This window comes from Bufo gargarizans, chromosome 3 (assembly GCF_014858855.1).
Source record: "Bufo gargarizans isolate SCDJY-AF-19 chromosome 3, ASM1485885v1, whole genome shotgun sequence".
Classification (NCBI taxonomy): Eukaryota; Metazoa; Chordata; class Amphibia; order Anura; family Bufonidae; genus Bufo; species Bufo gargarizans.
Genome location: NC_058082.1, coordinates 293,768,621 through 293,840,709, shown reverse-complemented (window position 1 = coordinate 293,840,709; position 72,089 = coordinate 293,768,621). Strand labels below are relative to the sequence as shown.

At 43.6% G+C, this 72,089-nt stretch overlaps 1 protein-coding gene across 1 annotated transcript; it reads left to right on the top strand.

Annotated features, from left to right (window-relative positions):
* The first annotated feature begins 33,504 nt into the window (after positions 1-33,504).
* Positions 33,505-61,227, top strand: HPCA (hippocalcin). The gene is made up of 4 exons (XM_044285704.1): positions 33,505-33,709; positions 53,524-53,904; positions 58,400-58,505; positions 60,384-61,227. Exons 2-4 carry the CDS (start codon positions 53,527-53,529, stop codon positions 60,479-60,481), a joined length of 582 nt encoding a protein of 193 aa, XP_044141639.1. The 5' UTR covers positions 33,505-33,709; positions 53,524-53,526; the 3' UTR covers positions 60,482-61,227.
* Positions 61,228-72,089: the final 10,862 nt, after the last annotated feature.

Sequence of the window (72,089 nt, the reverse complement as noted above, 5' to 3'; positions counted from 1 at the left end):
AGGAGCTCCTTGCGGATGGCTCGCACTTTGGAAGGAGGGAGACTGAGGGTCTCCGTGGACGAATTGATGGTGAAGCCTAGAAACTCTATGGACTGGGCCGGAGTCAAAGTCGATTTCTCTAGGTTGAGAAGAAAACCCAGTCGAGATAATAGGTCCATGGAACATTGCAGATGTGTAAGCAGGACGGAAGGGCACTGGGCCATGATGAGGATATCGTCTAGATAAATAATCAGACGAATCCCTTGACTGCGGAGACAGGAGATGACCGGCCGTAGAAGTTTGGTGAAGCACCAGGGGGCCGAAGAAAGTCCGAAAGGTAGACATGTGAATCTCCATATCTCCGAGCCCCAGAGAAAACGAAGAAGATCCCTGGACGACTCGGCTACCGGCACTGTCAGGTAGGCATCTTTCAGGTCTAGTTTGACCATCCAGTCGCCATGGAGTAGCAAATCCCTGAGAAGGTGAATGCCCTCCATCTTGAAGTGCCGATACCGCACAAAAGCGTTTAGGGTCCGAAGGTTGATTACGGGGCGCATTTGACCTCCTTTTTTGGCCACCAGGAACATACTGCTTAGGATTCCCTCCGTGGATACGGGAGCTCGCTCTATGGCACCCTTCTGACATAGCGCCGTCAGTTCCTGATGTAACAGCCTGCGCGTTGAGGACGGGAGGACTACAGGATGTGGGGGGGGGAATTTGGATCTGCGAGCAAATCAGTTCTATGTGGAATCCCCGTACAGTAGAAAGAACCCATGGGTCGGACGTGATGGTTGACCAGACATGGGAAAAAATACGGAGTCTGCCCCCTACCCAAGGGGTCAAAGAAGATGTTGGAAGTTGACTTACCGAAAGGGCGTCGGTTAGATGAACCCCTGGCTCCGCGGGGACGCCAAGTTGATCCTCGGGTGGGGAAGAAGGCGGGTGGCTGTCGGAACTCTTGAGTGTAGTGACGATAGGGGAAGGAGCCTCGACCCGAACCACGGGTCTGGAAGGAAGAACGGCCGGACAGGCGGCCCCTGGAGCTGCCGGCCCTGTGAGAGACCCTACCCTGGAATACTCGTTTCATCGAGGTCTGGGCCTTGTCAAGGGCAGTGAAGGCTCCTACGAACCGGGACAGGTCCTTTATAAAGGAGTCCCCAAACAGTAATCCCTGGGCCTCTTTACCAGCCTCTGTGAGGGCTAAATTGGAGAGTTTGGGTTCTATTTTGAAAAGAATCTCCTTTCTTCTCTCTATGGATAGTGACGTATTAACGTTGCCTGTTATGCACACAGCCCGCTGAACCCATCCCCGGAGTTCCTCCGGATCCACCAGTGAATTCTGGGATTTGGCTGACTCAGCCATTTCGAAAATTTTTGTTAGTGGGCCCAATAGGTCTAACAGTTTGTCCTGACAGGACTTTAAGGCCGACTCTAAACCCTTCTTTGGGTTCCAGCCCGATTTAGCGAGGAATTGACACATTTTCGGGTCAACGATAGGTGTCTCACATACTTTATTTGGAATTATGGGTCTGGGGCACTCAGCTTTCATTTTATTGCGTGCCTCCTTAGAAAGAGGCTGGCGCACTCGGGCTTCTAGGTACTTTGCCACATGTGAGGACGGGAGCCACTCTGCAGACCTTGGGTGATGTAATGTATCGGGATCAAATAGGGGTTCACCCTCGGGATCTAAAATGGCTGAGGATTCTATAGGAACCTCCGTGGAAGCAGACCGTGGCGTGATAGATCTGGAGGATGGACCTGGAAGGTCCGAATCCAAAAGATCGTCCTCCTCCAAGTCCTCAAATTCAATAGAACAATACTGAGCCTCCTCATCTGAGTCGGGTTCAGAGCCCGAAACATAATCTTGTAGCGCTCTAGCGCTTTTCCACTGCCTCGCCTTTTCTGCCTGGCGGGCATAGGCTCTTTTGCGTGAACGGGGCACGCCATCTTGGGTGGCTTCAGTTCCACCAGTCTTAATGGTTCTGGAGGCAGGTAGTAAGGTCTCAGATGGATGGGACCTAGAAGTTTTGGAGGAGGAGGGGCCGGCCATAAGGGCTTCAGAAATTGAAGTGGATATGGCCGTGGACATAGACCCCATGGCAGCCTGGATAGCTGCAGTCACTGAACGCTGAATAGCCGAAGTTTGTGCCTCTACAGACATGGCAGCTTGTTCTTGTGTATTAGAGGGCACCTCTACAATTTCAGGGGAAGATTCACACCCACCCATATTCACTTTGGACATTGTATCAAAGACAGGGTATTATTAATAGAGCCTAATGTGGCTTATCAACAACGGGCTAATATTAATAGGGCCTAATGTGGCTTATCAAGAATAGGCTAAAATTAATAGGCTAAAATTAATAGGGCCTAATGTGGGTTATAAGCAGTATAAGAATATAGCCCAATGTGCGACAAAAACCCTAAATTCTAGATATCTATGAGGTAGCAGATATACAGTGATGCTCCGGCAGCTCTTCTGAGGAGAATCGGCGCAAATCTCGCGAAATACCGCAAGATCACGCTCGATTCAGAGAGGAGAGAGCGGGATGTGCGCGAAAAGACGTCGGAGACTTGGTGAGGTAAAATGGCGGCCGAAATCTCGCGAGATCTCGGCCGCCCAGAAGGAAGAAGAAGCGGAGCGGTGCAGAGGTGGCGGTGGGTGACGGGAGAGTTATGGAGCGGCGAAATGGCCGCACAGGGAGTGGGGACGAACCCAGCAGCGCTACAGGTGGGAAACTGAAGCCTAAAAGGGAAAACTTGTGCCTATGGGATAAAAGCAATAAGGGCAGAAAGGAAAGGGTGGGGAGGAATGACACACCTCACCAAAATGAAGGCTACCAGGAGGCATAAAATATATATATATATAACATATAATATATGACATATACCTAATACCATAATACAATAAAACGAATAATACTAATAATACTAATAACGCTCAGCCCACAGACAATAAGACCACTGTACTTATCTGTGAGGAGAGCAGCAAAGAAAGAGGAGGAGTCGACAGTGGCTAGGACTGTTATACTGGCACAGTGGGGAGGAGTCAGTTGCCATGGTTTCCACTTTGATTGATTTGTTCGTTTTTTGCTGCTATACGATTTTAGTAAAGAAAGAGATAGCAATAGGAGCCTCCGTGTCATGTAATAAAATCCTACATTACCCCTGCCACAGCTGCTGAAGGGAAATTATCCTTTTAGGGAAATAAAGGATAAATAAAACCCATATTCTGTTAGTAAGAAATACCCAATATTATGTTAGATCTAACAATAGTTTCCTGCAAAAAAAGTACTTGGAACAAAATCCATTATTACATTATGTCACACTTGTATATACTTACACATAGCACATGTCATGTTACCACAGCGGGTGTATAAGCCAAGTGTGACTTGGCACAAGTCCCTCAACTCTATAGCCAGAGCAACTAAACGCTTGTTCAATAGCATATACACTATTATACAGTGCGCACAACTGCTAAACGTTAAAGAGGATCTGTCACCACAAAATTCAATGCAATCTGAAAGCACCATGTCATACAGCAGGAGGAGCTGAGCAGATTGATATATATTTAGTTTTGTGGGAAAAGGTTCAGTAAAACCTGTAATTTATACATTATATCTTTGCTTTTTATATCTCCTGTGAACAGCTATCGGTACAGAGAGGAGGTGTTATCAGTGACTGACAGCTATCTCTTATACACACAATGCCATCAGTTTCTGATAACCCCTACCTCCTGTACCAAATGTTTTTCACAAGGCTGCAAAAAAGCTAAGTTATAAATGTATAAATAACTGAAGCTTTTTTCCTCAAAAATATATATCAATCTGCTCAGCTCCTCCTGCTCTGTGAGATTGTGGAACAGCTCTGCCTGTATAATGTTTATGCCTAAATTATATTGTAACTGTCATTTGGCATTCCAGACACTAGAGGCCACTGTTTTGCAGCTACAGCCAGCACACTCTGGGATTTGCATATGCAAAGCAGATGATGACTCATGCAGGCTGCTTCTGAGTAAACCAGGAAGTCTGAGCTGATCTGACATGGTGGAAGGATTGTGTTGTGAGAGACTGGATCCGATTCCAAGCAGACGCCTATAGAGGATTGTTAAGGATTAACCTAAGTGCACCACTTTTTCTACATCACAAGGACCGCTCCGAAAAAATCGCAAAGATTGCCATCACGTGATCATCCGCGTCACACTGCAGACGCGCTAACCACGGTAAGTGATCTCTGTAGCCGCAGACAGCGTGGGACGCCACGCTTAGGCACAGAGCACCTCTCTTTTTCCCACAGCACCGTGCAGGATCACAATAATTGACTGTACTGCATCAATACGGCACAAACAGCCTTAGAATAAGGAAGATTGTTCCTATATTAACCCTTTCATGACCAAAGGTCATTGATGCCCCAGTGTCCAGGTCAAAAGTTACAAATCTGACATGCATCACTTTATTAGGTAATAGCTTTGGAACACTTTTACTTATCCATGCCATTCTGAGATTGTTTTCTCGTGACACATTGTACTTCATGATAGTCATATATTTGAGTCAATATATTTCACCTTTATTTATGAAAAAATCCCAAATTTACCAAAAATTTGGAAAAATTCACAATTTTCCAAATTTCAATTTCTCTGCTTCTAAAACAGAAAGTCATACCTAATAAAATATTTATTACTTAACATTCCCCATATGTCTACTTTAGGTTCGCATCATTTTGGAAATGTCATTTTATTTTTTTAGGACATTAGAAGGCTTAGAAGTTTAGAAGCAATTCTTACAATTTTTAAGAAAATTTCCAAAACCCACTTTTTAAGGACCAGTTCAGGTCTAAAGTCACTTTGTGGGGCTTACATAGTGGAAACCCCCATAAATGACTCCATTGTAGAAACTACACCCCTCAAGTTACTCAAAACTGATTTTACAAACTTTGTTAACCCTTTAGGCGTTCCACAAGAAAATGGAGATTACATTTCTAAATTTCACATTTTTGGCAGATTTTCCACTATAATTTTTTTTTCTTTAACACATTGAGGGTTAACAGCCAAACAAAACTCAATATTTATTACCCTGATTCTGCGGTTTACATAAACACCCCACATGTGGTCGTAAACTGCTGTACGGGCACACGGCAGGGCGCAGAAGCAAAGGAATGCCATACGGTTTTTGGAAGGCAGATTGTGCTGGATTGGTTTTCTGAACGCCATATGTTTTTTATTTTTCTGCCGATCGTCTTATGCAGGGGCTCGTTTTTTGCAGAAAGTGTTGAGGTTTTTATTGGTACAATTTTTGGGTACATAGGATTTTTTGATCATTCATTATTACACTTTATGGGGCAAGGTGACCCAAAAATTGGCTGTTTTGGAACAGTTTTCATTTATTTATTTTTACAGCGTTCTTCTGAGGAGTTAGGTCATGTGATAGTTTTATAGAGAAGATCGTTACGGACGTGGCAATACCTAATATGTATACTTTTTCTTATTTATTTAAGTTTTACACAATAATAGCATTTCTGAAACCCAAAAATTATGTTTTAGTGTCTCTATAGTCTGAGAGCCATAGCTTTTTTATTTTTTGGGCGATTGTCTTAAATAGGGTATAATTTTTTGCGGGACGAGGTGACAGTTTGATTGGTACTATTTTGGGGGTCATACGCCTTTTTGATCGATTGCTGTTGCACTTTTTGTGATGTAAGGTGACAAAAATGGCTTTTTTTACCCAGTTTTTTTTTATGGTGTTTATCGGATGGAGTCTATCATGTGATATCTTTATAGAGATGGTCGTTACGGACGCGGTGATACCTAATATGTGTATTTTTTTTTTTTCATTTTTTATAGTTAACCCCTTCACGACCGCAATCTGTATATATACGTGATAGCTGCACATACCCCGTGCAGCTACCACGTATATAAACGTTCTGGCAGCTCTTTAATCCAAGCGCTGCAAAGCGCTTGGATTAAAGCCTCTGCCCCTGCCCTGTATGCTGTCACGGACAGCATACAGTGCGGTAATGCCGGCAAGGGACCAATCAGAGTGGCCCCTTGCCGGCAATCGATCCGATTGGTTAGTCTGTGCAGACTAACCAATCGGATCGCGGCAGTGAAAAAATGCCGGTTTCAGGCTCTGATCTGCGCTCTGCAGATCAGAGCCTGAAATCAGTGTCCTCGTGCCCCCCCCCCCCCCCCCGATCCGTGCAGCTCCCCCCCCACCCCACCCCGATCTGTGCAGGCACCTCCCGATCTGTGCAGCATCTCCATTCCATGTCCACAGTGCCCCATCTTGTGTCCCATCAGTGCCCCCTCCTGCTGGCCGTGATAGTTTCCAGCCCCCCCCCCCCCTTCCAGCGCTGCCCGCCCCCCCCCCCCCCCCTCGGTCTGCCCCCCTGCTCTGCTTGATGGCGGCGGCTCCATTCCTGAACCGCCGCCATCATCAGAGTGTCAGCTCTATGCTGACACTCTGCTGTAACCCCAGAGATGCCGCGGCAGCGGCATCTATGGGGTTAATCGAGGGAGGGGGCTCCCTCTCTTCACCATCGGGGCTGCTGCGCTGCGATGGCAGCCCCGATGGTTGCCCTGGCAACCGGACGCTTTGCAAAAGCGTCCGCTGTTGCCACCTACAGGGCATCTGAATGTATTACACTTTGCAATGCAAGAGCATTGCAAAGTATAGTACAGCCATCAGCCCCACTGGATCTTCATGATCCAAGAGGGACTTGATAAAAAAAAAATGAAATGTGAAAAAAAATAAAAGTTAAAAATAAATAAATAAAAATGTAAAATAAAAAAATGCCTTTTTTTTCCCAAAAAAAATAAAAAAAAATAAAACAACACAAATTAGGTATCACCGCGTCCGTAACGACCGTCTCCATAAAGATATCACATGATTGACCCCGTCCGATAAACACCATAAAAAAATAAAATAAAAACTGTGTAAAAAAAAAGCCATTTTTGTCACCTTACGTCACAAAAAGTGCAACAGCAAGCGATCAAAAAGGCGTATGACCCCCAAAATAGTACCAATCAAACCGTCACCTCGTCTTGCAAAACATGATACCCTATTTAAGACAATCGCCCCAAAAATAAAAAAGCTATGATTCTCAGACTATAGAGACACTAAAACATCATTTTTTTGGTTTCAGAAATGCTATTATTGTGTAAAACTAAAATAAATAAGAGAAAGTATACATATTAGGTATTGCCACGTCCGTAACGATCTTATCTATAAAACTATCACATGACCTAACTCTTCAGATGAACGCTGTAAAAATAAATAAATGAAAACTGTTCCAAAACAGCCAATTTTTGCGTCACCTTGCCCCATAAAGTGTAATAATGAATGATCAAAAAATCCTATGTACCCAAAAATGGTACCAATATAAACCTCAACACTTTCTGCAAAAAACGAGCCCCTGCACAAGACGATCGGCAGAAAAATAAAAAACATATGGCGTTCAGAAAACCAATCCAGCACAATCTGCCTTCCAAAAACCGTATGGCATTCCTTTCCTTCTGCGCCCTGCCGTGCGCCCGTACAGCAGTTTACGACCACATGTGGGGTGTTTATGTAAACCGCGGAATCAGGGTAATGAATATTGAGTTTTGTTTGGCTGTTAACCCTCAATGTGTTAAAGAATATTTTTTTAAAAAAATGGAAAATCTGCCAAAAATGTGAAATTTAGAAATTTCATCTCCATTTTCCTTTAATTCTTGTGGAACACCTAAAGGGTTAACAAAGTTTGTAAAATCAGTTTTGAGTAACTTGAGGGGTGTAGTTTCTACAATGGGGTCATTTATGGGGGTTTCCACTATGTAAGCCCCACAAAGTGACTTCAGACCTGAACTGGTCCTTAAAAAGTGGGTTTTGGAAATTTTCTTAAAAATTGTAAGAATTGTTTCTAAACTTCTAAGCCTTCTAACGTCCTAAAAAAATTAAATGACATTTCCAAAATGATGCCAACATAAAGTAGACATATGGGGAATGTTAAGTAATAGATATTTTATTAGGTATGACTTTCTGTTTTAGAAGCAGAGAAATTGAAATTTGGAAAATTGTGAATTTTTCCACATTTTTGGTAAATTTGGGATTTTTTCATAAATAAAGGTGAAATATATTGACTCAAATATATGACTGTCATGAAGTACAATGTGTCACGAGAAAACAATCTCAGAATGGCGTGGATAAGTAAAAGTGTTCCAAAGCTATTACCACATAAAGTGACGCATGTCAGATTTGAAAATTTTGACCTGGACATTGGGGCATCAATGACCCTTGGTCATGAAAGGGTTAAAGGCAATTTTTTTTTATTTTACATTTTTATTTATTTATTTTTACTTTTATTTTTTTCAATTTTTTTTTATCAAGTCTCTCTTGGATCATGAAGATCCAGTGGGGCTGATGGCTGTACTACTCTTGCATTGCAAAATGTAATACATTCAGATGCCCTGTAGGTGGCAACAGCGGACGCTTTTGCAAAGCGTCCGGTTGCCAGGGCAACTATCGGGCTGCCATCGCAGCGCAGCAGCCCCGATGGTGGAGAGAGGGAGCCCCCTCCCTCTATTTACCCCATGGATGCCGCTGCCACGGCATCTATGGGGTTACAGAACTTACAGCAGAGTGTCAGCATAGAGCTGACACTCTGATGATGGCCGTGGCTCAGGAATGGAGCCGCCGCCATCAAACACAGCAGGGGGGCAGACGGGGGGCAGTGCTGGAAGGGGGGGGAGGTATGTCACACCAGCAGGGGGCGGACTCAAGGAGGGGGCAGCACTGGGAAAGATGGGGAACAGATGGAGGGGGCACAGATGGGCTGCACAGATCTGGGGGGGGGGTCTGCACAGATCGGGGGTGGGGTGGCGCTGCACAGATGGGGGGGCTGCATGGATCGGGGGGGGGGGGCACGAGGACACTGATTTCAGGCTCTGATCTGCAGAGCGCAGATCAGAGCCTGAAATTGGCATTTTAACACTGCCGCGATCCGATTGGTTAGTCTGCACAGACTAACCAATCGGATCGATTGCCGGCAAGGGACCACTCTGATTGGTCCCTTGCCGGCATTACTGCATTGTATGCTGTCTATGACAGCATACAGGGCAGGGGCAGAAGCTTTAATCCAAGCGCTTTGCAGCGCTTGGATTAAAGAGCTGCCAGAACGTATATATACCTGGTAGCTGCACGGGGTATGTGCAGCTATCACGTATATATACAGATTGCGGTCGGGAAGGGGTTAATTACTACATATCTTTATTTGTGAAGGACTATCCCACGGAGGACTATTTTTATTATTATTATTTTTATCATTATTTTTATCATCATTTTTCATACTTATATGCATATGTGGCAATTTTATCACATCATTCTCTATTTTATTTGCATTCTTCATTTTTGATTTTTGATCTTTTGATATTTTATTCCAAGACACATTTTTATTGACTTACAATTTGGAATAATTATTGAATTAATTTCATTACCAAGCTATTTAACATATACCTATACCCATATTAATAAATTAGCTATATACAACCCTTATATGAGTGTGCCTGCTTACCTTCATACCTTCCATTTAATACTGTCCTGACTGGGTGAGTCAGATTTAGCAGCTCTGCGCCTATTCCATTTGCTTGAACAGTAGAGCTGTCTATATCAATCACTTCTTTTGGATCCAATTCCATCCTGGCTTGCGGATGTCTGGCAGTGAATGGACACTCAGAGGAAGGAGAGTAGCTGTCGTCCCCTTACTGGATCCATCTCTTTGTAAGAGAGATTGTCCCAGGAAGACTACTTACAGTGTGTGGACAGAAGCATTATTACCAAGCAAGGCCGCATGGTTGCTGAGAGGTTGGTGGCCATCCCGGTTAAGCGGCATCCTCGGGCCCAGAACGGACGCAGGTCAGTACACCTGGTTACCGATTGTACTATACTGTGTGCTGCCTAAAGTAACAGAGACTAGCCTAGGCCTTGTATTAGCTAGATAGTTAGGGTTATATCTTTGTTAGGCCTTACTGTACTGGACTGCAGCGCAGTAATTGACTTGCAGGCTCTGCTGCATCTGCCACCGGTTAGGTGTGAACTCTGTAGCGGCACAGCATGACTTGTAGGCTCTCCTGTGTGCGCCAATGGGCTAGGCTTGTCCCTCGGACAGGGACGGTGACTGTGGGCCTGGGGTATTACTTATTCTGTTTATACTTGTGATATTACTATTTCCAAAGTAAAGTTTCTGTTATTGCATATAAAGCTGGTGTCGGTGTCGCTTTCCTTGTCTGTGACTTCGCTGTATCCTGGGGAGCCCACCCTGGTACACGGCTTACAGCTCTATAGCATGGTGCTGTCAGATTGCATTGCATTTTGTGGTGACAGGTCCTCTTGAACTGTAAGTTCTCACAGAGTTTTTGGAGGAAGTTTTAAAGCAGATTTTTCTACAGGTTTTTAAATCAAAGCCAGAAGTGGATTAGAAAAGAAACGGCAATATAAAGGAAGGACTTATACTTCTCATTCCTGCTGGATCCACTTTTGGCATTGCCTGAAAAACCTGCAGCAAAATCTGCCTTAAAACCTCCTCTAAAAAAACTCAGCGTGAACCTACTTTAATAGTCTATAGTGCAAAAACCATATTGGTTCTGCCTAATGGGAATCTTATAGGACTTTTTACGAATTTGCCTCAGTCATTACTAATTAAACGCTATAATCACGTAGCACATCAGAAAACACATATGCAGCGATAGATATTATCAGCAGTGATGGCCGGTTCGCCGTGTTCGCCTGCGAACACATGCGGGCTGCCATCTTAACTCACAAGTCTGGCGATGCACAGGTAAGTCCTTTCCTGTGCCTGTGTGCGAGCCGGTCTGAAACAAATGCGGTCACCGGGAGCAGGCAGTACCAAGAACAGACGCCAGGGGCCTTCATCAGGCTGTTCTGGAAACTGCCTGCTCCCGGTGACCGCATTTGTTTGAGACCGGCTCCTGGTCCAGGCACAGGTAAGGACTTACCTGTGCATCGCCAGACTTGTGAGTTAATATGGCAGTCCGCATGTGTTAACTTAGAGCTAGAAAAACTTGGGAATACAAATTTATAACACTGCTTGACACTTTGAATACTGGACTGAATTTGTCCTTGGGATTTATGACACACTAAAAAATCTAAAGAGTCTTCTATAGACATAGTCGGGGCACCAGGTCTCTGAGATAACATCAATTTAAAGACCATAAAGCTTTCACACCCCTTATCTGTAAGATAATTAGGGACTCATTCTCAAGATCTCTAATATATCAAACCTGCAATACTCTTATTTTGTTTCTTTTAATCAGGAGAGCACTCAACTAGTTTTCTATTGGCTAACACGGTACCAGACTTTTTCCTTTTTCTTTTCCCACTCTGAGAGACAGAATAAATAAATAAAAATCAGGAAATCACATTGTATGATTTTTAAAGAATTTATTTATCTTACACTGCTGAACATAAGTATTTGAACATCTGAGAAAGCAATAATTCTGGCTCTCAAAGACCTGTTACTGTGCCTTTAAAAAGTCCACCTCTTCTCCACTCATTAATCTAACTTAGTAGCATCTGTCTGAGCCCTTTAAAGACACCTGTCCACCCCACAGTCAGTCAGAAGCCAACTACTACCATGGGCAAGACCAACGAGCTATCAAAAGACACCAGAGACAAAATTGTGGACCTCCGCAAGGCTGGAAAGGGCTACGGGGCAATTGCCAAGCAGCTTGGTGAAAATAGATCAACTGTTGGAGCAATTATTAGAAAATGGAAGAGGCTAAAGACGACTGTCGGTCTCCCTCGGACTGTGGCTCCATGCAAGATCTCACCTCGTGGGGTATCACCGATGATAAGAAAGGTGAGGAATCAGCCCAGAACTACAAGGGAGGAGCTGGTCAATGACATGAAGCGACCTGGGACCACAGTTTCAAAGGTCACTGTCGGTAGAACACTATGCTGTCATGGTTTCAAATCATGCATTGCACGGAAGGCTCCCCTGCTCAAGTCATCACATGTCCAGGCCCGTCTGAAGTTTGCCAATGACCATCTGGATAATCCAGAGGAGGCATGGGAGAAAGTCATGTGGTCAGATGAGACCAAAGTAGAACTTTTTGGTCTGAACTTCACTCGTCGTGTTTGGAGGAGAAAGGATGAGTTGCATCCCAAGAACACTATCCCTACTGTGAAGCATGGGGGTGGTAACAAGGATAAAAATCCTTTAAAAATGTTCCATCTGTTAACATTGGCAGGGTTGAGGCGGAAATTGAAGGTTTTCCGTTTGCTTGTAGTTCCCGTTTTGTCCTGCCTGCCAGGGTGGCGCTAGAGAGCAAGAACATTTTTTTGTGAGATTTTTGTAGATAGTGGAGCAGCTGTCAATCTCATTGATAATCAATTTGCGATAACTCATGGTTTCCAGGTATGCACTTTGGGAAAGGATATTCCTGTTTTTGCTATTGATTCCGCTCCACTTTCTCAGAAATCATTAAAGGGCATAGTTCACAATATCCGTTTAATTGTGAGTGATGCTCATGTTGAGGATGTGTCATGTTTCGTTCTTAGCGGATTGCCTACTCCTCTAGTGTTGGGGCTACCCTGGCTCACTAAACATAACCCCACCATTGATTGGCAAGCGAGGCAAATAAATGGTTGGAGTGACTTTTGCAGAGAGAATTGCCTCACGACATCTGTTTCTGAGGTTTCTACTAAGACTGTACCATCTTTTCTCTCTGAATTTTCGGATGTCTTCTCTGAGAGTGGAGTTCAGGATTTGCCCCCGCACAGGGAGTACGATTGCCCTATTAATCTCATCCCAGGTGCCAAGCTGCCTAAATCTCGTTTATACAATCTCTCCCAACATGAAAGGGTCGCTATGCGAGCTTATATCTCTGAGAGTCTGAGAAAAGGACACATACGACCCTCAAAGTCACCTGTTGCCGCTGGTTTTTTCTTTGTTAAGAAAAAAGATGGTTCTTTAAGACCTTGTCTGGATTTCAGGGAGCTGAACAGTATCACAACTCGTGACCCTTATCCGCTTCCTCTGATCCCGGACCTGTTTAACCAGATTGTTGGGGCTAAAGTATTTTCCAAATTGGATCTAAGAGGGGCATACAACCTGGTCAGGGTCAGAGAAGGAGACGAATGGAAGACGGCCTTCAATACCCCTGAGGGCCATTTTGAGAATTTGGTTATGCCTTTTGGTTTGATGAATGCTCCAACCGTTTTTCATCATTTCGTGAACAGCATTTTTTATCATTTAATGGGGAAATTTGTATTAGTGTATTTGGATGACATTTAGATTTTTTCTCCTGATTTCAAAACTCATAAGGAACACTTACGTCAGGTCTTGCTGATCCTGCGGGAGAATAAATTATACGCGAAACTGGAAAAATGTGTGTTTGCGGTTCCAGAAATTCAATTTCTGGGGTTTCTTCTCTCCGCTTCTGGTTTTCGCATGGACCCCGAGAAGGTCCGCGCTGTGCTTGAGTGGGAACTTCCTGAGAATCAGAAGGCGCTGATGCGTTTTTTGGGCTTTGCCAATTATTACAGGAAGTTTATTTTGAATTATTCCTCTGTTGTTAAACCACTCACTGATATGACCAGAAAGTGGGTAGATTTTCTTCCTGGTCGGTAGAGGCGCGTAAGGCCTTTTCTAATATCAAGGAGAGTTTTGCTTCCGCTCCCATCTTGGTACAACCTGATATTTCTCTACCCTTCATAGTTGAGGTTGATGCTTCTGAGGTGGGTGTGGGGGCGGTCTTGTCTCAGGGTTCCTCTCCTGCCAAATGGCGACCGTGTGCCTTTTTCTCAAAGAAACTCTCCTCCGCAGAGAGAAATTACGATGTGGGAGATAGGGAGTTGTTGGCCATCAAGCTGGCTTTTGAGGAATGGCACCATTGGCTAGAGGGAGCCAGACACCCTATTACCGTGTTTACTGACCATAAAAATCTGGCCTACTTGGAGTCAGCCAAGCATCTGAACCCGAGACAGGCCAGATGGTCTTTGTTCTTTTCAAGGTTTAATTTTGTTGTCACGTTCCGCCCTGGGGTTAAGAATGTGAAGGCAGATGCCCTGTCACGTTGTTTTCCTGGAGGTGGGAATTTTGAAGACCTGGGTCCCATTTTGGCTGAAGGTGTGGTGGTCTCTGCTCTTTATCCTGAATTGGAGGCAGAGGTGCAGGTAGCCCAGTCAGAGGCTCCTGATCTTTGTCCTCCTGGGAGGTTGTTTGTGCCTCTCGCTTTAAGACACAAGATTTTTAAGGAACACCACGATACGGTCCTTGCTGGGCACCCGGGGGCAAGAGCCACAGTGGATCTCATCGCTCGGAGATTCTGGTGGCCGGCGCTTCGTAAGTCGGTTGAGGGTTTTGTGGCAGCCTGCGAGACCTGCGCTCATGCCAAAGTCCCTCATTCACGGCCATCAGGTCCTCTCCTTCCCTTACCCATTCCTTCCCGTCCTTGGACACATCTGTCCATGGACTTCATAACGGACCTGCCTCGTTCCTCGGGGAAGACTGTGATTCTGGTGGTGGTGGACCGTTTTAGCAAAATGGTGCATTTCATCCCTTTTCCTGGCTTGCCCAATGCGAAGACGCTGGCGCAGGCATTTATTGATCACATTGTCAAATTGCATAGTATCCCTTCAGACATAGTCTCTGATAGGGGCACACAGTTTGTTTCCAGATTCTGGAAGGCTTTCTGTTCTCGCTTGGGGGTTCGGTTGTCATTCTCTTCTGCTTTCCACCCGCAGTCGAATGGCCAGACAGAGCGCGTCAATCAGAATCTGGAGATATATCTGCACTGTTTTGTGGCGGAGAATCAGGAGGATTGGTGTTCTTTTTTGTCCCTTGCTGAGTTTGCTTTAAATAACCGTCGTCAGGAGTCCTCTGATAAGTCACCATTTTTTGGTGCATATGGGTTTCATCCGCAGTTTGGGACATTCTCTGGAGAGGGGTCTTCTGGTTTACCTGATGAGGACAGATTCTCCTCGTCTTTGTCATCTATTTGGCAAAAGATTCAAGATACTCTAAAGAGCATGAGTGAGAGATATAAGCGTGTGGCGGATAAGAGACGTGTGCCTGGTCCGGACCTGAATGTTGGTGATCTGGTGTGGTTGTCTACTAAGAATATCAAATTGAAGGTTCCCTCTTGGAAGTTGGGTCCTAAGTTTATTGGGCCTTGCAAAATCTTGTCTGTCATCAATCCTGTTGCCTACCGTCTTGATCTTCCTCAGACTTGGAAGATCCATAATGTTTTTCATAAGTCCTTATTAAAACCTTATGTTTAACCCATTGTACCCTCGTCTTTGCCTCCTCCTCCGATTATGGTTGATGGTAATCTTGAATTTCAGGTCTCTAGGATTGTGGATTCTCGTGTTGTCCGTGGTTCTCTCCAGTACCTCGTTCATTGGGAGGGTTATGGTCCTGAGGAGAGGATGTGGGTCCCAGTGACGGACATTAAGGCCACTCGTCTCATCAGGGCTTTCCATAGGTCCCATCCTGAGAAGGAGTCCACTCGTAGAAGGAGGGGTACTGTCACCACCAGACATCTGAGAAGCTCTGACAGATGCCTTTCAGAACCTCCTCCTTGAGCTTCCTTTGTTTTGCTTTCAGTTCCTCATCTCGTTAGCCTCTCTCAGCTGTCATGTAGTTGGACTGATTGCATTCCTTTAAATTCCTCCCCATAGTGCATCAGTGTGTGGTTTATATTTCTTCCTGGAGTGTGTGTGCATGCTGATCCTACTTCCCAGTCTTCTACAAGATAAGTGTTTGCATTCTTTTGTGTTTTTCTGTTTGCTGGATCCCAGGTGACCCTGACTCCCTCCGTATCTAGTGTAGGGAGCCGGTGGTCGTGTCCCCTCACTATTATAGGGCGTTCAGGTGTTATACAGTCGAGGTACGAGGATATGCGATCATCTACCATTGGGATTATCGCATAGGCTGAGCAGTAAGGGAGAGAGCCAGGTCTGATGCAGGGGTCTCCCTTTTCTTCCTTAGTTTTGGATCCAGTGAGTCGTATATTTATTTTGTGTTGTCTTGTTTCCTCTACACCTTCCGTGACAACGGCTCATTGTGACGTTGAGGTAAGTTGAATGTTGTCTTTGTTGTTCATGTTTTGTGTTGTAAAATATATGTAGTATTGTTAATGTTATATATATACATGTATATGTAAAAAGACAAAAGAGTCCGCGGCCTTTTCATAAGGTGTCAAAATGTGTATTCCTTTTATTCACACATGCAACAAATCATTCCACTTACTGGGACTGTTTGCTAGCTTGAAAACGGTCCCAGTAAGTGACCTGAAACGTTGCATGGGTGACTAAAAGGACAACACATTTTTACACCTTATGAAAGGGCCGTGGTCTCTTTTGTCTTTTCATCGATTGTTGATGTTTGGGTACAACTGACCTGCGGGAACTCTGTGTTTTTATTTGTCAACTGAATGCGCTGCCCTGATTTTATTATATATATATATATATATATATTAGTGTGTATAGATAAAATTAATGACATGTAGCAGTGCAAGGCTTTTTAAAAGTATATTTTTTTTCTTGATATGTGTTTTAGATTTCTGGCAACTGGGAATTCATTTGCATCGCAGCATTTTGAGTTCCTGCTGGGCATATCAATGATTTCTGGAATTGTTTGTCAAATATATCAAGTGATTTGGCAGCGACTCCGGGACACAGTGATGCCAGAGCCCAAGGCTGAGGAATGGATCCGAATTGCTGAGGGATTTCATCTAGATGCGTAGTTTCCAAACTGCTTTGGAGTAATGGATGGCAAACACATACGTGTTAAGAAGCCGCCTCACTCTGGGTCCCGGTTCTACAATTATAAGCAATACTTTTCAGAAGTGCTTTTGGCTTTGGCAGACACTACTTATAAGTTTAGAATAGTTTATTTTGGGGCCTATGGGAGGACTGAAGATGCGTACATTTTCAGTTCTTCTAGATGGAGTGAGAGACTTCATGCCAACCAACTTGCCATTCCTAGAGGCCAGAAGGCTGCCCGGTTCTGCGGGACCCTCGGCACCATTTGTAATTGTGGCTGATGAGTTTGCTTTGACACCACAGGTCATGGGACCCTTCTCCAGACGCAACCTGGATGACAACCAACGTATATACAACTATCGGCTGACAAGAGCCCGTCGGTATGTAGAGTGTGCGTTTGGAATACTTTCCAACAAGTGGAGAGTATTCCTGTCATCCTTACAGATGGCACCGGACAATTCCACTTTAGTTATTTAAGCATGTGTGATCTTGCACAACTTCGTCAGGATTTATGATGCTCCCTTAGATGCTAGTTTGGAGGATTCAGGAACATATTCTTCCTCGTCTGGCAGATTGGACCTGATTTGTCATGACCGGCCTAGAACTGCAGGACTGGCAGCTTGAGACCTCTATGCCGAGTACTTCTCTAGCCCTGAGGGTGCATTACTGTGGCAGATGGACGCAGTTCAGGGCAGACAATAATTACATCTGGACTTGGCCTAGGTTTGTTATATTTTTTATTTGCAGACAGCTTTTATTTTTCGAAGATAGTGTAGGGACTCGCAAGACAAAGAGGACCCTTGACGTGGGCTTGCGGGCTGGGATTGATAGCAGGACAAAATATGTTAGCAAAAGTGATCTTGATTTCCAGTGCACTTTAAATGTGTACGAGTATAGATAATGTTTAAGCCGACATCTTTTGGCCTACTGTAATCCTCAAATACCTCTTTTTGGATTAAATAAAAACCACATTAACATGTATTGTGTTATGTGTAAATGTAGCCAAATGTAGTTGATTTGTACTAGGCGATACTCAAGGGATGCGAAAACAGCGGCCCTCAAGCTGTTGACAAAGTACAAATCCCATCATGGCCAGACAGCCTACAGCTATTATTCTCCAGCAGGGCCTGTTTAGAGTTGTATTTTGACAGCAGATGTGGTGCTGCAGGTTGGTCATCCTGGAAAGACTGGCTACGAATTGACAATTTAAGGCACTGTCCAAGGTACCATAAGTGTATGGGCCTGATATTTGAATGAGGTAACATACAAATCTGATTGGAGAAACCACTTCTGCTTTCAAAACATGGCCTAACATCTAATTAAATGTTGAAAACCTAATTTTGGAAAAAGGATTTTCATCTATAACCGTGTTTGAAGAATTTAATTTGAATTAAAGTAATGTCTACTTGATAAATGTGAACATCAATAAAATACATTCAAACCATGTTTTTAGGCATAATTTTTTTTATGTTCCACAAATAAAAAATAAAAAATGGCTTCATTTTCAGCATTTAAATAAAAAAATAAAAGTCTGAACGTAACAATTAAAATTCAAACAATTCCCTGGTGAAAAGGCCAGGCACAGGGCCTGGTTGCCCACCCACAGGACCTTGTAGGTAGTATTGTTGTGCTGACCTGGAATAATGATGTGGCAACATATGCTCCCATTCCTGCGAATATAGGGGCTGTGAAGAAGGGGCTGGGCGGGGATGTTGTGGGTGAAAACTTGGCTCTGGCTGGGGATCCATTGTCATCGCCACCGCCTGCTGCTTCATGTGGTCAAGGAACTGATGCAGTTTCACTTGGTCCATGGGGGAGTCCATTATTGCATCTACAGTGGCCATAGCGCTGACATAGAAACACAATTTTGGATAAGGGGAGCTAGGTCCCGCAACATCCTCTCCTCTGGACTTTCACTCCTCCTCTGGCTCAGATACTGCAAAATTTCGGCATCTAGCCTTGATCTACTATCTGAGCCAGAGATAGGAGTGATTCTAGCACCCCTTCTCCGACGTGCCTGTTGTGTTTGGGGTTGGGGGCTACTTAGTTTGCACCCAGCTGCCTCTATGCCCGACTCTTCATCTCCAAGATATGGAGTTTCTTTTGGCAACTGGCTTGTTGCCCCAACATCAGGCAACACTGGCTGTGTGGATCCTTCATGTGGGGCAGCTTCGTCTTAAAAAGAAGACATTCAAGGCTGGCAATGGTTCTAGGAAAGAGCTAATTATAATTAGACCTATGTAATAAATTGACTATTCATAACTGTCTTTTATGCATACATATTAGTATAGTTGAACCAATTATTACTCAATGGGTATACTGTATGTGGTTATAAAAAAAACACATAATTTTCAATTATTGTTGGAAATGTTTGAAGGTAATAAATGTTGCTATCATTCTGCCAAAAGTTACACACATTGCGAAGGCTGGCATAGTTATGGAATAGTCAGATTAGTACAAGTAAAAAAAAACGTCTAATATAATGTACCCTGATATTTCTGGCAAGTAGGGAAGCCATTTACCTTCTAATAAACCCAAGAGTCAGACAATTCACAAAGGACACAAACACCACTGTATAGAAAGTACATGATTCCTAAGAACCCTATCAACAGCTATTGGTAAAGGACGGAGAAGGTAACATTGACTGGCGGCTATATATATAGTCCAGAAAAATGGGCGGCACTCCAAAGAAAAGTACAAGTGAACCTTTATTCACCCAGGTGGTGCTAAATTGCATGGACAAGATAGTATATAGACAACATAGCTGGAGTCACAGGTTAGGTGAAATGAAATTTAAAAAGATTCACCAGTCCCAGGATGTATAAAACTCTTCCCCTTACGAATATACTTGCAGTTAACGCAATTAAGGCAGGGATAGCAACCCAAACCCAATTGCGCCAACGTGGTCTGTTTCAAGGATCCCTTTGAGCCAATATCCGCCTTCACTAACTGATCCCTAAGGTTCCTGGATCTACGGTAGGAGAGAAGAGTTGGACGCTGGAATTCAGAGATCTCACTAAAACAGGTACCTAATAGGGCCCAATGTTTTTCCAGGATCCTATTAACAGAAGGACTATGTTCACCATACACAGAGATAAACGGAATCCTGGCCGCCTTGCGGATAGCTTTTCGTGGTGTTAATAGGTCAGCCCTTTCCAAATTGTGCACTCTGTTGATATGCTCATTTAGCAACCGCTTGGGATAACCCCTATCCTGAAATTTCAGGGCCATAGAGCCCAAGGTCTCTTCTAATTTGGTCTCATCAGACACTATACGCTTGGCCCTAAGGAACTGGGAGAAGGGCAATGATTGTATCATTTTCCTCGGATGGGAACTATTGAAACAAAGCAGCGTGTTTACATCAGTGGGTTTCGTGTACAATTCGGTATGTAACACTCCGTCCTTAAGCACCACTTTGGTGTCTAAAAACTGGATCTCAGTCATGGAGTGAATAAGGGTAAATTGCAGATCCGGATCATGGCTGTTAAGAAAGCCATGAAAATCGACCAATTCCGCCTCAGAACCTGTCCATATGAGGAAGATGTCGTCGATGTATCGCCACCACCTCAGCACATGTCTGAAGTGGTGGGACAAATAGACGACATCCTCCTCATAGCACCGCATAAAAATATTTGCGTAGGTGGGGGCCACGTGGGACCCCATTGCCACACCACGCTGTTGCAAATAAAATGTGTCTCTAAACAAGAAATAATTATACTGCAATACAATCTTGAGCAAATCCACAATGAATTCACAGGCCTGTGGGGTACATGTAGATGTCCTTAGCATTTTTTCAACTGCCTGGATGCCCCTCTCGTGCACTATCGAGGTGTATAAAGACGTGACATCGAACGATGCCAGTAATACTGAGGGCACCTGTGTTAAATCAATGTCATGAAGCTTAACGAGAAAATCTGATGTGTCTTGTATGTAGGAAGACCCACCAGTCGAAAAATCTCGTAGGACTTTGTCCAAAAAAATGGCAATGCCACTGAAAACAGAATCACTCCCCGAGACAATCGGGCATCCCGGGGGATCGATGAGGGTCTTGTGAATCTTGGGCAGCACATAGATCACTGGGGTGACCGGATGTGCTACCTCAAGATAGTCACAAAGACCCCCATCGATAATGCCTGCAGCCAAGGCTTCCCTCATGCATCTACCTATAATGTCAATGACCATAAATTTGGGATCCGAGTCGAGGACCCTGTACACATGCGAGTCTCCCAACTGTCGCATGATCTCACCTACATACTTCTCAGTGTCCATCAATACGATCGCGCCCCCCTTATCGGCGGGCTTCAAAGTGAGGGCGGGATCGGATCTGAGGGACCTAAGAGCCTCAGCCTCAGTGGTAGTCAGATTGGGATGTCTGAAGTCCACGTCACCTTGTGAGGATGACCTGAGTTCAGAGATACCCCGTCTGACCGCAGCGATATATGCATCCACTGCCGGTTCATTGATAATTGGTACAAAGTTGCTCTTATGGAATAGGTTGAAAGAACCCATGGTGAACTCACTCAACTTAGGCCTGACAACTCCATCCTTTTTATGCGACCATATTGCTAATTTAATGCGACGAAAAAAAGAAAACAAATTACATTCCAACTCAAACCAATTAGTGCGTGAACTAGGACAGAATGAAAACCCCTTTGAGAGAACGCTCACTTGAATAGGGGTTAGTTCTTTAGAAGATAGGTTGACTACAGTCATTTCCTCTTTGCTGTGTTCGTCTTGGATGCCATGGGTCGAACCTTGTTGTTCCGTAGTTTGCCTGCACCTCCCGTGTCCACGTCCACCCCTCCTGATGCGTCACCGTGTCCCTCCGGCATTCGTGGAGTCATGTCTAAAAAAGACTGTTTGTCATTTAAAGGTGCCTGGGTCGTTTTTCTCCATCTCCTCACATCAAGCTGCTGCGTGTTGTATTGCCTCTCAGTTTGCCAATTAAGGTTCACTTGTACTTTTCTTTGGAGTGCCGCCCATTTTTCTGGACTATACATTGGGGTAAGAAGCCTATTACCCTGGAGACGTGCACCCCAGTTTCATTGGATTGTGTACCAGTGCCGCCATTTTTTCTTGGTATATATATATATATATATTTTTTTTTTTATATGTATATAGAGAGAGACCACCAGCTTACCCTAGAGGATTAAACTTGGTGCTTTCCAAATACATTGCTAGTTTGGGGGACTAGTTGTCTTTAGTACTTGAACCCATCCTTTGCAAACATAAAAGATGCACTCCCATTCTACACACAGAAAGTAAAGTATGTTCTTACGGCCTCTAATCTATAATTGGCTTGAGAAATTGAAGCTGGTGTGGCCCTTCTATAGAAAATACTTCTGGTGTCCCCAGCACCCGTGTCACTCCTAATCCAGCGATGAAGGGCATTGTATCTCCCTGTTGTGGCTAAAACAACTTCTAGAGAGGGGGTGTACAGCCATTATCACAGCACTATGACGACAAGCAGCCTTGCATCGTGTGTGACATCACCTATAATGAAAGGCTGCTTTTCCGCCATGTGGTTTGATAATGGCTGTACACCCCCCTCTCTGGAAGTTGTTTTAGCCACAACAGGGAGATACAATGCCCTTTAGGAGTGACACGGGTGCTGGGGCCACCAGAAGTATCTTCTACAGAAGGGCCATGCCCATTGTGAGGACATTGACACAATTGGCTAATCCATATTAACATGTCTAGGACATGATTCCACTATAGATATGAAAATGCACAATGTGCAACTAAAACATATGTGGTAATAAATTCAACTGGTGTACACCAGAACTGGCTTACTTGACCATAGAAAACAACTTACTTGTTTGATAGGGGCAACTTAGCGAGTTTATGCTATACACAAGTTTTGATAATTAACACACTAAAATATTGGTCATCGGATGTCTTACCTAAATCTGTCTGCTTCTTGGAGTTCGCCTTCTCTCATTGTTGTGGCAGCATCGTATGTGCCACCTCATCCCAGGCCCGCTCCTTTGCTAGCCGGTCATGGTAGCAATCACTTCTGGTGTCCCATATTTCTGGGTGTTCTTGGATCACTCAGATGAGTATCTCTACATCCATCTTTTGGAGGAAATTCACTAAGCTCTTTTTCCTGGGGCTTTTCAGGCCTGAACATGTGCCAAGGCAATATTGATAAACACAAAGCACATGGCAAAAGTGGGTTTGGCCTATAATTAGAAAATCATGGATCCGCAAAAAACGGATGACATACGGAGGCATTCCGTATGCATTCTGTTTTTTTTTGCGGACCCATTGACTTGAATGATGCCACTGAACGTGATTTGCAGACAATAATGGGGCAAGACTCAAAATCTAGTGGAACGGAAATACGGGCATATGGAAACGGAATGCTCACGGAGTACATTCCGCTTTTTTGCGGACCCATTAAAAAATGAATAGTTCTGCATACGGTCCGCAAAAATAAAATGGAATGGAAATAGAAAAAATATACGATCGTGTGACTGAGCCCTTATGCTGACCTCACTGAGGGCAGCATAAAATAGTGACAGAAATGCAGATGTCAGCGGTGTGTCACTCATGAGCTAAAAGTCAGTGGTTGCTGAGAACCAGCATCATAACCATTGCAGCCCAGGCCTTGAGAAGAGTCAAATCTACCTGAGAAGAGTCCTGGTTATTCATCGTCTCCTGCCCTCTCACCCATCTGCTGATGATTGGCAGTTCTCTCCTAGACAAAGGGAGAAAACTAGGTAGAAGACTGTCAGTCATCAGCAGGTGGCGGGAGAGCAGGAATTCATGAATAACCATGACTCTTCTCAGGTGGCCGGGACTCTTTTCCAGGCCCAGGCTGCAATGATTGTGATGTTGGTTCTCGGCAACCACTTACTTTTAACTTATAAATGACAGACCGCTGAAATCTACTTACCTGTCTGTACTTTATACTGCCGTTAGTATGGGCAGCATAACATTGATGACAGGTTCCCTTTTTTTTTTTAAAACAAATAAAAAAACAAATTTTTCTTTGCATCATCATATTCTGACCCTCATAATTTTTTAAGTTTAGATGTATGAAGCTGTGTGAAGGCTCATTTTTTGTGGGATCATCTGTACTTTTCATTGATACAATTTTGGGGTGTGTATAACTTTTCGATAACTTTTTAATTTTTTTGTGGGAGGTGAAGCGACTAAAAAAGGTTAATCGGCCATTTTGCCTTTTTTTTTTCGTTTCGCTGTTTGCCATATGGGATAAATATTTTAGATTTTAATAGTACAGGCATTTTTGCACTTGGAGATACCCATGATGTTTATTTAGATAATTTATTTAGATAAGTATTTTTTTTTTTTTGGGGAAAGAGGATTTTTAGTTTTTAGTTTTTTTTACATTTTAAATATTTTTTACAACTTTTTTATAGTTCCCCTAGAAAACGTTAACAAACAATCATTAGATTTCTTCTCTCGTAGGCCCAAATGCATTAGCATAGGATTCTATGGGGATTACACTATATTCCTGCCGGCTCTCCATACGAACCCATGTGTGGCAGCTTTGGATCATTCCGGAGGACCGAGGCTGCTGTAATCCGCACAGAAATCTTCAACATAATTCTCAAACACCCATCGTATTATATTGCGGGGGGACAAAATGCAACGTGTGGCGACACACTTGGGGTCCTGCCACACAGTTTTTGAAGCCAAATCCAGGAGTGGATAAAAAAATTAAAAAAAGAAGTCGTGTTTGTCCTTAATACTTTTTTCTTTTTTTAAAGGGTTTTTCAGGATTTTTATACTGATTGGTGGGAGTCTGACACCTGGGACCCCTGCAGATTAGCTGTTTGAGAAGGTACTGGCACGGCCTTCTCTCTGTATTTCCTAGGCCAGTGACAATACGTTCATCTGTCACATGGCCCTCTCTGCATTTCTTAGGCCAGTGACAATACGTTCATCTGTGACATGGCCCTCTCTGCATTTCTTAGGCCAGTGACGATACGTTCATCGGTCATGTGACCTAGAAGCAGCTCAGCCCCATTCATATGAATGGGGCTGAGCTGTGATACCAAGCACAGCCGCTTTACAATGTATATAGACTATGCTTGGTAAGGCTCTCACACCCGCCGATACCTTCTCAAACAGCTGATCGATGGGGCTCCCGGGTATTGGATCTACACTGATGAGATGCTGATAAGCTAACCTGAGGATAGGTCATCAGTACAAAAATCTCGTAAAACCCTTTTAACTATTGAGTAACATCTACATCTTGCTGCAGGACTTAAAAAAAATAAAAATAAACATTTTTACAAACAAGTCCATGGGACAGATTAATCATGTAGATGGTGTAAACTTAGACCGGCACCAGATTTATCACAGGGGCTCAGGTTAGATGATGAGACAGAATTTCATACCCAGTGTGCCACAATTCTGGTGCAAAATGATAGGTCTGTCCACTTTCTGACTAATTCTCACCTCCTTCTTGCTAAAAGGAGGTGAGAATTAAGTGTAAAAACCCTAGCTGTGCATAATTGTACCACAATTTTGTTCATTTGTGCCACTTTTTAAACAGGTTTTAGGCACAGACACATTGGGCCTAGGCCCAAGGGCTCATGCACACAAACTTATTTTTTTCACATCAGATCAGCATTTTTTGCGGTCCATATGCAGAACCATTTACTTCAATGTGAATCCAAAGAAAAGCAGTTGTTGAGGCTCACCTGGTCCCAAGTTGCAGTGGAAGCACGGACATTTGCCAGGAACTAAGCGATAGTAGAAACATAAATGAAGAAGGGAATCCAGCTTCCAAAGAATGTGTTGATGCTTTAATGAATAAGTGCTTAAAATCCAGACATGTACATCAGGTCTACGCGTTTCAGATCACTAAATACAGATCCTTACTCATGACAATGAAACGAGTGTGGCACTGGCCTTAAATAAGGGGCAGGTCAAACATGTCAGATGGACACAATGAACAATAGCTCCACCTCTAAGACATAAAAACAAGTGTTAAAAAGACTTAAAAAAACAACAATGTATCATGGTCAATAGTGCAGTATGAGATCGCGCCTGCGGTTAAGACCCATTGGTACACAGGTATTTATAGTAAAGATCCAATAAGATTCTCTGTTTAAAAGAACTCTCCTATGATCACCTCCACATTTGGGATATTTAACTCGTTCCACCCCTTGCACAACAAGACCACTTGTATCACCTGCATGACAAGCCGCATAGTGTGAACTGACCACAGAAACATTTCTGGTCAGCGCATGCGGAATGTCAGAAATATGCCTGCGAATCCTTGTTTTAAGGCTGTTGGAAGTACAGCCTATATACTGTAAGTGGCACATCGTGCAGGTAATACAGTGCACCACAAAATTGGTGTTACAATTGGTGTACTGTTTAAGTGAGAAGGTTTTTTGGTTGGCCACAGAAACAACAGTTTGGCCAATTTGCATGTGGTTACAGCAGGTGCAAATGCGATGTCCGCATTTAAAATTTCCCTTGAAGCGTAATCAACTCTTCTGTTTCTGGGGGTCATCCAAAAACAGACTTGGGCTGACTCGTTGACCCAATGTGGGTGCTCGGCGGGCAATGCATTTGACCCCAGGGCTAAAAACATCAGACCACTGTCCATCTATATGAAACATGGACAGATGTTTTCTGATTATATGACAGATCTTATTATATTCAACGCTGTAATTTGTGGCAAAAACTAAAGCCCTATTTTTGGAAACCTCACTGTTTAAATTGAGGTAGCAACTGTTGTTTCTGTGGCCAACCAAAAAACCTTCTCACTTAAACAGTACATCAATTGTAACACCAATTTGGTGGTGTATTGTATCACCTGCACGATATGCCGCTTACAGTATATAGGCCTGCCCCTTATTTAACCACCTCAGCCCCCCTAGCTTAAACCCCCTTAATGACCAGACCACTTTTTACAATTCTGCACTAGACTATTTTCACAGTTTATTGCTTGGTCATGCAACTTACCACCCAAATGAATTTGACCTCCTTTTCTTCTCACTAATAGAGCTTTCATTTGGTGGTATTTCATTGCTGCTAACATTTTTACTTTTTTTGTTATTAATCAAAATTTACCGAAATTTTTGCAAAAAAATAAAAATTTTCACTTTCAGTTGTAATTTTTTTTTAAAAACGACATCTATATATAAATTTTTCTCTAAATTTATTGTTCTACATGTCTTTGATAAAAAAAATGTTTGGGTAAAAAAAAATGGTTTGGGTAAAAGTTATAGCGTTTACAAACTATGGTACAAAAATGTGAATTTCCGTTTTTTGAAGCAGCTCTGACTTTCTGAGCACCTGTCATGTTTCCTGAGGTTCTATAATGCCCAGACAGTAGAAACCCCCCACAAATGACCCCATTTCGTAAAGTAGACACCCTAAGGTATTCGCTGATGGGTATAGTGAGTTCATAGAACTTTTTATTTTTTGTCACAAGTTTTTGTGACAAAAAATAAAAACTTCCATGAACTCACTATGCCCATCACGAAATACCTTGGGGTGTCTTCTTTCCAAAATGGGGTCACTTGTGGGGTAGTTATACTGCCCTGGAATTTTAGGGGCCCTAATGTGTGAGAAGTAGTTTGAAATCAAAATGTGTAAAAAATGTCTTGTGAAATCCTAAAGGTGCTCTTTGGAATGTGGGCCCCTTTGCCCACCTAGGCTGCAAAAAAGTGTCACACATGTGGCATCGCCGTACTCAGGAGAAGTTGGGCAATGTGTTTTGGGGTGTCATTTTACATATACCCATGCTGGGTGAGAGAAATATCTCGGTCAACTTTGCATACCCAGCATGGGTATATGTAAAATGACACCCCAAAACACATTGCCCAACTTCTCCTGAGTACGGCGATACCACATGTGTGACACTTTTTTGCAGCCTAGGTGGGCAAAGAGGCCCACATTCCAAAGAGCACCTTTAGGATTTCACAGGGCATTTTTTACACATTTTGATTTCAAACTACTTCTCACACATTAGGGCCTCTAAAATGCCAGGGCAGTATAAATACCCCACATGCGACCCCATTTTGAAAAGAAGACACCCCAAGGTATTTCGTGATGGGCATAGTGAGTTCATGGAAGTTTTTATTTTTTGTCACAAGTTAGTGGAATATGAGACTTTGTAAGAAAAAACATAAATAAAAAAATAATCATCATTTTCCGCTAAATTGTGACAAAAAAATTAAAAATTCTAGGAACTCGCCATGCTCCTCACGGAATACCTTGGGTGTCTTCTTTCCAAAATGGGGTCACTTGTGGGGTAGTTATACTGCCCTGGCATTTTAGGGTCCCTAATGCGTGAGAAGTAGTTTGAAATCAAAATGTGTAAAAAATGCACTGTGAAATCCTAAAGGTGCTCTTTGGTATGTGGGCCCCTTTGCCCACCTAGGCTGCAAAAAAGTGTCACACATGTGGTATCGCCGTTCTCAGGAGAAGTTGGGCAATGTGTTTTGGGGTGTCATTTTACATATACCCATGCTGGGTGAGAGAAATATCTCGGCAAAAGACAACTTTTCCCATTTTTATTATACAAAGTTGGCATTTGACCAAGATATTTATCTCACCCAGCATGGGTATATGTAAAATGACACCCCAAAACACATTGCCCAACTTCTCCTGAGTACGGCGATACCACATGTGTGACACTTTTTTGCAGCCTAGATGCGCAAAGGGGCCCAAATTCCTTTTAGGAGGGCATTTTTAGACATTTGGATCCCAGACTTCTTCTCACGCTTTAGGGCCCCTAAAATGCCAGGGCAGTATAAAAACCCCACATGTGACACCATTTTCAATGAGAGGCATGGCGAGTTCATAGAATTTTTTTTTTTTTTGCACAAGCTAGCGGAAATTTATTTATTTTTTCTAACAAAGTCTCCCTTTCCGCTAACTTGGGACAAAAATTTAAATATTTCATGGACTCAATATGCCCCTCACGGAATACCTTGGGGTGTCTTCTTTCCGAAATGGGGTCACATGTGGGGTATTTATACTGCCCTGGCATTTTAGGGGCCCTAAAGCGTGAGAAGAAGTCTAGAATATAAATGTCTAAAAAAATTTACGCATTTGGATTCCGTGAGGGGTATGGTGAGTTCATGTGAGATTTTATTTTTTGACACAAGTTAGTGGAATATGAGACTTTGTAAGAAAAAACAAAAAAACAAAAAAATCAATTTCCGCTAACTTGTGCCAAAAAATGTCTGAATGGAGCCTTACAGGGGGGTGATCAATGACAGGGGGGTGATCAGGGAGTCTATATGGGGTGATCACCCCCCTGTCATTGATCACCCCCCTGTAAGGCTCCATTCAGAAGTCCGTATGTGTTTTGCGGATCCGCGGTGTCCGTGTTTTGCAGATCCACAAAACACATACGGACGTCTGAATGGAGCCTTACAGGGGGGTGATCAATGACAGGGGGGTGATCACCCCATATACACTCCCTGATCACCCCCCTGTAAGGCTCCATTCAGAGGTCCGTATGTGTTTTGCGGATCCACGGATCGGATCCGCAAAACACATACGGACGTCTGAATGGAGCCTTACAGGGGAGTGATCAATGACAGGGGGGTGATCAGGGAGTGTATATGGGGTGATCACCCCCCTGTCATTGATCACCCCCCTGTAAGGCTCCATTCAGACGTCCGTATGTGTTTTGCGGATCCGATACATGGATCCATAAAACACATACGGACGTCTGAATGGAGCCTTACAGGGGGGTGATCAATGACAGGGGGGTGATCAGGGAGTCTATATGGGGTGATCACCCTCCTGTCATTGATCACCCCCCTGTAAGGCTCCATTCAGACGTCCGTATGTGTTTTGCGGATCCGATCTATGGATCCGTGGATCCGTAAAACACATACGGACGTCTGAATGGAGCCTTACAGGGGGGTGATCATCCCATATAGACTCCCTGATCACCCCCCTGTAAGGCTCCATTCGGACGTCCGTATGTGTTTTGCGGATCCGATCCATGGATCCGTGGATCCGTAGAACACATACGGACGTCTGAATGGAGCCTTTCAGGGGGATGATCATCCCATATAGACTCCCTGATCACCCCCCTGTAAGGCTCCATTCAGACGTCTGTATGTGTTTTGCGGATCCATGGATCCGTGGATCCGCAAAACAGTCTATATGGGGTGATCGCCCCCCTGTCATTGATCACCCCCCTGTAAGGCTCCATTCAGACGTCCGTATGTGTTTTGCGGATCCGATTTATGGATCCGTAAAACACATACGGACATCTGAATGGAGCCTTACAGGAGGGTGATCAATGACAGGGGGGTGATCAGGGAGTCTATATGGGGTGATCAGGGGTTAATAAGTGACAGGGGGGGGTGTAGTGTAGTGTGGTGCTTGGTGCTACTTATTACAGAGCTGCCTGTGTCCTCTGGTGGTCGATCCAAGCAAAAGGGACCACCAGAGGACCAGGTAGCAGGTATATTAGACGCTGTTATCAAAACAGCGTCTAATATACCTGTTAGGGGTTTAAAAAATCGCATCTCTAGCCTGCCAGCGAACGATCGCCGCTGGCAGGCTGTAGATCCACTCGCTTACCTGCCGATCCTGTGAACTCGCGCGCCTGTGTGCGCGCATTCACAGGAAATCTCGCGTCTCGCGAGATGACGCATAGAGGCGTGACTCTGCCTGAGACAGCCAACTCCGGACCGCGATCCTGCATTAGGTGGTCCGGAGGCGGTTAAGGCCAGTGCCTCACATCATTTCGTTGTCATGAGTAAGGATCTGTATTTAGTGATCTGAAACGCGTAGACCTGATGTACATGTATGGATTTTAAGAACTTATTCATTAAAGCATGAACACATTCTTTGGAAGCTGAATTCCATACATTCACTTCAATGGGACCACCAGAAAAACATAAATGAGTCCATGATCACCAAAATGTTTGGCAACAGGGAGAGTTGTCTTTTTCTCCTTTATGAAATATTGGTGAGACTTTATCCTGTTTCTCCCACATAAAGACCCTGAGTTGGATATTTAGTGCTCATAATGAGGCACACCACATTGGATGCAGAACACGTGAATGTTCCAGGAATCTTATAGTCGTGCTAGGTGTCGGGGATACGTATCCTCCCTGTGGTCAGTATGCGGGAACAGGTTTTGCAGCTCCTCACGTTGCAGGGAAAAGTTCCTTTCTGTATGTTGAATGGTAGCGAACTCCTGATAATCAGATTTTTTTTTTATTTGGAGGTTGTCTGAAGCATAGCATGGAATGGGTCTGGGAATATTGTACAATCTTAGTACCTCTAGTCGTGGGTTGTAGGTCACCAGTAGAGGTACACGGTCATTGCCTTCTTTTTGTTTATACTCAAGGAGTTGATTTCTGGGGATCCTGGAGGCTTTGTTGATTTGGTCCTGAATTGTGGTAGGATGGTAGCCCTGGTGTAAAATTATCCCCTCAAGGTGGCCCAAGTGTTCATCCCTGTCTATTGGGCTGGCGCAGATACGAGTTTATCTGATGGCCTGGCTGTAGACAAGGGATTTTTTAATGTGCTTGGGGTGGAAACTGTCCCATCTCAGGTATTTAGGGCGATCAGTGGGTTTCAGATATAGGGATGTCTATATTAAGTTGTTTTGAATACTTATAGTAGTGTCCAGAAAGTTTATTTCCGTATGCAATTAATTCAATGTCAGGTTTATGGTGGGATGAGAGTTGTTGAATCTCTCGCAGAACCTTTTTTTTTTTTAAAAGGCTTTATTTTTCATAAGTCGCAGAACCTTAGTAGTTGTTCTTCAGAGCCCGTCCAGAGTATGTCATCAATGTAACGGAAGTAGGCCATGGTTTTTGTGGAGCAGGAAGCCAAGAAATAATCTTCTAGTTTTGCCATGAAGAGATTGGCATACTGGGGTGTCATTTTACTGCCCATAGCAGTTCCCATGCTCTGTAGGTATGAATCATAAACAAACCAGAAATAGTTATGTGTTAGGATGAACTTGGTGAGTTTTAGCACCAACTCCGAAGTAATATTTGCACTCTTAAGATACACGTGGCAGGCGGTGAGGCCATCCTCATGTAGGATGTTAGAATATAATGATTCTACATCCACAGTGGCTAGGATGGCACCATCAGGGAGTGGACCTATGATTGATAGTTTTTTGGTAGGTTGGTGGTGTCTTGGAGATAGCTGGTGGTATTTCTTACTATTGGTTTAAGGATTCCCTCGACCCAGCCTGAGATTTTTTTTGGTGAGGGTTTCCACACCAGAGATGATGGGCCTCCTTTGGCTTGTCAGGCTTATGTATCTTGGGAAGCATATACAATATTCTGATTTTGGGATTGCTTGGTATCAGATCTAGAAGCTTTGTAGATTGTGCCGGTAGACTTTTGATGATTTTTTTTAACTCCCTTATAGATTTCCGAGTTGGGTCCCCGTCCAGTTAAGTGTAGTATTCTATGTTGGTCAACTGTCTTTGTGCTTCCTTCATGTAATCTGATGTATTCATGAGGACTACAGGACCCCGTTTATCTGCAGACTTAATGATGTCCTCATTGTTATTCATGGACTGAATGGTCATTCTTTCTTGGACACTAATGTTAAAGGTTTCCTTTCTCTGTATGTCCAGTATTGTAGATTGTACCACCCTTCTAAAGGAGTCTATATACTGGTCCAAAGTGGTGCTGCGCCTAGGTGGGTGTGTCCAGACTATTTTGCACATGTGTGCTTTTGCTACTGTTGTTTTTATTCATTAGTTGCTTTTTTGAGGTTGAAGGTTGAGGCTCTTTTTTATTGCATCATTTTTTAAAGTTTTCTTTTTGTTACTGTAGAAACACCAGCTCTACATGTTAGCTGAAGTTCTTTGGCCCAGTTCACACTGAATTTCTTGCCTGCGGAATTTGGGCCGCATTCATTGCCAAAAAGCTGCAGTGGCCACCTGCCTCCAACTGTTCCCAATTGAAGGCCACATTGCACTTCATGTGGTTTATAGCTGCGACTGCGCCAAGAAAGGATGAGTAATATTCCTGGCGCCGTGTCCAGACAGAAACTGCTGGAAACCGGGGTGGGTGTCCGCTCGTGGTTTATCTCCATTCACTAAACAGTGAGCTTCTTTTTGAAAAACACAGGATGCACAAGTTTTTTGTTTTGCTCCTGCTGTCTTTGTGCATTAGGTGGTGTTTTTTGTTTTTTTTGTTTTCTTGTTTCTTTTTGAAAACGCAGCCTGCTGGAGCTCTTTGCCAATTTTTCTGGCGTTTTGACATCATCTCTATGCGGGAAAAAGACCATGGATAAAAACGCTGGTGATAATGTTTGCAAAAACACCAGAAAAGCCAAGCAAAAACTCAGGTGTGAATGAACCCTAAAGGTTGCCACTATGGTTTCTGGAATTAAACCTAAAATAGACAGTGATTTAATGTAATGCTCGAATATAAAAGTGAAGAAACCCCCATGAAAGCACCTAAAGTATATGGTGTGTGAAGTAGTTGGCGAGCAGCATGAGGAGAACGCTATATGCGCATCATTGTCTGAGCTTTCCGAAGCCTCATTCAGTTTGTGCTGAGAACTGGGCTGAACCATTTCCCGCACAGGGGAGGGGGAGTACTTTCTTTCCTTTATTAAATTGCCCCAGTTTATGGTTACGATGTGTTGACTATTGGACTCGCTGTAAAAGATAAAACTCTACAGGCTCCGTGAAGTGTGGTCAATTGATAAAGCTTCTGCGTGCGGCACATTGTTCTACATGTCACCTGAATTCCCCCTTCTCCTTTGCTGTGTGCAGTGCCGGTTCCCGGCTGCTCTGTAAGCTGTACAATCCGCTCAGCTGCTCCGGGGAAGAAGCACACACTCACATCCACCGGGGCTGCTCTACCGGACGCACTCACCTGAGAAGCGCGACGACCGGCGCCTACAGGTTCTCTCACCGGCCGAGAACGGGCACGGCTGGGGCGTAGCCGTGGTGTAGAAGTGTGCGGCGGTGTACCCTGCGGCGCTGGAAGATTACACCCTGATCCGGGGACAGGACACAGGATAAGGTAATGCAGAGGTGCAGGCAGTGAATGGGTGGCTCATACCTTTAGGGGTTAACCCTGTCAGTGACGGCAGCCTATGTGTCTATAGGTAAACTTCTTCATTCAGCCCCCCTCTATACACCCACAGGGAAGCACCTCAGCTGTGTGAGGCTGGGAAGAGCTCAGGGCGTCCATTGGAGAGATGCTGAAGGCTATCACTTGTGCAGATATTTTATAACGTGCATTATGTAATATAGCATCATTAGACGTGGGCATAGCCCGCTGCATCAGATCTGTGCAGGGGTGCCAAGGATGGTCTGGGTATGCATCCTGGCAGAAGTGTGGAGGATATATGCCTGGTACATGGCTGTCACTTCATGTGGAGCAGCACCACCAATGGTCTCCTCCATCACTGCTGCAGGGGTTAACTAGGTAATGTGCTGCCCCCGTTTGAGATCCCGACCAAACAGGAGCGATGGCTTTTTGGGATCCCCCAAGGAACCCCCCTCCTCTCCCGGAGGGGTCACATCTGCTGCGTTTGGTGTCCAGAGATACTCCTCACATGCCAGCTGTGCAGAACAGCTGTACCAGACCCTGGGATAATCCGAGATCAGCCAGCCGGTAATGAATTCCCATCACACACAGGGAGGAGGTGACATGCCCATGTTCAGCACAACATGCACCAGTGGATCAGGCGCTGGCCAGAACGCAAAATGATATTACTGAATAGAAAGGAGCCTTATGTAATATTAATGTGCAACGTCCATGCGGGGACGGAATCGCTGCCATAATTCTTCTGCCGGCATTAATAGACCCTCTAAATTGGCAGTGTGCCGCCAAACATCGTTGTGCTCCGCTATGTTCATAATTGGGGGAAATTATTGAAGCTGGCCATATGTAGATAGCTCCCGTTTGTGTCTCCGGGGTGGCACTGGTCCATTCCATGTTTCATAATTCACGAGCAGCATGCCTTGTGTCCATTTATCCAGTCGTAATATCAGGACGTGGATGGTCGCAAAATAACCAAATGTAAACCAAAACTACTCAAAATCATTGACAAACGTACACCATGACCCATTGCTTTGCCGCCTCTAGAAATTGTATCGCCATAGGCACGTGCCTAATGTGCGACAACATTCCCAGAGTAAATAAGGTTTGCAGAGTTGTAAGTACACATAGCGTAAATTCACAAGTCCTATAAGAACACATCCTGGTAGCCAATGCTTCAAAAATGACTGCTGACATCTACCCTTTAGCTCGTAGTGCCTAAGGGCTGTTTTAGGCTTGCGTTGTGGCACTCCAGTTTTGAGATCCGGCAGAGGATCTCAAAACTGGGCCAAAACGGTTCTGTTTTGTCTCCATTCATTGTCAATGGGGACCGAACTGATCAGGATGCATTCTGTTCCTTTTTGTTGCGTTTTGTGACCGGACACAAAATTGCCGCAAACTGCTGTGAAACGGAACAAACCGGGTCCAGCAGCAAAATCAATGTACGTCAATGAGGCCGGATCCATATTTTTTGGATGCGAAAAGATCGGATCCGTCACCCATTGGCTTACAGTGATTTTAGTGCCAGATTCATATTATTTTTTTTTTTTTCAGTTTTGATATAACACAACCTAACGGAACGGATGGATCCGGATACGTTAACATCAAGCGGAACCATTTTGGTCCAGTTTTGAGATCCTCTGCCGGATCTCAAAACTGGAAACCAAAATGCAAGTGTGAAACAGGCATAGAAAGGTCTTCTTTTCATTATGCAGCTTGGTACCTAGGAACGGACCTCCGACTTCTAAAGTGAAGAGGATTGTGTAACCTCTTTGATGTGGACACAATTTTGACACTTTTCTTGGATCAGGAGGGCTAGACGAATGCACAGTGCAGTGAGGACTCTGCCTCTTTTAGAGCCTCCTCTTAATGTCATTTCTCAGCTGCATTATATCAGAAATTGTCCTACGAAAGTAATGGCAGTTTACTCTCTGATCATCTGAGCACGTATGTTTACTGCCATAGACTGAGGAGCGATGTGTCATCAGAGGTCCCTGGAGAACAACATATTACAACATGCCTGAACCTCCTTTCCCCTTCCAGCTGAGAGGATGCTGATATTGGTAGGATCGGCTGATGTCCTTAATGTGTATGGGCAGATTTTGTCCTCCGCTTGACATTGCAGTGTGATAGCAGGTAACTGTCGGAATGTCAGTTTAATATTGCTGTTCACACATGACATATAATAATATCCCCATAGAAAAGATAGACTTTAATAACTGTTATAGAGGGAAAATCACAGCCAGTGTGCTTAACTATTGGGGACAGCGAGATCCCCATTACTTTAAGAAACATCCACATGACTAATGATAATTAAAACATAATGCTCCCCAAAAAAGAAACAGATCCTGCCACTTCATAACAGTAAGGCTAGGGCTACACGACATGTGTCGCGTGACTCGCACAACAATTTTTATAATGATAGTCTATGGTGTCGCACTGCGACATACTGCGACACGACAGTAGCAAAAAATCCATCCAAGATGGATTTTTCTGTGACTGTCGCAGTCGCAGCATGTCGCAGTGCGACACTATAGACCAGTGATGGCGAACCTTTTAGAGACCGAGTGCCCAAACCGCAACCCCAAAACCCCCTTATTTATCGCAAAGTGCCAACGTGGCAAGTTAACCTGGATCCTACAGTCCAATATAGTATATCTTTCATGTACTTTATCATAAAGTAGCTATAATAGCCTGTCTACATTCAGAGCGCTGCCTGTGCTATTCATGGTGCGTCCTGCGCTGATGAATGGCAGGAAAGGTCTAAGGCATATTGGTACACTCAGACTTTTTCCAGGGTGTGGGTGCCCACAGAGAGAGCTCCGAGTGCCGCCTCTGGCACCCGTGCCATAGGTTCGCCATCACTGCTATAGACTATCATTATAAAAATTGACGTGCGACATGTTGCAGTGTAGTTGTGCCCTATGTGTTGCGCAAATGAATTCTCCCAGGCCTGCCATGTTATAGCACCTATTAACCTATTATACTCGAGCTGTAGTCCTTATCTCTGAACTCTTAACAGCTCATAAACACTCATTTAATCCAAGTTGTTCAGTGATCAGTTTGATCACAATTTAGCTATAATGAATGTTTATTGGCTGTCAGGCACTCAGAAATAAGGGCTGCAGATTGAACTGTCAGAGCAGCTCCCTGATGGATTCAGTGTAAAATAGAAAGCCTGCTAGTCTGCAAATGGACTTGAAGTGAAAGCTTTATTTTTTAATAAAGACCAATTAAATGTATTATTTTAGCCCAAAAGAAAAAGTAGGGTCCGTTGGGCGCTGCGGGCATCATATGACAGATCATGCACTGTGTCCCAGCTTTCATTTGTAACAGAAATCACAATACAGTTGTGACCAAAGGCTTACATACAAGTGATGAGTGATATACACTCACCTAAAGAATTATTAGGAACACCATACTAATACGGTGTTGGACCCCCTTTTGCCTGCAGAACTGCCTTAATTCTACGTGGCATTGATTCAACAAGGTGCTGATAGCATTCTTTAGAAATGTTGGCCCATATTGATAGGATAGCATCTTGCAGTTGATGGAGATTTGAGGGATGCACATCCAGGGCAGGAAGCTCCCGTTCCACCACATCCCAAAGATGCTCTATTGGGTTGAGATCTGGTGACTGTGGGGGCCATTTTAGTACAGTGAACTCATTGCCATGTTCAAGAAACCAATTTGAAATGATTTGAGCTTTGTGACATGGTGCATCATCCTGCTGGAAGTAGCCATCAGAGGATGGGTACATGGTGGTCATGAAGGGATGGACATGGTCAGAAACAATGCTCAGGTAGCCCGTGGCATTTAAACGATGGCCAATTGGCACTAAGGGGCCTAAAGTGTGCCCAAAAAACATCCCCCACACCATTACACCACCACCACCAGCCTGCACAGTGGTAACAAGGCATGATGGATACATGTTCTCATTCTGTTTACGCCAAATTCGGACTCTACCATTTGAATGTCTCAACAGAAATCGAGACTCATCAGACCAGGCAACATTTTTCCAGTCTTCAACAGTCCAATTTGGGTGAGCTTGTGCAAATTGTAGCCTCTTTTTCCTATTTGTAGGGGAGATGAGTGGTACCCGGTGGGGTCTACTGCTGTTGTAGCCCATCCGCCTCAAGGTTGTGCGTGTTGTGGCTTCACAAATGCTTTGCTGCATACCTCGGTTGTAACGAGAGGTTATTTCAGTCAACGTTGCTCTTCTATCAGCTTGAATCAGTCGGCCCATTCTCCTCGGACCTCTAGCATCAACAAGGCATTTTCGCCCACAGGACTGCCGCATACTGGATGTCTTTCCCTTTTCACACCATTCTTTGTAAACCCTAGAAATGGTTGTGCGTGAAAATCGCAGTAACTGAGCAGATTGTGAAATACTCAGACGTCTGGCACCAACAACCATGCCACGCTCAAAATTGCTTAAATCACCTTTCTTTCCCATTCTGACATTCAGTTTGGAGTTCAGGAGATTGTCTTGACCAGGACCACAACCCTACATGCATTGAAGCAACTGCCATGTGATTGGTTGACTAGATAATCGCATTAATGAGAAATAGAACAGGTGTTCATAATAATTCTTTAGGTGAGTGTATGTCTATAGCTTAGAGTATTAATGTGAACACTAACAGTATTTAGTTTCAGTACTGTAACATTATGATAATTGCATAATTTTTTGGCTGCAAAAAAGTTCCTGATTTTCATGGACTAGCCATGAATTTGCGGACAGTTGGCAGCTTTGTGGTCATGCACATAGCTGGATTATAGATCTATAGATTCATAACAGGGCACCCCTAGTTTACAACAGGCCCATATTGTACCTCCAATTGTTTAGAGGTTTTGTTCTGTCACAAATTCCATAAAAACCTGTAAGAAAAAAAATCATGGCCCGTTCCATCTCAAGCTGTGTAAAAGCACGCAGCGACACGTGTCGCCTCTCAGTGTCCTTAATACAGACCCATAGAAACTCTGGAGCACGTTTACTAATGTGATTAAGCCTAGACCTTGTCAAAAGTGCCCACAATTTGGTGCATCTATGGCATATAATGTTGCATCAAGTTTTACATCTATTAATGAAGCAAATGTGCCCAAAAGAGTAATCAATTTGCCTCACTCAATTAGGGGGCGTGGTTTGTCGGTCAAGAGATGCAACTGGGGAAAGGGTATGGCTTAAATGAGTTTTCAGGAATTTAATCCTCAGGATAGGTCATTAATATCAGATCCTGGGCGTCCAGCTCATCTGCTCTTTGAATATAAAATATAGGATAGCGCATAAGACCCATGTAAATCATATACAGTCCTGATCAAAAGTTTAAGACCACTTGAAAAATGGCAAAAAATCATATTTTACATTGTTGGATCTTTACAAGGTTCCAAGTAGAGCTTCAACATGCAACAAGAAGAAACGAGAGTGAGACAAAACATTTTTTGAACATTCAATTAATTGAAAACAACGAATAAACTGAAACAGGCTGTTTTTCAGCTGATTCAAATTTTAGGACCACATGCCTTTAAAAGGCCAAATCTGTGCAAAGATGTGGATTCATTGTCATTTTCTGTCAGGTAGTCACACGTTGTGATGGCAAAGGCAAAACGCTCTCCCTTTTTGAACGTGGTCGGGTTGTTGAACTGCATAAGCAGGGTCTCTCACAGCGCGCCATCGCTGCTGAGGTAGGAACCAGTAAGACAGTCATTTGGAATTTCTTAAATGATCCTGAGGGTTATGGAACAAAAAAGTAAAGTGGAAGACCCCAAAAAATTTCATCAGCACTGAGCCGGAGGATCCAATTGGCTGTCCGTCAAGACACTGGACGATCTTCGACCCAAATTAAGGCCCTTACTGGTGCTGACTGCAGCCCCATAACCATCAGACGGCATCTGAGACTGAAGGGCTTCAAAAACAAAAAACGTCTTCAAAGACCTCGTCTCCTTGAACGCCACAGAACGACTCGTTTGGACTTTGCAAGAGAGCGCCAAACATGGGACATTCAAAGGTGGAAGAAAATGTTATTCTCTGATGAGAAAAAATGTAACCTTGATGGTTTCCAACGTTACTGGCATGACAAGCAGATCCCACCTGAGATGTTTTCTACGCGCCACAGTGGAGGGAGCGCCATAATGGTCTGGGGTGCTTTTTCCTTCAGTGGAACAATGGAGCTTCAGGAAGTGCAGGGGCGTCAAACGGCCGCTGGCTATGTCCAGATGTTGCAGAGAGCATTCCTCATGACTGAGGGCCCTCGTCTGTGTGGTAACGACTGGGTTTTTCAACAGGACAACGCTACAGTACACAATGCCCGCAGGACAAGGGACTTCTTCCAGGAGAATAACATCACTCTTTTGGCCCATCCTGCGTGTTCCCCTGATCTAAATCCAATTGAGAACCTTTGGGGATGGATGGCAAGGGAAGTTTACAAAAATGGACAACAGTTCCAGACAGTAGATGGCCTTCGTGCGGCCATCTTCACCACTTGGAGAAATGTTCCCACTCACCTCATGGAAACGTTTGCATCAAGCATGCCGAAACAAATTTTGGAAGTGATAAACAATAACGGCGGAGCTACTTATTACGGAGTTCATGTTTGGAAGTTGGATTTCTGTTTTGGGGGGCTTATTTTTATTTTTTTTGAGGCGTGGTCCTAAACTTTTGATCAGCTAAAAAACAGCCTGTTTCAGTTTATTCGTTGTTTTTATTAAATTGAATGCTCAAAAAAAGTTTTGTCTCACTCCCATTTCTTCTTGTTGCATGTTGAAGCTCTACTTGGAACCTTGTTACGATCCAGCCATGCTAAATATTATTTTTTGCCATTTTTCAAGTGGTCTTAAACTTTTGATCAGGACTGTATATACACTGCCTTGTCCCCCCCAAAAAGTTGCCACCTGGATTTAACTAAGCAAATAGGTATGAGCCTCCTATTGGATAATTACTGCATGGGCGATTATCTTTCAGCTGGCAACAAGTTATTTAACCCCAACTGGTGCAATGAGTTGCTTCTCATTTCTTAAACAACCATGTCGAAAGACACATCTCGTGGTCGTGGAAAAGATGTTAGTCTGTTTGAGAAGGGTCAAATCATTGCCATGCATCAAGCAGAGAAAACATCTAAGGAGATTGCAGAAACTACTAAAATTGGGTTAAGAACTGTCCAACACAATATTAAAAACTGGAAGGATAGTGGGGAACCATCGTATTCGAGGAAGAAATGTGGCGGGAAAAAAATCCTGAATGATCGTGATCGGTGATCACTAAAACGTTTGGTGAAATCAAATCGAAGAAAAACAACAGTAGAACTCAGGGCTATGTTTAATAGTGAAAGTAAGAGCATTTCCACACACAAAATGCGAAGGAAACTCAAGGGATTGGGACTGAACAGCTGTGTAGCCGTAAGAAAACCACTAATCAGTGAGGCAAACCAGAAAAAAAGGCTTCAATTTGCTAGGGAGCATAAAGATTGGACTCTGGAGCAGTGGAAGAAGGTCATGTGGTCTGATGAGTCCAGATTTACCCTGTTCCAGAGTGATGGGCGCATCAGGGTAAGAAGAGAGGCAGACAAAGTGATTCACCCATCATGCCTAGTGCCTACTGTACAAGCCTGTGGGGGCAATGGTATGATCTGGGGTTGCTGCAGTTTGTCAGGTCTAGGTTCAGCAACAGTATGTGCTCCAAGAATTAGGTCAGCTGACTACCTGAACATACTGAATGACCAGGTTATTCCATCAATTGATTTTTTTTTCTTCCCTGATGGCACGGGCATAGTCCAAGATGACAATGCCAGGATTTATCGGGCTCAAATTGTGAAAGAGTGGTTCAGGGAGCATGAGACATCATTTTCACACATAGATTGGCCACCACAGAGTGCAGACCTTAACCCCATTGAAAATCTTTGGGAGAAAGTTTTGCGCAGCGGTCAGACTCTACCATCATCAATGCAAGATCTTGGTGAAAAATTAATGCAACACTGGATGGAAATAAATCTTGTGACATTGCAGAAGCTTATCGAAACAATGCCACAGCAAATGCTTGCCGTAATCAAAGCTAAAGGCGGTCCAACAATATATTATCGTGTGTGACTTTTTTTGTGGCGACTTTTTTTTTTTGGACAGGCAGTGTATATATCCCTATCCTCATGATAGATCATCAATATCTGATGAGTAGGGTTCTGACTCCCTGCATCACATCCAATGAGCTCATCATGCTGTCTAATCACGCTGCGCTGCCGGCAAATAATGATTCTTTATGGGGCCAAGCAATGGCATTAGCGATCGCTCCTCCCTATACTGTGGAGGAGGTTTCTTTCACTGTCGAGTAGGCGATTATCGGGAAGGCATGCTTCCTTCCTGACAATCGTAGGGCTCATCTGCCAGTCTAAGGCTACTTTCACACTAGTGTTTTTTGCGGATCCGTTATGGACAGATCCGTTCGTATTATGTCTTCTATAGCCATGACGGATCCGTCATGAACACCATGGGGATGGATAAGTTTTCTATTGTGTCAGAGAAAACGTCTTGCTACATACCACATTGCGGACAGAAAAACGCTTTTTGCAGCATTATTCCCTGAAGCCCTGGGAAGTTGTCACCAAGCAAAAATCCTCCAACAGCAAAAGGCGCCTGGAGTAAAATGAAGTAATTCTTTAAGGTCTAATACTTCCTGATCTAAGCTGAAGACATTAACGTCTCTAAAGTTCAAGATGGGATGTCACACCATCTCTCACCAAGGAGAATGCCGTCTCAAGGAACTTGCTTAGTTCCTGTGGTCACCCGAAATTTTTTGACCTAGATGCACATATCCAGATTTAGTTACTCCAGCACTAGATGTCACGTGCTATATAGTACAAACCTGAGAGTGACTTGTATAGGTGAGACACAGGTAGCAGCCACCGTCATTACTGGGAGTAATACCGTTGGCACAGCGTATTAGATTGAGAGGTGCTACATTAAAGATATTTTAGTTGTTGTGCATCTTTGCTTTATATGTTTACCACCTGTTATTTATTTTCTTTTTTTCTTTTATTTTAGCTGTTTAGCAGGTGTATTTGCTAAAAGAAGCACAGGCATGAGGGTACGGGTTTGGATGACTCTCGAATAAGGATAATTGGGGGAGATCTTAATGTCGCATTAAATCCTACTTAAGGCACCTCAACAGGTAGCTGCACCAAATCCCAGAAAACTTTAGGAGGAATAAAAAAGACATTACGTGACAGCTATTTACTAGATACATGGAGGACACTAAATGTCTTAGACAGAGATTATACATTTTATTCAGCAGTTCATCATTCCTTTCAACGATTGGACTATATTTTGGTATCAGAAACACATCTAGAGATGATACGCAAATCCAATATTGTTCCCATCACAGTTTCAGATCATGCCCCGGTAACAACTACACTCACCTTTACTAACCTACCTATAAAGGAATGGATTTGGTCCTAAACGAAACCATACTAGATTCAGATAAACATGTATCTGATGTTTCTCGCAAATTAACACATTATTTCCAGGACAATAAATCCTCAGATACCTCTCAGACTATAGTTTGGGAGGCTCATAAAGCTTTCATACGTGGTGAATTTATAGCTTTGGGCTCCAAACTCAAAAAAGAGAGGCCAAATTGCAGCCATAGAATCCATCCAGAAACAATCCAAAATACATCTAGCTCCAGGCGAACTCATTTAATTAAGGAGGCAACTGAAGGAACCTATTAATATAAAATGTGCAAAAGCCTACCAATATGCAAAATGCAAACAATATATACATGGTAATAAAGGAAATAAACAAATGACTCACCTGATAGAACGGAAAGATACACAATATGTCTCTGCCATTAAAACGAGTAACGGAGCACTTGTCTCCTCTACAAAAGATATAGCAGAGGAATTCTGCTCTTTCTACACAAAATTGTACAACTTGGACACCACCCTTGACGTCCCATCGGAGGGCCACCAAATAACTGAAAGAGAAAAACACATAGACAGGATTTTAAGCAACCTAAATCTCCTCAAACTGAGTGCAAATGAGTGCTCTCCTTTACTCAAGACGTTCACAGAGGAAGAGATCAAAAAGATTGTTAAAACCATGCCCATAGGCAGGGCCCCATGGCCAGATGGCCTACTGATAGGGTACTATAAAAAACTTCTCCCCATTCTAGCCCCTCATATAACTATCTGGTGCCAAGCCCTAGCTGATAGAGAAACTCCCCCAAGGCAAACGCTCGAAGCTACTATTATTATAATTCCTAAAGAAGGTAAAGATGGAATGTGGTAACTATAGACCCATATCCTTACTTAATCTGGACATAAAAATATGGACCAAGTTATTAGCATCTAAACTTAATACCCTTATCCCTAGAATTATTAATCAGGAACAGGCTAGATTTATCCTGGGCCTGGAGGGAAACTTCCAGTCATGCAGACTCTCTAATGCTATCACATGGGCCAAGAGTAAAACAGGACCGCTCGTTCTCCACAGATGCAGAGAAGGCCTTCGATGGGATCGATTGGCTTTATACACAACGTACGCTTCATAGATTTGGAATAGCTGATTCTTTCATTCAAGCGATTATGTCTCTATATCATGCTCCCAGTGCTAGAGTGAGAGTGAATAGCACCTTATCTAAGCCTTTTGACATCTCTAATGGGACACGTCAGGGGTGCCCCCTTTCCCTATTTATAATGGTGATGGAGACTTTATTTCAAGCGGTCCGAGATAATCCACTGATAAAAGGCTTGACAGTGAACAAACTTGAACATAAATGTGCTGCTTTTGCAGACGACCTCCTGCTCCTAGTGACAAATCCCACACAGGCACTCCCGTAGTCGAACTCTTCACCACCTTCGGCTCTTTATCTAATTTTAAGATCAATTATTCCAAATCTGAAGCTATGGGAGTGTCGCTCCCACCCCAGACGATCCACCTTCTTAAATCATCTTTTCTGTTCAGATGGAGCTCAGGACTCCTAGCACTCACCAATGACCCTACAAGACTATATAGATCTAATTATCTTCTACTCTTGAAAAAGATCCAAAGACAATTGCAATCTCTATCGTTAGCCAGGGTATCCTGGATAGGTCGTAAAAACCTGCTTCAAATGTATCTACTACAAATGGTTCCTATACACATCCCACAGACATTCATTAGACAGGTGAGAACGATTTTCACAACCTTCCTTTGGACGGGTAAAAAAACTAAAATAGCTTATAACAAACTAATAAAAGATCACTCTTAAGGAGGATTTGGTCTACCTGATTTAGGTTATTATTATAAGGCTATACAGTTGAAGAGATGGCTGCAGCTATGTATCCCTAACTATAGAACATTAGGATCTGACATTGAGCTAGCACTCTTGTCAGGAAAACAATACGCAGGGCTCTGGGGTATTGTAGACCCACCCCAGTACTTCCTCTGGGATTAACTAAAGGTCTGTATTTGAATATACACACTATCAACACTATCACCCGTCTCTTCTCTGACCCTCCAAGAAGCCTACCAGCAGATGTCATTCCATATTTACTAAAACCAGATACAACCCACACTCCACACTTTTGGAAACTTCTAGAAGGTATACCGATCTCTACACTTATGGCAGAGCTAAAATCTACAGAGAATATACTCCTCTTCTGCACTCGAACCATCAAAGAAGGAAATTTCCTAGCCAGGCAAGAGTTACATAGTTCTTGTAAGATTCTAGTGACTAAATATACTACCATTTCTACTCCTACTTGGTTTGAAATATTTGCACTACACAAAAAAACACAGAGACATATCATTTCACTCCTATATAAGTCACTGATTTTCATGCCGGGTAGTGGGGTTCCAGCTTTGATTAGAGCTTGGGAGAAGGATATAAATAGAACATTTACTCCACAAGATATAAACCAGATTTTTATGAGATCACATGGATTTTCTAGGTGCATAAAAACACTCATATAAAACCATGACAAGAAGGTATAATGATCGATCCAAACTCTTTAGAATGAGACCCTTAGACATGTGTTGGAGATGCAAAACACAAAAGGGCACACTTGGACATATCATGTGGTACTGCCCCATCATATGCCCATATTGGGAGCAGATTGAGCAAAAAACAAATGAGATTTGTAAGTCCTCAATTAAGTGTCCCCCCCCCCCAGTCGGTCACTGTGGCTCCCCTCAAAGCATTGGCAGCCGTCATGTTCAGACTTACTGACTCTGCTGATACAGACAGCTGGATTATTAATCCCGATCTACTGGTTAAACACTACCCCCACCTTGGAGCAATGGTATGCAAAAATAGATCAGATGTACTTAATGGAAGAACTAGCAAGTGGGGCGACCAGAACTCACACTAAATTTATAAATCTGTGGAAACCTTGGAAGGATTTCCGAGATTCACAGAAGTGATGACTAGATCATATATCTTCAAACTAACAGCCTCACAACATGTAGACTTCTGACATATTGGGTACTTTAACCATTTAGTTAAAGGGAAACTGTCACTGGGATTTTGGGTACAGAGCTGAGGACATGGGTTGCTAGATGGCTGCTAGCACATCCACAATACCCAGTCCCCATAGCTCTGTGTGCTTTTATTGTGTAAAAATAACGATTTGATACATATTCAAATTACCCTGAGATGAGTCCTGTCCCCGACTCATCTCACCTACAGGACTCATCTCAGGTTAATTTGCATATGTATCAAATTGTTATTTTTACACAATAGAAGCACACAGAGCTATGGGGACTGGATATTATGGATGTGCTAGCGGCCATCTAGCAACCCATGTCCTCAGCTCTATACCCCAAATCTCGGTGACAGGTTCCCTTTAAGTCAACAGCATATATTTTCAGTCAACTCTTTATCAATGACGATATCTCTCTAGATTGATATCATGCAAGGATTTACATGCTTATTATTTTAATGCTCAATGTTGCATATCTCAGTTATTACATATCAATAATACACCGGAATATAGGTGTAATCACTTACTCAAGTGATGTTATTATGTTCATTGTATTCAGTTTACTGTCCTAATGTCCCCCCCCCCCCCATTCTTCCTACACTGCAATAAGTAATGAATGTTAACCAATTCAATTTGTTACCTTTTGAAATGTAATGTAAAACTGAAAAACTTTTATAAAAAAAAAAAAAAAAAGCACATAAGGCAACACAGGTGTAGCTTAAGGTCAACTCTGTGAATGTCCTTGAGTGGCCCAGCCAGAGCCCTGACTTGAACCCAGACGTCTCTAGAGAGACCTGAAAATGGTTGTCCATCAATGGTCCCCATCCATCCTGACAGAGCTTGAGAGTATCTGCAGAGAATGGCAGAATATCCCCAAATCCAGGTGGGCAAACCTTGTGGCATCATATCCTAAAAGACTGGGAGCTGTAATCACTGTCAGGTGCTTCATTTAAGTACTGAATAAAGAATGTGAACACTTACACCAATTTTAGTTTTTCCTTTTCAGTAAATTAGCAAAGATTTTGAACCTTCTGTTTTCACTTTTACACTATGGTTTCTTGAGTGCAGAATGATGAGGAAAAAAATGCATTTTTTTTAAATTTTATTTTAGCACAAGGCTGCAACATTTAAATCTGAAAGGGTCTGAAGATTTTCCGAATGCACCGTATATCATGAGGACATATGTCTGCCCTCGCTGTCCACAGTAATTGCTGCCTGCAGCCTGTCACTGTGCAGCATCTTTTCTCTCTTTAATAAATTGTGCAGAGAATTTCTTTGGGAAACCGGCTTCCTCTGTAATCTGTTTGCCTTGATTATGTAGGCCAGGATCCACTATGTTGTCTTCTGATTTCAGAGCTGTCATGCAGCGAACATAGCTGAATATTATTTCTTCTGTCATGGACAGATGGGAAAGAACCTCATTTCGTTCTAAATACATTGGGTTTTATGTGTGAAGACATTGCACATAGCTGTCAGTATGAGAAGCAGAATAGTAATCTAAAAGGCTATTAGGAGATCCCCTCCATATTTCTGCAATTCTGGCTTTCATAAATGATGCCTATAGAGCTCCATGCATTAAAAGGGCCATTGAGTCTGCAGTATTTCACGTATTCAATATGGTAAATATCAGAGGTCGGGCTACATTTTTTTCTGGAAGAGTAAAAATACTCCTCTTACCATTTTTGAGGAGTATTTTCAGCCGTTGAGGAGTAAAAAAGTTACAGTAATTCAAATAGTTAATACGAAGGCCTACATAACATTAAGGGGTTGCTATTTATGCAGGGAAACCATTACTAGTATCTAGAATTGTCTTTCATGCATAAATAGCAAATTTAGACAATTTTAAATTTAGCTAAGGTCATTGTTGCTCTGAGGGGGTCGGTACCACTGAGGTCACTGTTGCACTAAGGAGGTCATTACCACGGTGGTCACTGTTGCACTGAGGGGGGTCGGCACCACTGAGGTCACTGTTGCACTGAGGGGTCGGTACCACTGAGGTCACTGTTGCGCTGAGGGGGTCGGCACCACTGAGGTCACTGTTGCGCTGAGGGGTCGGCACCACTGAGGTCACTGTTGCGCTGAGGGGGTCGGCACCACTGAGGTCACTGTTGCGCTGAGGGGTCGGCACCACTGAGGACACTGTTGCTCTGAGGGGGTCGGTACCACTGAGGTCACTGTTGCGCTGAGGGGTCGGCACCACTGAGGACACTGTTGCGCTGAGGGGTCGGCACCACTGAGGACACTGTTGCTCTGAGGGGGTCGGTACCACTGAGGTCACTGTTGCGCTGAGGGGTCGGCACCACTGAGGACACTGTTGCGCTGAGGGGTCGGCACCACTGAGGTCCTGTTGCGCTGAGGGGGTCGGCACCACTGAGGTCCTGTTGCGCTGAGCGGGTCGGCACCACTGAGGTCACTGTTGCTCTGAGGGGGTCGGTACCACTGAGGTCACTGTTGCACTGAGGGGGGTCGGCACCACTGAGGTCACTGTTGCTCTGAGGGGGTCGGCACCACTGAGGTCACTGTTGCGCTGAGGGGGTCGGCACCACTGAGGTCACTGTTGCGCTGAGGGGGTCGGTACCACTGAGGTCACTGTTGCGCTGAGGGGGTCGGTACCACTGAGGTCACTGTTGCACTGAGGGGGGTCGGCACCACTGAGGTCACTGTTGCGCTGAGGGGTCGGTACCACTGAGGTCCTGTTGCGCTGAGGGGGTCGGCACCACTGAGGTCACTGTTGCTCTGAGGGGGTCGGTACCACTGAGGTCACTGTTGCGCTGAGGGGGTCGGTACCACTGAGGTCACTGTTGCTCTGAGGGGGTCGGTACCACTGAGGTCACTGTTGCGCTGAGGGGTCGGCACTACTGAGGTCACTGTTGCAGTGATTTTATGAGGTTTAAAGGGTTTGTCCTAAGATCGATACTTATCACCTGTCGTTAAAGAGAACCCCTCACCTCTCCGGATTTGTCTGTTTTGGAAACTACTTGCACCCCCCATGTAATAACAATCCTGGAGCATCTATTCTTATGACATTATGTTGCAACATTCCTCTTATTTCTGCTATTAGTTATGAATGACTTGCTAGCAGTTTGCAGTGAAGGTCCAGGTGGGGGTGTCACTGCACAGCCTGATATTATTCAATCAGTGCTGTCAACTGGTAACCCCCCGCTGGACCTTTATTGCAGACTACTAGCAATTTGTTCATAAGTTCTAGTAGGAATAATAGAGGAATGGTACAATATAGAGTCACAAGAATTGATTCCCCAGAATTGTTATTGCATGGGAAATGCAAGTCGTTACTAAAACAGACATGTCCCCTTCAAGTACATGATCGCTGGGGGCCCCACCTTGGTTACCAGGTTCCAGTGTTCTCTCAAGTATGGATAGGTAAATAGTGTTGATCTTGGGACAATCCCTTGAATTTTTGCTGCTGTTTCTGTGCCGCTGGTCACTGGGGTTTGCCATCCATAACGTGGCCATTGCGGCCCACCAAAGTTACGTCCTTGTAGATGAGCTCTCAGGTGGGTATGTCAGTGCCACCAGGGCTGTTGGTAGACTCTGAAGAGACCTGAGGCACTGGCAGAGCAGGACACAGGCACAATGGATGGTGGTGCATGCTGGTGGAAAGGGCACAAGCGAAAGACCTAGGCACATACCTCTGGTGCCAGGTGCTCACACTGCCACAGTCACATGTTGTGGATCTGGATGATGTCATCATGCAGTGATAACCACCAGGCTCACCTGTAGATCTAGGATGCACCAACCTTTGGCAGTCCAGCTGCTGTGAAACTACAACACCCAGCATGCACACTTGCTCAGTTGTTCTTATAACTCCTAAAGAAGTGAAAGGAGGATACTGGGAGTAGTAGTTTCAGAACAGCTGGAGTGCCGGAGGTTGCTGATCCCTGATCTAGAGGCTCTCATTTTGTATTGTGCTTGATCTTTCTATAAAGGGGAGTTTGTTTTCCATGACCCATTGCCCTATCTCATGCACCAGATAATGCCACAAAATTGCCACCACCGCGGTGGTTATTGGATTGTACAGTCTTACAGCGAAGACTTCATACGCTTGGTAGAGGAACTGTATGTCCTGGAGGCTGTAAATGGCCACATGCAGTCCTTGTGGCACCACGTGCCACCATACGGCGCCGCATTACAGAAGAAATCCTTATAGCACACAATATATCTAGTTCAGCATCTGATGGAACATGCTGTAATGAATTATCCTTGATGGATTCATAGGAAAGCTGACAGGTGACATAGGTAGAGGTCTACCGGTGACAGGTCTGTCTGTTATGGAGGTTGTATGGAGGTCTCCTGTTGGTGTGTCCAGTGCTTGGACCCTCGCTGACTTCTATAAGCAGGAGTCTGAAGCGCTATAAGCAGGAGTCTGAAGCGGTGATTGTGAGTACAATAAAGGAATTCAAGAGGGGCCTGGATGTATTTCTGGAGTGTAATAATATTACAGGCTATAGCTTCTAGAGAAGGGTCGTTGATCCAGGGAGTTATTCTGATTGCCTGATTGGAGTTGGGAAGGAACTTTTATTCCCCTAAAGTGGGGAAAATTGGCTTCTACCTCACAGTTTTTTGTTGTTTTTTTCTGCCTTCCTCTGGATCAACTTGCAGGATAACATGCCGAACTGGATGGACAAATGTCTTTTTTCGGCCTTATGTACTATGTTACTATGTTATTTTTCCTCACTGCTGAGCGCGGTAGTGAAGACGGTCCCCTAGACCTTCTATTGAGGCCGTCCTCACTACCGCACCCAGCAGGGAGGAGAGATAGCGATCAGCTGAGCGCTTCAAACTCGTCATTATAGGGAAAAACAAGGTGCTCAGATCCCAACTTACCCCGCCAGTGAGGATCGCGCGCCTCCTGACTCACTTCAGAGCGGTGTGCCATAAGCTCCAGCAGCCTGCTCAAACTGACCAATAACAAAGCTCCTGTCAAGATGAGGAGTGGGGGAAACTCCCCACCGTACAATGTCACCGTGTACTAAGCCATAGGCCGGGAAAAGGGAGCTGGTCACCTCCTAAAGTTTCCCTATAATAGCCCTAGTCTCCTGGCTGTATGAGCTGCCTTCAATGGTAAGGGGGCTCATACCCACGAAACTAGAAGTCTGAGAATCCCTGCATCGCCCTCAACATCGTTACAAGGCAACAGTGTCACGGCGTTCACCATAGGCCGTGACAGCTCCTTACTGTAAGGAGCTTTGTGATTGGTTGTTTCAGGCAGCAGCAGCATCGCTGCACTACCTGTGCCGTTCACAGCGCTCACTGCGCTGATGAATGGCAGGTAAAAGTCTTTTTTAGGGAAGACTTTTCTAGGGAATAAAATGGCCTGAACAGGCGTCTGACGCTTGTACAGGCGTTATTGCGACCTCTGGTGTGTATATAATGTAAAATGGGGTAATTTGGACTCCTTTCTATAGGCTGCAAGGCATCTCATTTTATTAGTCGCAACCTATGACTGCCAAAGCTTAATGCTATAGGATGTATGCCAAGAAACACTGCTACAGATATGATTCCCTTACTGCCCCATTTTTATGAATGTGTTAGCAGCTTGAATCTTCTTGGTCCATCAGGTGGATGTGGCTTAATAAGAGTTGGGGCTTATTGGCATGGCCTTATTTTAATGATTTATAGAATAGCTACCAATATAAAAAACTTTTCGCGTGTCAGCTTTGACTAGCATTCCTCTTTTGGGTGTTGGCATTATATCAAAAAATTCTAAGACCACGGGCACATTTATTAAGACCGGCGTTTTAGATGCCGTTTTTAATATAACCCCTGCGCTGGCAGATGATTTGCCGAAGTTATGGAGAGGCCGGCATCCAGTGCGAGTTCTAAATGTAAGACATCCTCCGAGCTGTCCTACATTTAGACCTGACGGCCCCTCCCCTTCCCCGCCCACTTTTTTTTTTTAGACCTGGCGCAAAATGGGGAGAAGTTGAAGATAGCAGAGCAAATAACCATTGCGCTGCCATCTGTGCCTGAAATACACCTAATTTAGGCATATTTCAGATTAATAAATGACCCCCCCCCCCCCCATGTTTAGACCCGAGAGCCTTTTTTTATGTGGTTTCAGTAGCAAAGCTTCACAACACAGTACCCTGCGGTGCATGTAAATGGGGGCTTTTAGAACCGCACTCACATTTTGGAGGCATGCTGCGGATTGGAAAATCTACAGCTTGCCTATTATTTTAACTGGGGATTTCACTTTTTGCAATGCAAAGGATGAATTCCGCTGCAAAGCTGTCACAACATCTGCTTGTAACACATCTAGGTTTTCTTCTCTGTAACTGAAGTAAATGGTGCATATATAGCAGTTCATTAACTTTTTTTCCTTTTACAAAAGAGGAACATGGCTTCTAGATATGCGGTTCCAAAATGAGTCGCCTACTTATACAATTCCCAGTCGCACCCTACGTTTTGCTTCAATTTACCTGAGATCCTATTAAAAGTTGGCAATATTGAGAGTTATATATGAAGCTAAATTAGTGGCTCAGGTTTTAGTGTTGGAATGGTTATTCTGGCTTTTAGACATCTCCTGTCAGCTTCTGCTTGTAAGATAATAGTCTGATCTCTGTGGACTTCGCCGAGATTTACTGAGAGATTGTTATTTCTAAGTCTCCTTTCTTAATTATGGCCTTGAGTCTTTCATTTGTCTCAGCGGAGTGAGTTACAGATGTTGTTCCTCAAAGAGGAATAATAAGTCATTCTTTACCCTTCCCAGGATTAGGCCTCATTTGCAGTCTGCAGAACCATGAATTGCTATGGGTCCGCAAAAAATGCAGACAGCACACCGATGTAATCCGTATGCTATCCACATCTGTGCAGCTATGCCGCAAATTATACAATATGTCCTATTCTTGTCTGTTTTGCGGAGCCGCAAAAAGTGCAGGTTGCACTCGACTCATATCTGCATTTTGTGTATCCACGGTTTGTAGACTGCAAAATGGATATGGTTGTGTGAATGTAGTCTAAATGGTGATGGTTAAAAATGGAGCTCGAGTAGCTGCCAGGCATAAGAGGTGAGTCCTTGAGAACTAATAAACCCTTCCTGATCCATGACCAAGAATCTTTAGGACCTAAGTGATTTTTACTGCTAGACTAATGTCTACTGTCCTCCCTGCAAATAAGCTACTTACTCTGGGACCATTCTATTTGTACTGTAAACCTTTCCTTGGCCTACTACTTCAGACCATAAGACCTACGGCCAACTCAATGAACAGATTCTAATATATATGTATTGTCCTTAGAGACCCTTTATCAAAAGTTGTGCTGTACATGAAAATGTCTTTATATTTTATTATTGTTTTCTATGTCATTGCGTTTTGGCCTGTGCAGGCGATGGGGAAGCAGAACAGCAAGCTCCGTCCAGAGATGCTGCAAGACCTGCGGGAGAATACAGAATTCTCAGATCATGAGCTGCAGGAGTGGTATAAAGGCTTCTTGAAGGACTGTCCATCTGGTATTCTCAACGTGGAAGAGTTCAAGAAGATCTATGCCAACTTCTTCCCATATGGAGATGCCTCCAAGTTTGCTGAGCACGTTTTCCGTACATTTGACACAAACGGTGACGGGACTATAGATTTCAGGGAGTTTATCATTGCACTGAGTGTCACCTCAAGGGGGAAACTGGAGCAGAAACTTAAGTGGGCGTTCAGTATGTATGACCTAGATGGCAATGGCTACATCAGCCGGGAGGAGATGTTGGAGATAGTACAGGTAAATAAATAATGAAAATGCAATATCTAGGTAGAGAATAGCTTTCTAGACAAATTTGTGAAAAGACAGTGTCAGAAAGTGTTAAAGAAGCACTCTACTGAATGTATTTTCCCTCACGTGATGCTTTAATGAACTAGCCTGAATAGAAACAATTTTTTTTTTCAGCTGCTACTCCTTTCCCATTTGTCCGCCATCCTGGATTCGTTCTTCTACCCTCTTGAACTTAGCAGAAGCTTTGCCCAGTGCATGTCAGTGCAGCTTCACACCATTACATTTCCCAGCCTACTTCTTGAATTCACGTTAAATGTCAGGCGGGAGGCCAGTGTTTGAGTTAGAGGAAAGGACTGGGGTAGATTGACTGCACTAGTGAGGTCAGATTATAGTATGAGCCTGACTTCCAGTCCTACCAGTAAATCCTGTAGCTGATGGATGGTCAGAGTAAAGGACTGTGATTGACTCATCTGATCGCAATAGGGGCTGAAATAGGCAAAAGATACTGTGAAAGTAGGTTACATTTATTACCATTGTACTGATGAGTACTGTGCTATGCCGACCAATATAAAAAAAAAAAAATCTGGAGTTCTTCTTTAGCCTCTTGGTGACCAATGAACATACATATACACAATTAGTTGGTGAGCCTGCTCCATACACAGCAGGCTTTGGCAGTATTACACAGCCGACACCCAGCTGTTTAACCCCCATGATGTCATGGTCAATCATAACCGCGGCATCTGAGCGGTTAGATGGAGTGTGCTCCTCCTGTCCTTCAATTGGCACCACTGTGCCATGTTTGTGGGCTGAGGATCAGTTGCTGTGGCAGCCAGGGTCATTCTGAAGACCCTCAGGCCTGCCATGTTAAGCCAACTATTACAGTCTCCCTCTGGCAGAGTGTAATAGGATGCCAGTGAAATTGCTAACACAGCAGTACAGAATTATTGCTGTGAATATTACAAGAAATCAAATGATCCTGGGCTCAAGTCCCTGTAGGTGACTAATTTTCAAGTAAAAAAATAAATAAAAAATCTTTTTTTTAAAATACCCCAAAATTTGTATCATATAAAAAAAAACATAATTTGTATGGCCACATCCGGAAATTTCCAAAATATTAAAATATTTTGTTATTTATCAAATGCGGTGAATATTGTAAGAATATCATCCCCAGTGCCATAATTGTTTTCTGTCACCTTGCCACCCGAAGAAAATGGAATGAAAAATCATCAAAAATGTACACAGAACTGGTATAAATAAAAGCCACAGCTCGCCCTTCAAAAATAGAGCCCTCACAGATGGCTGTCAGAATTTAGCGACATAAAAATTGTAACTTTTTTTAAAAGTAGCAAATAAAAATGATTTCCGTAATTGTAATGAGCCACAGAATAATGTTATCATGTCCGTTTGATCACGCTGTGAGTGCTGTAGACATTAAACACAAAAATAGCCATTAAATAGTTTTATTAAAAAGTTTAACTCTTCTGGCAAACACCATGCCCTCATGTGGCTGTGTCAGTGTAAAAATAAAGGCATGACTATTTGAAAGCGGGGAGGGAAACAATGAGATTGTCGCCTCCAGAATTTGCTTGGTCTTTTAATATAGTATAATGCATATATCCAGTATTGCGTAGAGGCGGATCTGCTTTGGTTATATAATAGCTAGTTGTAAATTTCCAGAGGCATAGGAACATTTTTATTGTTTGACATGTATGCACACATATGGCAAATAGAAGTAGCTTGTGCTCCATCTGTTATGAAGCTAACGTCCTGCAGGACAACATTTGCAACGTATACAACCACTCCAAGAAGTCAGATTCTTCTGATGAACTTATTTACACTTCCCATTGAAGTATCAGACTCTCCCACATTGTATATTGCAATTATCTATGCAGACCCAGCACTTGCACGATGTAAATCCTAACTCTACACATCTGCCGTAAACCGATACATTCCTACCATTATCCTTTTCATTCTGCCGTTTACCATGTAACAATAATTAGAAAGGATGAGCTAGGCCCAGAAATAAAGATTCAGTGCACTGTGATGTTAGGAAATAACCCTGCAGGGAAACAGCCTGTTCCCTGGCTGCTGATCGGTCAATCGATCTGACACTGTGATTGCATACTTTATATAGCAAGCTTATCAGTGGCTATTGTAGGTATAGTGGATGATATCTAGTATGATGTAATATACATAAATCTTTCCTAGGTATAAATAGTAAATTTAACCTTAAAGAGGTTATCCAGGAATTCCTCAGCTTTAACTGATGCAGCTTGCCTTCGCTATTGAAGGATTCATACTTGCCTGCTCCCTGCAGCTCCGTTCCTGTGAGCTGGCTCCCACATGTCCGTCTTCTAGTCCGCAGCTTGTTTACTTTCTCCCAGTGTGGGTATGGACACCTGCTCTGCTGCAGCCAACCTCTGGCTTAAAGGGCATCTGTCAGCAGAATTGTACCTATTAAGGTTACTTTCACACTAGCGGCAGGACGAATCTAAGAGGCCGCCGGACTAAAAGTACTGCATGTCCGACTTTTTAGTCCGGCGGCCTCTCACCGCGCACTGCCGTGCTGCGCCGGAGCTCCGCCCCCAAAGCGGCAGTCCGGCGGCACGGCAAAATAGTGGCAGGACGGATCCGACAGGGTGAACAGCCTGTCGGATCCGTTCTGCCGCTAGTGTGAAAGTACCCTAAACTGGCTGACCTGTTACATGTACGGTTGTCAGCTGAAGGCATCTCTGTTGGTCCCATGTTCATATGTGCCCGCATTGCTGAGAAATATGATGTTTTTATATATGCAAATGAGCCTCTAGGAGCAATGGGGGCATTGCCACTACACCTAAAGGCTGTGCTTTTTCTGCAACTTCTGCTCCCTCTGCACTTTGATTAATAGCGCCAGGCGTGATGACATTTACACAGCCTGGACCTGTCAACCAAAGTGCAGAGGACATGGCAGTTACAGAGAGAGCTCAGCCTCTAGGTGTAATGACAACGCCCCCGTTGCTCCTAGGGGCGCATTTTAATATATTAAAACTCTCTCAGCGATGCAGGCACATATGAACATGGGACCAACACAGATGCCTTCACCTGAGAAGTGCACATGTAACAGGTCAGCCAGTTTCATGGGTACAAATCTGATGACAGATGCCCATTAATCACAGCAAAAATACCTCCCCTAAAAACATAACCTTTATTAAATCAAATTCCAAAACAAAATATGAGGTAAAAAATATACTGGGAACATATGGTGGTATAACACTCCACAATCCCACAGTCTTCGGATCTTGCCCTATATGCCCTAACCTAACTTGGGGTTGCTGGAAGGAATGTGGCTCCCTAAGCTAGGACTAAGTATAAAAAACTAAGTACCCCAGCAATACATTAAGCGCCTAAGGCACGCTCTGCCAATAGTTAATTATAACATAAGCTTCCTGTATACTCTGAAGGATATAGCCCAAAGAACAGTTGTTGCCTACAACTTATATTACACAGACAACCATATAGGGAAGGTATATAGGGAGCACAACTCAAGGCATTTTACCCTGGGAATATTCAAATCCGGGGTTCATCAGGGGCTAAACAGTATCAATATAGGTAGTTCCATATATGTCACTAATGCAGTAATAGTAAAACTAGAAAAGCACCCTACCTTAGAAAAGCAAGCTAACTATGATATCTTACACCTGTAACCACCAATGATAGCCCCCAGTCCATCCAAAGTATAACAGTTGTCCCTTATTGGTTAATATACTCCCCGATCAATAGGGACTTACAGCCTGGGGGCCAATATTGCCTCATTATGCTGTAAAAATGGACACATAACAGTAGGTAGATACCAGAGCTATAGCGATAATAACCTGTACTGTAACTGCAATAATATAGATATAGTTAAGTATTCAAGAACCGAACAATTTACTTATCCTTTCAGATGTTCGGGGGGTTCTATAAGCGGTAGCAAGGTCGGATCTAGGCCAGACAGGGAGCGCCACTGATCACAGCAAGATGTCCAGCTGTTGTGCCAGTCCGTGGTAGGAAGGTCGGGCTCGACCAAACAGGGAGCACCACTGGTCACAGCAAGATGTCCAGAAGCAATGTCCTTTAAGCAATGACATGTCCACAAGAGACACGTCACCACTGAGGCTAATAACTGGCTGCAGCATAGCAGGTAGCCATGCCCATGCCAGGCGAGAAGTAAACAAGCCTTGGACATCTAAGAGCCAGCGCACAGGACCAGAGTGGGGGAGAGCAGGTAAATATGAATCTTTCAATAGTTGAGGCAGGCTGCGGGGATCAGTTAAAAATGTAGGTATTCCTAGACAAACCCTTTTAAAGAAGAGTATGAAATGAAAAATGACTCCAGACTTGTTGGCTCGTTTCAGTAGATCGTATTTGTATTGCCCTCAAGACCTTTAATCTTGGCATACGTGATTCAGATCTCCCACGTGTATTAGGTCAGCCTCAGCTCTTGATCTTGCTTATAACCTCATTCATGGTTCCTGTCTGTTCATAGGCAATTTATAAGATGGTTTCCTCTGTTATGAAGATGCCAGAGGATGAGTCCACCCCAGAGAAACGCACAGAGAAAATCTTCAGACAGATGGACACAAATAATGATGGTAAGTTGGAAGCTCATCATCCTAGCTCCACTGAAGTGACCTGTCATGTTTGTGACGATGTGTTTTACATAATGCCTGTGGTGTAATGGTGTACTGTCAGAAGTAAATGAGCAATTTTTTCCTATGCTGTTGTGCCTGGGAACAAGCATGACCTATTGATCTCTACTACACTTGCCAATTGCTGGCTCCAGTGTCATGCTCGCCCCAGAGCACCTTCTATTGGCGTAGGAACAGTGGCGACTCTAGGAACAATATATAGGGGGGCACAAAGATACCACAGTCAAAAATGGGGGGGCAAAAACAAAATAAGTATATATAAATAAGATTACAAAATACGAGAGAATTGCGGTATGCAGGGATACATTTATAATAAAGCAATTTACTTACAAAAGAAGCTATTCAGTCGTCTGCTGTGCCGTCCTCTGCTTGCTTCCGCGGATTTTTTCCCCCTTCTTTCTGTCTCTCGTCAGTGTGCAGGTGCACTGTTATGGTGGATCTGTGAAAGACACACTGTTATGGGGGCATCTGTGGATGACACTGTTATTATGCCTCTCATTATGCCTCTCATCACTCCCATATCATCCCCATGCCTCTCATTAGCCCCCATATCAGCACTTATGCCTCATTAGCCCCCATTATAAGCCATTATGCCTCATTAACCTACATTATGCCTCTTATTAGCTTCCATATGCCTAATTAGCTCCCATATGCCTCATTAGCCCCATATTCCTCTAATAGTCTAATTAGCCCCCATTGTGTCTCTAATTAGCCCCCATGATGCCTCTCATTAGCCCCCATTATGCGTCAATAGCCCCATTATGCCTCATTAGCCCCCAGTATGCCTTATTAGCCCCCATTATGCCTTATTAGCGCCCATTATGCCTCATTAGCCCCTATTGTGCCTCTAATTAGCCCCCATTATGCCTATAATTAGCCCCCATTATGCCTCTCATGATTAGCCCCTATTATGCCCCCAGCAGCCACATTTTTTATAAAATAAAAAAAAAACACTTACCTCTCCTGCTCCTGGACGCCGCCTGCAATTTTCTCTCTCCTCGGTAGACTGTGCTCTGAACTGGCGCGGGTCACAGAGCGCCCTCACACTGTGCGCAGCCCTGCACAGCCGACAGCCGAGGACCAGGAAGTGGTGAGTACAGAGCGTCCACCACTTCCTTGTCCTTCGGTACTTATGAAGCGCTCATTAGTATTCACTTAGGGGAATCAGCGGGGGGGGGGGGGGGGCAAAGAACAACATAGGGTCCCCTCTAGCGATGCCACTATGTAGGAACTATAGAAATATACAGACGCCGAGCAGCAGTAAGTACAAGGCTGGCTGGGACCCAGTGTCTGAAAATCCTTGCAACACTAAAGCTGGGTACACATGTTAAAATGGACATCAATAGCCTCACTGTTTACTTCGGGCCATGTGATTTTGCAAAAAAAGGGCAGGAAGAAAGTTAGGGCAACTGCCATCACTTAATAAAGGAGCATAGTTAGTATGTACAGTATGTTCTGTCTTATATAGGTATAATCCCACAAAACACTTAGGGGTACATTTATTAAGACCAGTGTATTAGACGCCGGTCTTAGTAAGCCCTATAGCTGGCGGTGGATCGCTGAAGTTATGAAGTGGTGCCGCTAAATGTAAGATGGCTTCCTTGATGTTTTACGATTAGACCATTTTCTACGCCTAGACCGCCCACACCACGCCCACTTTTTTTAGACCTGGCAGATTCTGCTGCACCATGGTGTGAATCGGCGCCAGGTATACGCTACAAAAGTGACATTTATCAAGTCATAAATAACCCCCTTATTTGACAATTCTTTGTCTACTGTTGGTGGTTTTCAGCATCACCCCAAAATGTTATCTCTTTCCAGGTAAACTATCCTTGGAGGAGTTTATTAAAGGTGCCAAGAGTGACCCATCTATCGTCCGGTTACTGCAATGTGATCCCAGCACGGCCTCACAGTTCTGAGCCTCGCTGCAGCCTGGGAAACCTTCATTTCTTCCAGTGGCCGTGCCTCGCCTCTGCATAGCGGAGTGTCTCAGAATCCTTTTGGGCATTAGATGGACATGAATGCACTGCCAACCAATCAGCCCACTTCCTACCCCATAATTTATTTATTACTCTAAATCTTGTATTATGTTTATTATATGGAGTAACCTTGAGTTGCATGGAGAATTTGGGCACAAGGGAAGAGTGGGTTGGGCATTTTTATGTGTGGAAAGGGACCCCAAGACACCTTGCCGGTTTTGCTACAAACTGTAATACCTGGTTGGGAGCTTGTCTGTTTTTCATGGAAACAAGGTGGTCTACATGAAATGAGCAATGATGGGTAATGAATGCACTAAAGCAGGGAGTTACTATGCACGCTACATTTAATATAATATTAATTAGGGGAAGAGAGGTAGCTAATTACCGTAGTTTCCTATCTCGTTTAGATTTGCACTTTCTATGTCTCCTTCCTCTCAACAGAGGGGGTATGATTTAACTAGTGTTCTGTTTTGGGTAGGTGATCTGTGAATAATAATTTTACCCTTCTTCATTTTTCTACTTACAGAATCCACTCCATTAAAATATGCCAGTGTTCACCGTAAACCAGTTTGGAGGAGTCAATAAATAACCAATGTGCATTTCTGTCATCTATATAACATAAGTTCAGGGACCCTTAAAGGGAGTCTGCCACCACATTTTGACATTATAGACCGCTTACATAGCGCTGTAGCACAACTGTAGATGATTCAAATACCTTTGTTGTGTTCTTGTGAAGTTGACCCAAGGCAAAAACTGACTTTTATTTGTATGTAAATGAGGGATCGCAAGTGCCCATGGGCAGCGTTCACTTCGTTGGAGCCCAGGCTGCTCTGCCTCTTTTGCTCATATTCCCGCCCCAGCCTCTGCCCGTCCTTCTCTTTCTTTGCGTAGCTACTGAGCCTCTGGCCCGCCTCCTTGCCGCTGGTTTTGCGCTGTTGGCCGGCCACAATGGGCATCGCAGTGCGCATGCCCGGACCCAGCGAGGGAGAGCGCAGGTGCTGGATCTCGCTAGGAGAGAAGGAGGACGCAAGGAAAGAGAAGGACGGGCAGAGGCTGGGGCGGAGATATGAGCAAAAGAGGCAGCGTAGCCTGGGGTCCAATGAAGTAAGGGCACTTGCGAGCCCTCATTTACATACAAATAAGTCTGTTTTTGCCTCGGATGAACTTCACAAGAACACAACAAAGGTACCATTTGAATCATCTACAGTTGTGCTACAGCGCTATGTAAGCGGCCCATGTCAAAATGTGGTGACAGACTACCTTTAACATTGTAGTATGCAAAGACAATACGTACAGGAGACTTAAAGCTGTACTCAGAGTTTGACTTATTTCTTCTTTTCTGTTTAGTTTTTAAGTGACTGTAGGTTCTAAATATTTTAAAAAAAGTTTGTTATATGACTGATTGATAAGTAAAAATGAAAACCTTTCACCCAAGCACCCAATAATTGTTTAGTGTTATTTCAATGCTGTACTTTAATGGAAACGGGCCAACAGTTGTAGTTTACAAGCAGTAAGATTAGTGACTTATTGATCTACTGGTTATCTTCTGCTCCCTGAAGTACAGGATGCCACATATAACATACATCTTAGTTCCACTGCTCCCTGCTCTTGTCTCTTCCTCCCTATCACAGGAGAGATTCTGTTTCATATGCTGGGCAGCAGTGTACATTGAAAACGGAAACAGCAAAACAATGTGTCAGTAGCAGATCTGTGTTGTTTCTGTGAAGTGAGTAATTGCCACGTTACCTTACATCATGTAATACGGGGCGGACAGGTGATGTGTAAATAGAGACTGGATATGCCATAAATATCCGATAGGTGGAAACCGTGCCTGTCTCGAGAATGAGATGCAACCATGGCTCTCTCCTTTAAGTTCTATGGGACTTTTGAAAAATAGCACAGTAAGCGCACGTGTGCATGGAGTGGGCCACTCCATTTGTGGAAGATGAGATGGGTCTTTATTCTTGAGACAGCAGTGGGTCCCAAATGGGACAACCCCTTTTAAGCTGTCAATACAGTGAATATTTAGGAAATAGTGGATGGTCCTTATATTTTTGTGGTACTTGAGATATGATGACTTTGGCTCAGATTACTATTTTTGGAATTTCTTCTGAGGGTAAAATTGTAGGACAGCCGGATAATTAGCTTTGATGTGTTGCACTTCATTGCTGATATTTCTAACTTGACATTTAAAAATACATTATATCCTTATTCTACATATATAGTTGAAACCAGAAGTTTACATACACTATATAAAGACACACATATGCATGTTTTTCTCAATATTTGACATGAAATCAGAATAAACCTTTCCTGTTTTTCGTCAATTAGGATTACCATAATTATTATTATTTGCCAAATGCTAGAATAAGGAGAGAGAGAGAGAATGTTTAAGGCATTTTTATTACTTTCTGCAAAGTCAAAAGTTTACATACACGAAGATTAATATGCCTTTAAACAATTCTGGACTGCCCATATGATGATGTCATGTGTTTGGAAGCTTCTGTTTGGTTTGTTGGCAACATCTTAGTTAATTAGAGACACACCAGTGGATGTATTTAGATGCACACCTGAAAAACCCTGCTTCTGTGGACTTGCACAAGTCTGGCTCAACTTTGGTTGCAATTTCGAGATACCTGAAGGTGCCTCGTTCATCTGTACAAACAATTATACGCAGGTACAAACAAGATGGGAATGTCCAGCCATCATACTGCTCCGGAAAGAGACTGGTTCTGTGTCCCAGAGATGAACGTGCTTTGGTCTGACATGTGCATATCAACCCAAGAACAAAAGCAAAAGACCCTGTGAAGATGATGGCGAAAGCTTGTAAAATTGTGTCAGTATCCACAGTGAAACAAGTACTGCATAAACATAGGCTGTGTTGGGGGAGAAGATGGCTAGAAGGTTGGAGGAGTGTTTAAACTAGGGACTGGCGGGGAGGGTAGTTACGTTATAGGATGGGAAGATAGAGACCGGGGGCAAGGTAATGGGACTGGGGGAGGAATGGAAGGATGGACTAGAACAGTTCAGAAGGAAAGGTGCACTGTAAAAAATATACATAAACCTCTTAATTGTATGTACACTAATGCCAGAAGCCGGACTAATAAAACTGGTGACCTGGAAATAGTGATGTGTGAGGATGACTATGTCATAGTGGGAATAACTGAGAGATGGCGGGATGATAGCTATGACTGGGCAGTTAATGTACAGGGTTACAGACTGTTTAGAAAGGATCCACAAAACCGAAGATGGGGAGGGGTCTGCCTTTATGTAAAGTGAGGGACATGAACATGTGGAGTTCCTCAAAAATACAGCCACAAATTGGGATATTTTTAAAAGCATCCTAAAATCTAATTGTGAGAGGTACATACCTTATGGGAATGAAAGGTTAAGGAACAAGAAAAAAACAATGTGGATAAATAGAACTCTGTAAACAAAGCAATAAATGACCGAAAGCGTTTAAATCGCGTTAAAATTAGAATATGTAAAAAACAAATAAAAGCAGCCAAACTAGAGACTGAGAGATTAATTGCCAAAGAGAGCAAAACTAACTCTAAAATGTTCTTCAATTATATAAATGGTAAAAGGCATAAGTCTGAAGGTGTCGGCCCTCTACAGAGTAATGAGGGGGGAGTTGCAGACAGCGATGGGGAGAAAGCAAATCTATTATTTTTTTCTCCACTGTACTCACTGAGGAAAATAAACTGTCAGATGAAATGCAGAATGTAAAAGTTAATTCCCCATTAACCCCTTAGGGACTGGGGTCATTTTCACCTTAAGGACCAGGCCATGTTTTTGCAAATCTGACCAGTGTCACTTTGTGTGAATAAATTTAAAACGCTTTTACTTATCCAGGCCATTCTGAGATAGTTTTTTCGTCACATATTGTACTTCAGGACACTGGTAAAATAGAGTAAAAAAAAAATCATTTTTATTTATAAAAAAAATACCAAATTTACAAAAAAAAATTGAAAATTTGCAAATTTCCAAGATTCTATTTCTCTACTTCTATAATACATAGTAATACCTAAGAAAATAGTTATTACTTTACATTCCCCATGATCCCATGTTTGGATCATTTTGGGAATGTCATGTTATTTTTTGGGGATGTTACAAGGCTTAGAAGTTTAGAAGCAAATCTTACATTTTTGGCAGATTTTCCATTTTAATATTTTTTTTTTCCAGTTGCAAAGCAAGGGTTAACAGCCAAACAAAACTCAATATTTTTGGCTCTGATTCTGTAGTTTACAGAAACACCCCATATGTGGTCCTAAACTGCAGTACTGGCACACGGCAGGGCGCAGGAGGAAAGGAATGCCATATGGTTTTTGGAAGGCAGAATTTGCTGGACTGGTTTTTTGACACCATGTCCCATTTCAAGCCCCCCCTAGAGTTAAAACTCCCAAAAAGTGACCCCATTTTAGAAACTATGCGATAGGGTGGCAGTTTTGTTGGTACTATTTTAGGGTACATATGATTTTTGGTTGCTCTATATTACACTTTTTGTGAGGCAAGGTAACAAGAAATAGCTGTTTTGGCACCATTTTTATTTTTTGTTATTTACAACATTCATCTAACAGGTTAGATCATGTGGTATTTTTATAGAGCAGGTTGTCACGGACGCGGCGATACCTAACATGTATACTTTTTTTTATTTATGTAAGTTTTACACAATGATTTCAATCATGTTTTAGTGTCTACATAGTCTGAGAGCCATAGTTTTTTCAGTTTTTGGGCAATTTTCTTAGGTAGGGTACCATTTTTGCGGGATGAGGATGACGGTTTGATTGGCACTATTTTGGGGTGCGTATGACTTTTTGATCGCTTGCTATTACACTTTTTGTGATGTAAGGTGACAAAAAAATTCCTTTTTTTACACCATTTTTATTTTTTTAGGGGTTAGGTCATGTGATATTTTTATAGAGCAGCGATACCTAATATATATACTTTTTTAAATTTACTTAAGTTTTACACAATAATAGCTTTTTTAAAACAAATAAAATGATGTTTTGGTGCCTCCATATTCTGAGACAGTTTTTTATTGTTTTTTACTTGAAACTTTTAATTTTTTTGGTGGGGGGGGACTTTATTTTTTCAACTTAGGACTTCTACTTTTGGGGGTCTGATCCCCTTTACAATGCATGTCAATACTTCTGTATTGGAATGCATTGGCTGTATGAGTAATACAGTGTGTATTACTCATACAGCTTCCTGCCTGTGAGATCCAGGGGGCTGGATCTCACAGGCTCTTCACCGGAAGGCAGCGCCGATGCCTAAGGAAGGCATCGCGCTGCCTTTCATGCCATCGGGTCCCCATTACAGCAGCACGGGAACCCAATGGCACCGCAGGTCTGAAGCTGAATTTCCATATGTCCCCAAGAGGTTAAAAGTGCCCTGTCTGACCCAGGAAGAAGTACAGCGGCATCTTAAAAAGATTAAAATAGACAAATCGCCAGAACCAGATGGCATACACCCCCGTATCCTAAGAGAATTAAGTAATGTCATAGCCAGACCCTTATTTCTGATATTCAAGGACTCTATACTCTATACTGACACGGAGTTTCGCATAGCAAATGTGGTGCCAATATTCAAAAAGGGTCCAAAAACAAAGCCTGTAAACTATAGGCCGGTAAGTTTAACATCTGTCGTGGGCATGGGTGTAGGAACCCCCAAAAATCTGGGGGGGACAGCATTTTTGCTCGCCGGGTATATTCTTATTCAGTAAACTGCGAGTTGTTTATATCGGTAAATTTTAAGTGTGTGTGTGAAAAATCTCACAACAAAAAAATATGCATAATGAACAGTTCTTTGTTTATCAGGTCACAGAAATTAACCAAACGTTTGGCATATATTTCAGTTATTCCGGGTACTTTCTCTGCCCCGCCCCCTTCCCCCCACCGAAACAATAATCTCCCCTTATATATAATTTACTTACAGTTCTGAAGACTCAGGGGTGCTGGCTGGCTTGGCCTCAGGGTGCTGGCTGTCTTGGCCGGGCAGAAGGTGTGTGGGAGACTGTGAGGCCTTTTTCTCCAAGCTGCTCCGGATCAGTGCTCTGGGCAGCTGGGCTCCAGGCTGGAAGTGGGCACAATAAGAAAAAAATATTTTTCATTACACCTCAGGTCAGACCATCAATCAGACCCCCAATGTTAATCAGATCTCAGCTTACAGCCCCAATAAGATCCCCAATGTTAATAAGACCTCAGATCACACCTCATCTCAGACCCTAATATGAATGACCCCCAATTAGACCTCAGATAAGAGCCCCCAGTGCCTCTCCAGCAGCCCCCAGTTCCCGCTCATCAGCCCCCCAGCACCTCTCATCATCCAGTACCAACAGCCCCCCCAATCATGTGCCAGCAATAACAAGCCCCCCCATCATGTGCCAGTAATAACAGGCCCCCCCCCAATCATGTGCCAGTAATAACAGCCCCCACACAATCATGTGCCAGTAATAACAGCCCCCACACAATCATGTGCCAGTAATAACAGGGCCCCCCCAATCATGTGCCAGTAATAACAGGGCCCCCCCAATCATGTGCCAGTAATAACAGGGCCCCCCCAATCATGTGCCAGTAATAACAGGGCCCCCCCAATCATGTGCCAGTAATAACAGCCCCCCCAATCATGTGCCAGTAATAACAGGGCCCCCCCCTTTATGTGTCAGTAATAACAGGGCCCCCCATTATGTGCCAGTAATAACAGCCCCCCCCATTATGTGCCAGTAAAAACAGGCCCCCCATTATGTGCCAGTAAAAACAGGCCCCATTATGTGCCAGTAATAACAGGCCCCCCATTATGTGCCAGTAATAACAGCCCCCCCATTATGTGCCAGTAATAACAGCCCCCCCCATAATGTGCCAGTAATAACAGCCCCCCACCAATAATGTGCCAGTAATAACAGCCCCCCCAATCATGTGCCAGTAATAACAGGCCTCCCCATTATGTGCCAGTAATAACAGGCCCCCCCCATTATGTGCCAGTAATAACAGGCCCCCCCATTATGTGCCAGTATTAACAGCCCCCCATCATGTGCCAGTAATAACAGCCCCCCCGCCCCCCAATCATGTGCCAGTAATAACAGCCCCCCCCCCCAATCATGTGCCAGTAAAATTAAGTATTGTATATACAGTGGGATGCGAAAGTTTGGGCAACCTTGTTAATCGTCATGATTTTCCTGTATAAATCATTGGTTGTTACGATAAAAAAATGTCAGTTAAATATATCATATAGGAGACACACACAGTGATATTTGAGAAGTGAAATGAAGTTTGTTGGATTTACAGAAAGTGTGCTATAATTGTTTAAACAAAATTAGGCAGGTGCATAAATTTGGGCACTGTTGTCATTTTATTGATTCCAAAACCTTTAGAACGAATTATTGGAACTCAAATTGGCTTGGTAAGCTCAGTGACCCCTGACCTTCATACACAGGTGAATCCAATTATGAGAAAGAGTATTTAAGGGGGTCAATTGTAAGTTTCCCTCCTCTTTTAATTTTCTCTGAAGAGTAGCAACATGGGGTCTCAAAACAACTCTCAAATGACCTGAAGACAAAGATTGTTCACCAACATGGTTTAGGGGAAGGATACAGAAAGCTGTCTCAGAGATTTCAGCTGTCTGTTTCCACAGTTAGGAACATATTGAGGAAATGGAAGACCACAGGCTTAGTTCAAGTTAAGGTTCAAAGTGGCAGACCAAGAAAAATCTCGGATAGACAGAAGCGATGCATGGTGAGAACAGTCAGAGTCAACCCACAGACCAGCACCAAAGACCTACAACATCATCTTGCTGCAGATGGAGTCACTGTGCATTGTTCAACCATACGGCACACTTTTCACAAGGAGATGCTGTATGCGAGAGCGATGCAGAGGAAGCCTTTTCTCCGCCCACAGCACAAAAAGTGCCGCTTGAGGTGGGCTAAAGCACATTTGGACAAGCCAGCTTCATTTTGGAATAAGGTGCTGTGGACTGATGAAACTAAAATTGAGTTATTTGGCCATAACAAGGGGCGTTATGCATGGAGGAAAAAGAACACAGCATTCCAAGAAAAACACCTGCTACCTACAGTAAAATATGGTGGTGGTTCCATCATGCTGTGGGGCTGTGTGGCCAGTGCAGGGACTGGGAATCTTGTCAAAGTTGAGGGACGCATGGATTCCACTCAGTATCAGCAGATTCTGGAGACCAATGTCAAGCAATCGGTGACAAAGCTGAAGCTGCGCCGGGGCTGGATCTTTCAACAAGACAACAACCCTAAACACTGCTCAAAATCCACTAAGGCATTTATGCAGAGGAACAAGTACAACGTTCTGGAATGGCCATCTCAGTCCCCAGACCTGAATATAATTGAAAATTTGTGGTGTGACTTAAAGAGAGCTGTCCATGCTCAGGAACCTTCAAACCTGAATGAACTAAAGATGTTTTCTAAAGAGGAATGGTCCAAAATACCTTCAACCAGAATCCAGACTCTCACTGGAACCTACAGGAAGCGTTTAGAGGCTGTAATTTCTGTAAAAGGAGGATCTACTAAATATTGATTTTATTTCTTTTTTGTGGTGTCCAAATTTATGCACCTGCCTAATTTTGTTTAAACAATTATAGCACACTTTCTGTAAATCCAATAAACTTCATTTCACTTCTCAAGTATCACTGTGCGTGTCTCCTATATGATATCTTTACCTGACATTTTTTATCGTAACAACCAACAGGAAAATCATGACGATTAACAAGGTTGCCCAAACTTTCGCATCCCACTGTATATATATATATTTTTTTAATTAACACTTATACTTACCTCTTTGGAGCGATGCGATGCAGGCCTCTTCCGGCCTGTGTCCCGACTCCAGCGCTGTACGGCTCAGGCGGCGCGATGACGTTATCGCACCGCCTACGCCGGCCTCTGATAGGCTGCTGGCCTAGTAGTGCCGGCAGCCTATCAGAGGAACAGGAAAGGGACACACCTCCCTGCCCTGCTCCTCCGCACAGCCTTCTGTTTGTATCGCTGTCCTGAGGACGGCGATACAAACAGATCACTATGGAGATGAGTGCTTCGCTTCCACAATGGAAGCGCTCATCTCAGTGCCTGCACCGCCGCCGCACACACTGCCGCTGGGGGGGATTTGACCATACCTGTCCCCCCTGCATTATTTCCTGGGGGGAATCCGTCCCCTGCTTCCTACGCCCATGGTCGTGTGTAAACTGTTTGAAGGTTTTCTAATAGATGCTTTCTTGGAGTACCTAAATGAAAATAAGCAAATAACGCCATATCAGCATGGCTTTATGAGGAATCGGTCATGTCAATCTAATTTAATAATTTTCTTTTTTTTTTAAATAGACTTTTATTCAGGAAAAGTACAAGTAAGCTGTAGTCAAAACCATTACTGGTCAAAATAGCCATTACATCAATCATTTCAATTACAGCATGTGAAAAAACATGTCAGAATGATAAGAAAATACCAGTACTTTCCCCAATTTTTCCCTTTTTTTTCTTCCCCGCCCCCCTCCCTCCCCCTCCCCCCTCCCTCCCCCTCCCCCCTCTATGCCCTCCAAAAAACTGTCACATCCAACTTATGAGTAAAATCATCTTGGTCGTGCAAAAATTTTGAGGATAACTACCCCCATAATGCTAACATCAGTGAGAACCTTTATTATTGTTGTCTTCTATATCTCCCCCCTAGAAGCGCCCCCCCCTCCCCCAAGCCCCCCTTCCCCTCCCACTTTTGTCCATTCTGAACGTCTCGGCTGCTAGAACATTCATTGGTCAGATCCATAAGATTACTCATTCACATCATCACACTTTCAATGCACCCAATCGACCCTTCAAAATCCTCCTGTAAATACCAAGTTGTAAGTCTAAAAGGTCCCATCAATGTGGAGTATTCTGAATTGGCAATGTATTGAGCCATAAAGCTCCTCCACACTTTATACTATTTTTTACCCAATATTTCTTTCCTGGTAATCGCATCTCTCCATTCTAGATTAAATATCTGTTTCAATCGGTTCAGTAGCATTTCAGCACTGGGGACAGTCACCAACAACCAATGCGTCAATAAGCAGCGTTTTGCCTCCAACAGAATCTTGTGGTCCAGAACTGACAAACCCCTCCTCTCCCTATCCCTGCCATCATCAGATGTTTCTTTTCCCTCAGCCTGGAATATGATCAACTGAGGCGATAATTTGCTCCGGGTATTGCCCAGCTGTTTCATAATTGCAGACACCTGAGCCCAAAATCCAGCTACACTGGGGCATACCCATAAACCATGCAACAAGTCTGCTCCTGATAGACTACATTTTGGGCATGCCGTTATTCTATCCGGCCTAGCTTGAGAAGGCGAAAAAGTTAATCCATAAATTGCCCTGTGTAGAATCTTGAATTGCGTTTCCCTCATCAGTTCGTTTGGTACTGCTCGATATAGCGCCTGAATACCTGCCCGAGCGATGGGCTCTAAGTCCGTTATCTCCAACTGCTTTTCCCATTTCCTGAACATGCCAGCTACTAGCTGATCCTCCCAGATTGCCCTAAGAACATTATAGATTTCTGAAATAGACATCCTACACTTATGCCCCAGAAAGGCGTCAAACTTATTCCTTTGCGATTCTTTGGAGATATCCCGTATAATACTTTTCACATAACTATGAACTTGCCTATATGGGAATTGTGCCGTTTTCTGCAGACCCCTCTTCTCTATTAACTCTTCCAATGATGCCCACCTGATCTCTTTCTCGTGCATCAGGTCCCCCATCTTTATAATTCCCTTGTTCACCCACTCTTGGAAGGATTTTTCACTATAACCAGGAGGAAAGTTAGGGTTACCTTGTATAGGAAGGTGTTTTGAGAACTGATAGGACAGGCCAAAGAGCTTCCTCACATTTTTCCAAGCAATGATTGTGTCCCGAAGAATAAGAGACCTTCTTGCCACATAAGGGAGCCTCGACACCTGGGTGTGGAGGAGGGCTACCAGGTTCCATGGAGCTGCTAACTGGCTCTCGACACCCAGATTTGAGTAAAATGAAGTCTTATTTGCCCAGTCTAGTATGTGCCTGCTAAGACACGCTAAATTATACCCCCTCAAGTTTGGGAAATTAAGACCCCCCTGCTCCTTCTTAATTTTCAACTTCTTTAACGCTATTCTTGCCTTCTTCCCTCTCCACAAGAATCTGGTAAATTTTTTCTCTAGGTCACTAACATCTGCATGTCGCAATAGGATCAGTACTGCCTGTAGAGGGTACATTAGATTTGCCGCCCCCATCATCTTAATCAGCTGACAACGACCCATTAAGGATAGAGGTAAGTTCATCCACCTCTCCAGATCTTTTTTAATTTTGGTAAACAAGGGCGGGTAATTCAACCTATAAATTGAATGTGGCGATTTCCCTATTTTGACCCCTAGATACGTAATCTGGGTCGACGGTTTAGCGATACCGTACTTCCCTGTGTCAACATCTCTCCCATCATCACCTTGGGCCAACGGAAGCAATTCACATTTACTCCTATTCACTGCATAACCCGAGTATTTCCCGAAGTCACTTAGCAATTCCATAACCT

Excerpts from the sequence above, each read along its gene's own strand:
- HPCA (XM_044285704.1), top strand. The coding sequence starts at position 53,527 with ATGGGGAAGCAGAACAGCAAGCTCCGTCCAGAGATGCTGCAAGACCTG. Across the intron at positions 53,905-58,399 it reads AGATGTTGGAGATAGTACAG|GCAATTTATAAGATGGTTTC; the intron begins GTAAATAAATAA and ends GTCTGTTCATAG. Across the intron at positions 58,506-60,383 it reads GATGGACACAAATAATGATG|GTAAACTATCCTTGGAGGAG; the intron begins GTAAGTTGGAAG and ends ATCTCTTTCCAG.